Source organism: Gigantopelta aegis, chromosome 4 (assembly GCF_016097555.1).
Source record: "Gigantopelta aegis isolate Gae_Host chromosome 4, Gae_host_genome, whole genome shotgun sequence".
In the NCBI taxonomy this organism is placed as follows: Eukaryota; Metazoa; Mollusca; class Gastropoda; order Neomphalida; family Peltospiridae; genus Gigantopelta; species Gigantopelta aegis.
In genome coordinates this window covers 59,528,502-59,600,590 of record NC_054702.1, presented here as the reverse complement: position 1 = coordinate 59,600,590, position 72,089 = coordinate 59,528,502, and the positions used below count along the sequence as shown (strand labels likewise).

Here is a 72,089-nt window from a genome sequence, read left to right as displayed (position 1 = left end):
AATTCGTATAGTTATAACAATACAGTGTTTATCTAAATGCTGAAAGGTTAAACCTTAGGGCCAGAATCATTTGGTGTTACTCGACAGATCCGGCTATGAGAAGAAAAGGGTATTTAATACGCCTCCTGTTGTAAAAACAAACAGCGTCTAGATATGTTTTTGTTTGTCTTTTCATCAGCATCATAAATATGAAAGTTCATGATGGCTTATGAAAAAAAACCCAGAAAATAAAATAAAGTGCAACGAATTCTGCCCCAAGTTCAGCCAGCAAACGTTTTGCTAACGTTCGCAAACTATTTTGATTGGTTACCGGAGTGGTAATTCGGATTACAGTGTAGCATAAAAAATCAGTCTAGCGAACGTTAGCGACAAGCGGTTGACTGAACTTACCCCGGGATTTGAGGAGTAGGTGAGGGTAGCGGTCAGAGTGTTTAACGTGCACATTCAGAGCAAGCTGTTGTATCGCACGCCTGTCCTGGGCACAGGTGCCGGCTCCTCCGTTCAGGACAGGAAAGAGGTGGGGTGGGTTGGGGGGGGGGGGGAGAGGACCGCCTTTACTGACAGGTGCAGTCCGAACGGGTCCAGGCGGAGGGTGGTTTGGTGCTATGGAATTTGCAATGTCCCGTAGGATTATAGCCAAAAAGAAATGGTGCGCATTTCTATGAAGGAAGTTAGGCGCAATTTTGAGCGGTCTGTCAAAAAATAAAGAAGGGAGCAACATATCGTTTTGGAATTTGGTATGCCTGACAACCCAGGGGAGACTCGTAGTAGGAGCTTGTGTTTATGTAGGCATATTTGACAGCTGTAGGCTAAGGCGCGTGTGCAGAGGGAGATACTATTAAATAATAATAATATATACTAGATAATGCTGTGCTCATGACGGGTTTTCGCGAACACTAGAAACATGATCAGGAGGGCGAGCAAACGCCATCACTCACTCGACTGGTTTTTGCGCCTAACGTTAGATGCATATGGTATTATAGAAGACGACGGTACCAGTCGAACTGTTCGCAACACTCAGCCTCCTGAACATGCCATTTCTATCATCACTGTTTTTAACAAAAACGTTTACACATTACAATTTTACAATCCTTGGACATTTTTAACTACCAGTTGGACAGTTTTTAATTAGAGAGAAGGGACGTTATGCAATTGGTCATTCCATGCTTTATGTTTTGTATGCAAAATACTGATATATACAGATTCTGCTGCACTGTCAACGGCTACCTGCATTTAAAGGACTCCTTAAAGAGACAGATCCTAGTTTTTAAACACTACGACGTATTTTTCACTACTGGAGCCGTTTTTTGGTAACTGGGGTTAGAAGTACTTACATTTTACAATCTAATTAAAATTAGCTCCACTATTACATGTGGATCTAAAGACAGCCAGTTGGAGCTCATGTCCACCAATCAAAACCTTACTTGTAGAATCCTGCCAGTGATTTAAAAATAACAACACTGCGTAGTCCCCAATGTCCAGGTAACATTTCGTCTGTAAATAATAATTTAAATATTGACCAATCACACTTCGCCTTATATAACGTTATTTGGGAGCATACAAATTCTAAAAATATCGGGCGAGTCTATTTTAGTGGCCGCAGTACAGCGAACCATACCAATACGTTATCAGTCTTCAATTTTACATTACAAATTATTTATTTATTTATAAAAAAAACCCAAACTAAATCAGTCTTCAGTTTTACATTACTAATTATTTATTTTATAAAATAAAACATGTTTTAAGGCATTCGTAATTCATACGAAACATGTCGTATACCCTCAGGATAATTCGGAATGTTTTCAAATTATTTTTAAATCACTGGCAGGATTCTGCAAGTAAGGTTTTGATTGGTGGACATGAGCTTCAACTGGCTGTCTTTAGATCCACATGTAATAGTGGAGCTAATTTTAATTAGATTTCACATTTTATTATTTAGAATATTCATTTTCGTACACCTGAAGTGGTTCTAGTCATCCAGACTTTTGTAATACTCCAAAATGCATTTTCCATAATTTTAAAAATGCACGTTCGTCTGAGAAAAAGTAATGATTATCGAGACAAGCTCTATTTATTTTTAGACGGTATTTCCCCATTTAAACATCACAGACTAGATTCGCTCTGTTATATAATCTTATCCAAATGTGTTGCAGGTTTGTAGATTAACTAATAAACTTAGTCTCCATTTTCAAACTAGGGTCTGCACCTTTAAATGATTATATACATTTAATGCGGCGCATGCGTGTGGTCCGACTATTTCGTCTGCGGATTGCGTTTTGGGGGATATACACTATATACTATTTTTCATTGCGACTGGCCGCATGCGTTTTGCAGACTTCCGCATCGCACACATCCAGTCTACACACTCTCATTGGAACTAAATGTAGTTCGACTTTTGTTTTTAGCCAGACCGCACGCACGCGCCGCATCCAGTCTGTATGAGCTTTTAGCCTTGCCGATTGAGACGAGTAACAGTTTCATACCCACTTTGGGGACGAAGCTGAAATTAAGATGAAAAATCTACCATTGTCTTGAACTTGACTTGAACACCGTACCTCCAACCCACAGAATTAGCTAAAATAGTCATTTAAAGGGACATTCCTGGGTTTGCTGCGTTTTTAAAGATGTTATCGACTAACAGACTTTATAACGATTGTAATTACATATGAAATATATTTTTTCTGCATAAAATATTAGTGGCGGTATATTAAACGTGTTTCTGGTCGTTCTAATATTTGTACTAGAATAAATTTCATTTTATTTCCTAAAATATGTTTTTTTTGTATATACGAAATTATTTTAAGACAAAATCTAGTTTGGGCTTCTTACAAATATTAAGACGACCAGAAATACATTGAATATACAGACACTGATATTCTAAACAAGAAAATATATTTAATATGTAAGTTTAATCGTAGAAATATTTTATTAGTCGGAAACATCTTACAATGCAGCAAACTCAGGAATGTCCCTTTAAATAAATATGTCTGTTAGTGATGTTCCAGTAGTCGATTATACTCGATAATTGATCGGTTTGGCTCTACCGACGTGATGATCGATTCTAAAAATCCATTATCCATTCTATAGGAAAATGTTAACTTTAATTAGTTGCCCCTATCCAGTTTAGATGGTATAAATATGCTAGGGGTATGTTAGTGTTTCCTTTCATGTCTACAAAAAGAAACAACACATTAAATGGTATAAATATGCTAGGGGTATGTTAGTGTTTCCTTTCATGTCTACAAAAAGAAACAACACATTAAATAGTCATTAAAGGTAAAATTAGCCATCGGTAGCCTAACGTCTAGATGCATGACTCTTATAATTCAAATCCTTTTTATGGCTTTAACCGATTATACAATCGAAAGTTGATCGATTTGTGCCAACCGATAATCGATATTTTAACCGATGATCGATGATAAAATTCCAACAGATTCCCCAAAGACAAAAAAAAATGTCTGTTAAAATAAAATGGGTTTTCTTTTCTTTGTCTTTTTTAAATTAGTTCCGTTATTACTGCTACAGACACGGATGCCGCAGACCATATAGGTTCCCGAGTGCATTTGTTACCTTGTTACACGTTATTTCAATCTGTAGGATTCCTCAACGCTTTTATCCCAAACCTGTTGCTGCTGGAGTCCCATGTAAGATCAGACGCGCGACGATAACGTTGTTTGCGCACGATGAAAATATCCGTATTATCTTAATCGTTTATTTTGTGATCGTCTGTGTATTTTTCTTGAACGAATCACCTTTGTAGCTGCGATAGCGGCGCTTTATAATGTGTGATCCCATATCGCGGTAAGTGACTGCACGGCAATCCCAGCGATAACGCGGCCACCTCTCGCCCCGGGCCGTCCCATACATCAACGATGATTGGGAAGTTCAAGCCAGCGCTTGTTTGTGTTCGGTTAAAGGCATATTACCACCGAGTCGACTTCTGCCAAAAAGAAGTCTATTACAAATCTATCGGATTTCACTAAATACAGGCGTTAAGGAGGAACATAATAGTATTTTATTAGCAATAAATGCACTTTTTATTAGCATCGATAAGGTAGAATTCGTATTTGATAGAACTGGCAGCCCTTCGTGTCTGGTCATTATCAAGTTCCGCGGCGTGGGTAATTGCTAATTACGTGCGTGTGGTTCTTTTATGTCTGTGAATGATAGCACAATTTAGCTAACTGGGTGAGAGTATCGGAAAACACCCCCGTTTATTTTTTTTTACTTCTCAACATGATGATAATGTTCTTGAGCATAACCGGAAATGGAAATTTGTAGACAATCTGCATCCATGGCTGCCAGAGCTGGCGAGTGAGGCTGGGAGATCTTAACCCCCCCCCCCCCCCTCCACTTAATCAGCTCATGTATTTGATCCTCTAACAAAACGTTCCATCTGGAAGTATATACTATACAGTGTTGTAAGAGATCAATGGATCTTTAGTATGATATAAAACATCAATTCATAGTCTTTAAAGAGCATCCACGATTCGAAACCTCAAAAAGATTGCATGTCCCCGTTTCATAATTTCACAGCCAATAGCCGATATATTTTTCGTGCTGGGGTGTCGTTAAACATTTTTTTTTTTGTATCCTATTCTAGTCCCCATTTTAATTAATAACTTGAGACATTTTGCTTTTAACAACAATCGTTATGATTAATGTATATGGCTTCCCAATCAATGTTTTTTTTTTTTTATCCCCGACGGACCCAAAACGTAAAAGAAGCCCACCCGAACGGAACTGATTTGTGTGTACAGTCACTGAAGGAATAGTAAGCATTAAACTGAAAATATACTTTGTCTCGAAACCTGCTACTGATTATCAGCAATTTTTAACAAATACATACCACACTGTTTAATAAACCAGTTGTGGAGCACTCAGTCTGGCTAGATATATAACGATAATGTATTTGCGTGTTTGTAAATTTATTTATACTATATATATATATATATATATATATATATATATATATATATATATATATATATACACACACACACACACACACACACACACACATTCTGGATCTATAGAATATTTTAAATAGTGCTACCACCCAATTCGAATATCTTAAACAGGAAACATATATATCGAGTATATTAAAGGCAGAAAAACTGGTAACGCCTTTTTTCATACTATAGAATGTATTATAAGTTATTTATTTCTGAACTGATTGATTTGTAAATTTCACACAAAAATAGTAATGTTTTGTTATTTCCAAAACACTTTTACTTTTCTTCCAACGTCAAACCAAACTGAAATTATTTGCAAAAACCAGTTTTACAGAAAGTTGAGATGGACTATAAGTTTAGATTACAATACACCAAAAGCGGTCATGTGTACTATCCTTTTTGTGGAAACAAAAATCAGTAAAAGTAGCCATTTGTGGCGCCAGTAGATGTACTCTTATAATGAATCATACATTTGTCCTTATCAGGGAGTTACGAGTAAGTATCCATGGCAATGTGTTTAGACCTTTAAACGTGTTTCCCCAAAGTGTCTCATTTCGTTAGTGATGCATTCATTTGTTATTGGGGGCGGGGCGTAGCCCAGTGGTATGTGGCGCTCGCCTGATGCGCGATCGATCTAGAATCGATTCCTGTCGGTGGCCCCATTGGGCGATTTCTCGTTCCAGCCAGTGCTTCACAACTGGTTTAACAAAGGCCGTGGTATGTACTATCATGTCTGTAGGATGGTGCATATAAAAGATCCCTTGATGCTAATCGAAAAGAGTAGCACATGAAGTGGCGACAGCGTGTTTCCTCTCTATATATCTGTGTGGCCCTTAACCATATGTCCGACACCATATAACCGTAAATAAAATGTGCTGAGTGCGTCGTTAAATAAAACATTTCCTTCTTCTTAATTTGTGATTATTAACCACAAATTAATCGATCTAACATAATCATATTTCTTCCATAACTAACAAAAGAATATTACCATGGAGAAAAATATAAAGTACATACATACGTAGTCAAGGTTGTTTGTTTGTTTGTCGGTTGTTTTTTTGTTTTTGTTTTTTTTTGTGTGGTCAACATGGTGCATCAAATTCAAATTCTGGAGCCAATTTCACAAAACATCGTAAATTTACGTCTGCGACTAGCAGTTAAACCGGCCATACGTTTACATGTGTTTGGAATCTATTTCACGCAAAAATTAAATAATTATAGAAGGTGGAGCATTTTATTGACAAAAGAAAACGAAATATGCGTATTTTAAACTATATTTGGTTTATTGTTAATACAATCTAATTAAAATTAGCTCCACTGGTTAATTACTATTACCTGTGGATCTAACAGCACCGCGTTGGATCTCATGTCCAGTTGACCCTTCATTCGACCAATCAAAACCTTACTTGCAAAATCATGCCAGTGATTTGAAAAGAATTTGAAAGCATTCGGGATTATGCCGAGGGTATACAAAATGATTCGGCTGAATTACGAAGTATGCCGGAAATTAATTTCAATATAAAATTTTATATAAAATTCGTTTCAAGACGAAACATTCCCAGTCTGGAGCTCCACGCGATAAGACGTGTTTGTTTCGCTTGTGCACACTGCACGTGCTTTCGTGTGCTTGACTTGGGGGTCCTTCATTTCGTTGTTTTTGTCAGCGAAATGAAGTTTTCTACTGGGATGTATGCGGCCATTGGAACTGATTGAACGCTGGAACGCTTCTCGTTTCGGCAGTCTGCACCACCAGGTTGGATTCTTTTTCAGCGAGATTCCTCGCCTCCACGTCATTTCTCCGTCTGACTATGTTGACTTGTTTTTTCGTGACTCGTATGACGACCATTCTGCAGAACGCCACGGTTGTTCGCGTTTAGTCTCTACATGTCCGAGCCTGTCCTACCAGCACTGGAAGATTGACCGCCCCACTCTAAGAAGAAATAGGAAGCGGGGTCGGTCCCTACTACTCTTTTTCTAGACTTTACATTGCTTTATAATGATACCATCTCGTATCCTTCGGAGTCGGGCCCGTCCGCACCACTATACCAACCCATGACGACTGGACTATACCCTAGTCTGATACTCTACTCGTTCAGACGGATCTGGCTTCTCAAGATTTTTATTTCAGCACAGCACTACACCTTCAACGTCTATCGACTGTCAATCTAGGGGTTTTCTTGACGGGATGCAACCCATCTCGTCCCTTTAAGCTGTGCACCCAAACGGCCTTAACGAGGCCACTCGCGTGGACATATCGATCGGACTTTAAACGTTTAGATCTGCGTTCAACATTTTATGTCGAAATTACTTTTTTTGTAATATTAAATAGTCCGATCCTCTCTTCTTTCTCTTATTTAATTTTGGACTGTCTTTCTAAAATGCTCCAAATTATATAAATATTCGGCCGAGCAGTCAATTCTTTTTTATTTTTGGCTTGTAACCTTTTTATTTTTTTATTTATTCTATTAACGTTTTTACTAATTGCTATTTTAAAATTCTGCCCATTTTCAACCATCCCCCCCCCCCCCCCCCCCCTCCATCCCGAGTCAGGCCACCGATCTTATCGGAGGTCGGACTGGGATGGGCGTGTTCAAAACCCTAGTGGTATATGGACACGTTAAACTAGTTATCATCATCATCATCATCATCATCAAGACGAAAAAAAAAACCGTGATGATATAGCTATAAAATCTGTTTATACTGTTATACAATCCAGAGTGTATTACTGCACTTTTCCCCCGTTTGTTAATGTTGAAATAGACCAACAAGTTCGCCTATTGCATAAATAGTCTCTCCCGATATTTTTAGAATTTCTATGGATGTAATATTTTGTGGGCATATAATTCAAAGTATACTCAAGGAAACTTATTAAATATGTTTGGTCATTATACATTTTGAGACTGACCCTTTAAGATACAAGCTAAAACACCTACGATGTCAGAAGAACTGAACTGAACTCACTTATTGCAATTCAACGGCATATGAGGTACAAAAAATATAAAAAATATAATAAAATAAATACAAAAATAAATAAATAAATGACAAGGCACATTCATCATACTAATGGTGTATATCAAACAGTATATGGTGTATATCTATACTTGCATTTGTAATCACACAAGCATGTACAAATACATATAAACCGCAAAAACACATTTCTGTCATAGGAATATTTGTAATTATTTTGCATAAAACTGCTAACTTTCTGAGAACACCAGGCTTTTTTGTTTTCGTTTTTTTAAACAAACAGTATTCTAAATTCATACACATTTAGTGTAGGCTAGATTGACAACACTTTGGCAGAAGTCTTTCTTGTTTATAAAAAGGACAACGGTCATTATAGAATTATTCACAATTATTATTTTCACATAGAAAACATATTCTATTTGGCAAAGGTATTTGTTTCTACCCTTTTCAGTGAGAAGATGATGAATCCAGTCGAAAGTGTAATAGTCGGAGTTTAAATTTTTTTTTATTTGTTTGTCGTTTTGTTTTTTTCTCCTTGCAATACATCTCTTTTTTTTCTCTCCTTGTAATACGTCTCCAATGTAACAGATTTTGAAATTAACCATTGTATTAACCATGGGAGATAATTGTTAAAACTTCAACTGTCAAGATATGTAGAGTTTCCTCACTTGACAAATTCACGAATACTTTTTTCAGGTTCCGAAAGAAGGATAAAGTGGTCAAGTTATGTCCTGCACATTTAACGTAGTAATTATTATTTATTTATTTGTTAAATAAATAAATAAATAAATAACGACCATCCAGTTCGCATTGTTTGCGCATTATTTTGGTGGTGTGTAATCATCTAAGCCGACGAGAAAATAATTAAAAATATATGATTGGTGACAGGAATCTTGTACATTCCACCTAGAATCAAGTGTGAATATTTTGTTTTAACATTTTGATTTCTATACAAAATGTGTCTGTATACTTACCTCGGTATTTGAGCCCCCCTCGCCTCCGATTTTCATACTATACAACTATGTAATTTCATATTCATATACTTCCCTTTGTTTGACACCCAATAGTGTGCTGTGGTGGCTTTAAGAATTAATTCATTGTTTACACCTCAGTACTTTTTAATTCAACACTATATTGGGGAGAAAGAGAGAGAGAGAGAGAGAGAGAGAGAGAGAGAGAGAGAGAGAGAGAGAGAGAGAGAGAGAGAGAGAGAGAGAGAGAGAGAGAGAGAGAGAGAGAGAAAGGGAGGAAGAGAGAGAGAGATAGGGAGGGAGGGAGGGGATTGAAAGAGATTGAGAGAGAGGGGTTGAAAGAGAGATAGAGTAGAGAGAGAGAGAGAGAGAGAGAGAGAGAGAGAGAGAGAGAGAGAGAGAGAGAGAGAGAGAGAGAGAGAGATGCATTGGCGCATTGGCGTAACCTGAATAGAGACTGTCAAGGGGTCGTTCTATAGGGCGACTGGCAAATATAAAAGATGGGGGAATGTATGATTGGGTGGGAGCATGAACACCGACATCCAAATGGTTAATGAATGAATGAATGAATGAATGAATGTTTAACGACACCCCAGCACGAAAAATACATCGGCTATTGGGTGTCAAACTATGGTAATGCAAATAAATAAAGTGATGATCAACATCAATATAAAAATTCAAGACAAACAAAAACAGTGTAAAGAACTGTGCAAAAACACAAATATCACAGAATTTTACGGATACTGAATTTTACTCAAAACTTCAATTTTGTGCTGTATTGGCCATTCTCAAAGAGAATGTTACACCCCTGCACCACGGTGAGGTTACAGCACACGCAGGGGTCCAAATGGTTACGCCAGTGGTAATGATATCATATTAAGGTGCCTATATCCAATTAAGGTTCAGGAATGTCGCTCCCAGGTACAATCTCTGACTTAGCAATTAGTGAAAAAGTTAATAGAAGTTTTTAAAAAGTTTAAAATATAACATCCAAAATATAAAAAGAAATTGACTGCTCGGTCGAATATTTACATAATGTGGAGAATTTTAGGACAGATGAAAAATAAACGAGTGAAAGAAGAGAGGGTCGATCTATTTAATAACATAGAAACAAAGAGCGTGATTTTGACAATCAATCGATCAACCATTTGACTCGTGCTTACATCCACCGACGGTCCAAGCACGACAGTCTTGGGCACATCCTCCGAGATTCCCCGGTGGATGTGTCCCAGACAGAGGGGTTGGTGGAGTAATAAGGCTATGGAATTTACAGTTTGAATTAAAGTTGAGAGCGAAGGTACAAAAGTTAAAAGTCCGATCTATATGTCCACGTTTGTGGCCTCGTTAAGGCCGTTAACTTGCACAGCTTGTAGGGAAAAGATGGGTTGCATCCCGTCAACCGCCCCACCCTACCCCCCTAAAAAAACCACACAACAAAAACACACACGCACAAAAATCATTAGATGTACAAAGTGCTGTGCAGAAATACAAATCTTGTGAAGCTGTCCGTCTCAACAAGTCAGTATCGCATTAGGGTATAGTATAAAACAAAGTTTAGGGTGGGTTTTTAAAAAAACAGTAGGCCTAGTAAGACTGATAACCCACCCCGTACGTATTGGTATGGTTCGCTGTACTGCGGCCACTAAAATAGACTCGCCCGATATTTTTAGAATTTGTATGCTCCCAAATAACGTTATAAAAGGCGAAGTGTGATTGGTCAATATTTAAATTATTATTTACAGACGAAATGTTACCTGGACATTGGGGACTACGCAGTGTTGTTAGTTTTAAAAATTATTTATTTATTTATATATAAAAAAAAAAAAAAACTAAATCAAGTCTTCAGTTTTACATTACAAATTATTTATTTTATAAAATAAAACATGTTTTAAGGCATTCGTAATTCACACGAAACGTCATATACCCTCAGGATAATTCGGAATGTTTTCAAATTATTTTTAAATCACTGGCAGGATTATGCAAGTAAGGTTTTGATTGGTGGACATGAGCTCCAACTGACTGTCTTTAGATCCACATGTAATAGTGGAGCTAATTTTAATTAGATTGCGGGTTATCAGTCTTCAATTTTACATTAAAAATTATTTATTTATTTATAAAAAAAAAAAACCCTAACTAAATCAGTCTTCAGTTTTACATTACAAATTATTTATTTTATAAAATAAAACATGTTTTAAGGCATTCGTAATTCACACGAAACATGTCGTATACCCTCAGGATAATTCGGAATGTTTTCAAATTATTTTTAAATCACTGGCAGGATTCTGCAAGTAAGGTTTTGATTGGTGGACATGAGCTCCAACTGGCTGTCTTTAGATCCACATGTAATAGTGGAGCTAATTTTAATTAGATTGGCCTAGTCGATCCCGCTTCCTATTTCTTCTTAAAGTGGGGCGGTCAATCATCCATGTTACTGGGGGCGGAACAACCCAGTGGTAAAGTGCTCGCTTGATGAGCGGTCGGTTTGGGATCGATCCCCATCGGTGAGCCCATTGGGCCATTTCTCGTTCCAGCCAATGCACCTCGACTGGTATATCAAAGGCATTGGTATGTACTATCCTGTTTGTGGGATGGTGCATATAAAATATCCCTTGCTACTAATGGAAAAATGTAGCGGGTTTCTTCTCTAAGACTATTTGTCAAAATTACCATATGTTTGATATCGAATAGCCGATGATTAGTAATCAATGTGCTATAGTGGTGTCGTTAAACAAAAAACAAAAAAATCCATGTTGCTGCTGGAGACTTTAAAACGCGAACAACCGTGGCGTTCTGCAGAATGGCCGTCATACGAGTCACCAAAAAACATGTCGACTAAATCAGTCAGGAAAAGGACGCGGAGGCAAGGAATCTCGCTGGAAAAAAAAAAAAAAAAAAAAAAAATCCAACCGGCTGTCGAAACGAGAAGCGTCCCAGCGTTCAATCAGTTCCAATGGCCTCGTACATCCCAGGAGAAAAAAAAAGAAGAATATTCCCATTCATTAATTTCAAATTATTTTCATGCTTATATCCAAAAGTTCAAGCACGCATTCTTGGGTACACACCTTAGCTATCTGGGTTGTCTGTCCAGAACAGTGGGTCAGTTGTTAGTGTGAGAGAAAAAGGTGCTGCGTTTTTACACCTACGTACCACTGAGTCGTTAAACCTTACTCCGCGTGGGGGCCGGTACAGGGCTGCGAACCAGTACCTTCCAGCCTTATGTACAATGGCTTAACCCCGACACCACCGAGGTCGGTTGGATATTCCCAAGTCGAGCAAGCGAAAGCACGTGCAGTGTGCACAGGCAAAACAAACACCTGCCACGGCGAGCTCTAGACGGGCGGGGGGGGGAGGGATGTCAAACCAGGTGGATCGTTGTCATCATATTAAAGCGACAGCAGATACGCTTACCGTTAGGTACTGATAAATAGCAAATATTATTTTATATGCACTTTCCAACTATGTATATATACAACCATTTTTGATGTATCAGTCGTGGAGTACTGGATTTGTCGGGGCGGGTGCGATCGTCCCATATAATATATAGCACCCATTCGGCCACTGCTCTTGCCGCTATCGCTTTAAATAGCACATCCCGCTTCCTGTAAATAATACAAATAAATATGATTATTTCAACGAAAATTTATTCTTGCACTTAGTTAGTTAATTAATTACTACCACCGGCAAGAGTTCTACCACCGTTTATCATTAAGACATATTGCGAATTTCTTTCAGTCCCCACTAGAGCCTCTTCTGTTAACCCATGACACCTGTAACACCGCATTTGCGTAGGTTCTCTGCGTCACTCGGCCATTCAACAAGTAGTTTAGAGTTGTCTCGCTTGGCTTATGCAAAGGTGCATTCCAAAGATGGCGGAAGAAGAAGACGATCATAATTTATCTACATCTCCTGTTGAAGATTATGATCCTTTGCAGAACAATATGTAAGCTTTATCGCCAGCATTGTACGCATTTATAATTAGTGCCAAATATGCACTATAATACAAAAGGGAAAACTCTTTGAGGATTGCACATTTTGTAAAATGAGTTGGTGAACTGCAATCTTCTGATCATCATCTTGAGTCTTGACTTGAGACTTGTGTGCAAGTAATGAAGTAGAAGGCAGTCATAACACACACACAACATAAAATTTAAAACTAATACATAATTATTCTCAAGGTTGTTTAAGAGAACAAAATAAAAGTGTTTAAAGTTGTCCAAGTTACCAACGAACATAATTCATAATTATGACATTGGACATGATTGGCTGCTTTTATCCTAAAGTCCGAACCAAAATGTTAACAACTACGAAAAATTGCTCTCCTACCATGTTATGATATAAAAGCAAACGTGATGATGTCATATTAATTTTATTATTTTTCATTAATGATACCACTAGAGATCATTGATTTTATATTAATTATGTCACATATTTTGGAGGCTTTCACCCCTCTTGAAGAGTATTCCATAAAAAAATAAAATGGCAGACGGCAGAAAACTGCATGTATTTTGCCCTATGCTATCTCAGCAAAGTCGATACTGGTGACATCATTACAGTCTCTTGTGGAATCTGTGTCACTGTAATGCAGGGTACAATATTTCACGTGAACCGCCATTCTGTTCGCGTGTTGGTTACGCAAAATTAAATTTACGCGAACCGCAAATCGGTTACGTCATGATTTGTAAACGTTCAGAAATTAAAACTTGCAAACTTCACGATTACAGGAAGTTTATTCATGCAGACATACTACTGGTATTCCGACAAATGTTTTAGATACTTGATGCACAGCAAACCAGTAAGCAACGTTATATAGCAACAGTTGTAACTTGCGACCAGTCTACAGTTTTAAAACAGTTTTAAAGAAATGTGCTCGGACAGCTTGTAGTCATACTATTGGATTGGCTATAATTTTACATATGTTAAAAACAGTTTTAACTTAAACAGGAATCCAAAAGTGTCACAAAAATTTAACAATACTAACATCGCATAATGAGCTTTAAAAAACCCACATTTGGAACTCTGATATTCATTTTGTTCTATTCGAAAGGAAGGACTTTCTTTTGGCACTGTCACTAACTCTGACCCTAACTATTTATGATAAGTATTTATATAATGTTCTATATATGTGACAGTGCCAAAGGAAAGTCCTACCATAATGAATTAAATGAAAGCTAGTTAGGGCCTATAGTATATGCTTTTACCTCTAGTTATTTACATAAATCTGGACTAAAGTTGTTTTGTTTTTGTTGAATGACACAACTGGAGCACACTGATTTATTAATCATCAATTATTTGATGTCAAACACTGGTAATTTTGACATAGTCTTATAGAGAAACCCACTATATTTTTCCATTAGTAGCAAGAGATCTTCTATGTGTACCATCTCATTGACAGCAGGAGTGCAGAAATGGAAAATATTTCACTAGCTCGCCGGACCAGAACCAACTAAAATCTACTAGACGGGAGTCTTTCTACTAGTCCGTCAGCCTATAGAATATATATATTATAGTTCAACAATATTATAATATACTCTGTCTTCACTTCAAATGATATACATATATTTTATTTTTAATGACAAAAAATTAACGACACTTGGTAAGTGATCAACATCATTTAACAAATGAAAACAAGACCCAAACCATGACTGACAAATCAATAAATTTTGAAATACTCTGGTAAATACTAAGTTTTTCACATTTCTCTTATATAGATTTACAAAATTCGAGTGATGTCCCAAAAGTGTTTAACAGAACAGTATTCAGAACACACCGCGGAATACAATGCAAAGACAAAATACAATGTATGTATATAACAAATTAAATTAGTCAGTCAGAAAAAAACAGATTGCCTGTCGGACTGGTAGTTGCATTTTTTAACTCGTCCATCAGAATTTTTACTCTCATTTGACGACCGGTCGAATACTTTCTGCAGCCCTGGACAGGATAGCACATACCACAGTCTTTTATATTAATTAGTGATACCAGTCGTGTTATATTAATTAGTGATTTCCCTAGAAATTAGGCACGGCATGGTAGACAAAACACTTTTGGAGCATTTTCACCATTTTTGGGGCACTTGTTTTTCATTAAAAATACAAAAAAATTAATTAAAATAAACATTAATGTAATTTATGTGCTTGCTTTAATAAATGAATGGCAAAAGATATAAAAGGCATATTTTATTCATTAATAATACCCTTTTGGATGTTTTATAAAGGCAATTTTAGAATTAATTACTGAAAAAGGCTTGTTTAATCTCAGGGCAGTATGGTGCTGATTGAGGCAAGATGGTGCTAGACTATTGAGGCATGGTGCTGCACTATGCTAAAATAAGCTAGGGAAAACACTATTAATATGTTATATTAAGACTGTGTTCGAAATAAGCACTTGTCTGTTTATCCTGACAAGTGAAAATCAGCTCGGACAAACAAAATGTACCTTGGTGGTTGTCCAGTGGACAAGTAAATATGTTCAATAAAGTTTTACTTTGAGCAATCAAAAACATTGTACTTGAATAAAATAAACCATGTATTTGGACAAGAGAAAATATAGACGGACAAGTAAATTTGTAGATGTTTGTTGAAGTTTGCCTTGTTGTCCTGTCTCTGGCTGTAGCATCCTCAAAAAATCTCCTAACAGTCTAAGCCAAATGGCCTTGCCCTCTAATTTGCCAAATTCAAGGCAAGTGTTGAGCAATCATAATCACAGTTGATGGCACAGGTAATATTGGCAATTGTTTACTAAACTACCTGTATTTTGTTTTGTTGCAGAAAATCCATGTCCAATTCAAAACCTGATGTTAGTGGAAGGTATCAAGAGGATGGTGACAAAGATAAGGATTACGACAAGGAGAGGGATTGCGAAGATGCCCAGAACATGTACAGTCTCCACACTCCACCTTGTGTACGTCAGCGAAGAAGGCAGAAAGACAAACATCCAAAGGGTAAATTACAGTATAGCAAGGAATACAGAGATTATTTGGCAAGAAAGAAGAAGCAGCCACGTACTGTTGCCAATGTTATTCGTGAGGATTACAGAGGCAATCCTTCCTTTTGTAAAGTGAGTGGGACAGATTCAGATGATAATTTAGAACGAGAATTGATGAAAGAAAAGAGGGAACGGAGGAAAAAGGAGAACCGCGATTCGAAGAAAGTCACAACAAAATCTCGTGGCCATGAAAGATACGTCAAACGCTTGTCAGATGACTACACCGACTCGGCCCAACCTCCGGTTCTCTCGGTAGCTCACCTTGTGGCAGTGCCAAGTCGTGTCAGTCCTCAGAACCCAAACCCAAAGCCTGTTGTGCCAGTTGTGCCAACACATAATAAGTTAGAGCGAAAAGTGACCATTCCGATTGAATGTCCGAAAGAGAGAAGCGAGTTCTACAAACTGTTCTCCACGCTCATCAACCTCGGCGCCATGAACAAGAAGGACAAGGACAAGCAGATGCTGTACTACAAGAGGCAGATGAGCTGTGAGCAAGAGATGCTCAAGAACAACCTGCTCTGGCTGCAGCTCCAGGCCTGGTACAACAACGAGTGCTCCCGGGAGCAGCATCAGCAGCTGCTGGACGAACAGCGACAGCAAGTTCCAGCCGTGCTGGACGCCATACTTAACTTCAGACTGCATTGTCACACTCACCCACTGACAACGACAGCTTGTGAAGATGACGCATTCGTTGATGGTGATAAGAATGGTTCAGAAACGAATACGGAAAAACCTGCCGATTGTTATGACTGTGGTAGACACTCTCCTGGTTTCTCGGCCTCTTTTCGGTCTCTGACCTTGACTTCCGTCATAGTGGCTTGCCAGAGAGAGGCTCTACTGAAGGTTCAGCAGATCCTCGATAGACTAGATAAATGTGAAAGACTTTACCCTCACTCGAAGGCGTTTGCAATCAGCAATGAAGTCTACGGAAGTGAAAGATTTTCTCTGCAAGTGAAGTCCTTGTGCCTGTGGTTGAACATCACTAGAGACCTGTGTCATAAGATGAAGTTACTAGGTAGAGTGTTAGGGGTACATAATATAGTTGGTCTTGACTGGCCCATGAGTAACTACGAAAGTCCTCGAGTTTCTGAGTCGCGGTCTACAGGACGGACCAGTATTCCAAACATTTTGGAACATTCTGGTACGTCTGAAGAGGATGACAACGAAGTGAAGAGTGAATCGGTGAAATGTTCTGATGCTGATGATTTGTATAAGGTGAACAAGCAGGTGACGTTTTCGCTTGTTTCACCATGTTCAGACAGTGAGAGGGCTTCCCCCGTCTCTATTAATATAGACAACAGTGCGTGTAGTACAGCACCCCTAGATACCTCAACACCCAACAGATATTTACAAACTGGGAATATTGGTTCATTTACCACTAGTCTTTCACGAGATTCCAGTGTTGTTAGTTTAGACGAACTCGAAAAGACCTCTGTACATGTATATCGGCATTTCGTAGATAAGTCTTTGAGGAAGATGGGCATGCATCGGTTGGTGATTAGACTAAGAGACTTGCTGGACAGATCACTGCAGCGAGCCAAAGAGGCACTCCAGAAGCCATCGCCTACATCTGGTACATATGCTGATGCAGTGCAACAGGTGAGAATATGCAGGGCTTCTAGATTATGGTAGCCCCACACCCATGGCTATTGAATTTCAGTGTTGGGCTAGTAAATATCTATTATTGCCATGCCTTATGGTGAGGGAAAAAAAAGAAGGTCAAATGCTGCAGTTAAGTCTATTTTGTAAATATGAATATCCTGCCCCCCACCACCACCACCACCCAATGTTATTGTTTTTAAGCTCTATCTCCCTCTTTAGGTGACATATCCAATTATTAATATTAATTAGTAAAATTGTTTTAATTTAAAAAGTAGGGTTAGCGAATTTTTAATCGTGGCTAGTACATTTTTAAAATCACTGATCCCATGGCTAGTGGATTTAAAAAAATTTCTAGAAGCCCTGAAATATGGTAGCTAAGGCCTCTCTGTACGGAACTAGCAGGAGGACATTTCATTGCTCTCCTGATATTAATTCCAGGTGAGAAAGTTCAAATAAGAAGAGCAGGCCCACACATTTAAAAATTTAGCATTGTAACAGTACATAATTCCAGGTGAGAAAGTTCAAATAAGGAGAGTAGGCCCACACATGACAAAAGCAAAATAATGAACGGAAAGAGCAAAATAACAATTTTCCTTGTTTTGGCGAGTACAAGGTGAGCGTGAGTAATTGCCCGTCTCATTTTAATTTTAAAAGGTTGTACATCATGCCCAATATGATTCACTGTGCTTGCAAAATCTCGTATTTCTCTTCAAATCTAGGTTAAATGTAGAATGTCGACAATAAAATTGCATGAACATTATATTCATTTTGCAAAAAAAGTCTATGTGAATTGATGAACACTGCTTCTAAATTTATGATTGTTGAAATCTTAAAATCATTCACAACAGATCCCACTTGATGATTATTAGTTCGTCTCATTCTTACTGTATGTCCATCTGTCCCCCATATAGTTTTTCAGACTTTTTTTACAATGCCTTAAGATATTTAGCTGACATTTTTCATATAGCTTTATCACGTATTATTACAGATCAAGTTTGACTTTTGTGGCATTTTACCCATTTGTGACAGAGTTATGGCCCTTGAGCTTCAGAAACAAATATTTGTTGGGTCCAACGGTCTCGGTGGTGGTAGATATAGGGTTCTCAACCCGGTACCGGCTCCCACCCAGAACAAGTTTTTAATGACTTGGTGGATAGGCGTAAGACCACTACACCCTCTTCTCTCTCACTAACAACTAATCACTAACACCTAACCCACTGTCCTGGACAGACAGCCCAGATAGCTGAGGAGTGTGCCCAGGACAGCGTACTTGAACCTTAATTGGATATAAACACGAAAAATATTTTGAATGAAATGTTGCACCCAGTAGGGAACATGTATTGCTCTCCCAATGCTTGTTATTTTTGTCATGCGTTTTTGTTTTCCTCTACCCCATAATACATAGATATCACCTGACGACAAATTCCCAAGCGACAAGATCTTGTCATCATCCCCGTCACTGGATCTGTTTTCCGAGGTGAAGGAATACACTGAGATTAACCGAGGGCACAGCTTCTCGGAGCAGTGGGCGTGGAGTGAGGAGTTTGAACGCATGGGTCTTCCGTCTTTCCGGCCCAGTTACTTGTTCCTCATCCGGATCCCACTCGATGTCATCCACGAGTGTCTGAGACTGCGTCTTGAGCAGCACATCGGCGACCCTTCGTTCCTCAGTATACGACAGGTGAGATGAAGATGAAAGAAAGAAAGAAATGTTTTATTTAATGACACACTCAACACATTTTATTTACAGTTATATGGCGTCAGACATATGGTTAAGGACCACACATATATTGAGAGAGGAAACCCCCTGTCACCACTTCATGGGCTACTCTTTTTGATTAGCAGCAAGGGATCTTTTATATACACCATCCCACAGACAGGGTAGTATATACCATGGCCTTTTATATACCAGTTGTGGTTCACTGGCTGGAACAAGAAATAGCCTACGGCGATCGATAGATGAAGATGAATGTTCAAGTGTACATGTACATTGTATTCATTAGTAGGGTTCGGAATTACTTGAAGGTATTCATCAGTTATTTTCTGTTACATAATTGGTTTTTCAGGGAAATATTTTTGTTTAGTAACAGTAAGAACCCATTAACCATCCATGTGCTAAATTTTTGCACAAAAAACTGGCATAACTCCAAAACGTTTGTGGTACTCTTATCAGTACAGCCTTTAGTAATTATGTTGTTAAATGCAGTACCTAGTGTGTGTAGATGGAGTGTGGCTGCTACGTCAAATAATACCAAAGATTATTGGTTAGTGGGTTCTTGCAATAAGTGCATCACTTGATCAGGATCCAATCAATCAATTTTTTATTTTAATTAATCATCTGAACACTGCTACCAATTTCTAAAGTGAACTATTAATTCAGACACACAGCTTGCCCAGGTATAAGATTTTGTCCGAGATGCGATCATAGATGATACTTTTAATAGTAAGCCTCCACAAATTCAAAATTTGTGTTTAACTTGAAAAGGGGTTACACAAAAATATTATTTTGTTAAGTATAAGAAACTGACTGTGGGCAGATATAGTTTACATGAATGTAATTGTTTTATTTAAAAAATTTTGTAACCCAGCTCATTCGAGAATGTAAAGAGGTGTTGCGCGGAGCCGCCATTGTGAAGCAGTATTATCAACACATGGTCACGGCCGTTCTGTGGGATGACCAGGAAGCTGAGGAAAAGTTTGCCACTGATCTTGAACAGTTCGATTATGACATGAAGTGCATGCTTGATGTGAGTTCTTAATGAAAAAATATCTTTACTAAAATTTCAAACCTTCACAAATTTATACCATTTTATTTTACACCCCCAAAAAACAAAACCCAACAACCTGTCATTATGTGTCCAGAATAGTTGAAAATGGAAGTCTTGAGTAACAAAATGTGCATCAGTATATATATATATATATATATATATACATATATACATACATACATACATACATACATACATACATACATACATACATACATACATACATACATACATACATACACACACACACACACACACACACACACACACACACACACACAGACATGTACATCATTGGTAATCTTGACCGAATTGTCTAAATGCACAACCCATAACAATAGTAAAATCAAGATCTTTCATAAATTAGTTATGAAATTCCAGTTTGGAGACATTAAAACTAAATTACTTTTTATCATCTGTTTTTCCACCATTTAGCTGATTGTTTACCATATAAGCTTAAGAACAGAACTTATTGCAGTCTGCACTGATGTATGTTTGTGTATGTGACAACACGGTGGCTTCATTTCAGTGTGTGGTTGTTTCAGGTGTACTTCTCGTACCTGCAGAACTGGATGTACATGTTACAGAGTCTGCCCGAGGCGTCCCGCAGTCTGAAGAATGCACTGGAGGAGGAGTGGCTCTTCACCATTCAGATTTGTCCGTATGTTCTGGGTGGAGAGGCGGAGGCCGGCAAGAGGTTCAGGTAATCACAATAAACTGCCAGGCCATTTACAGCTGTCAACATTTTCAAAAGTATACACAGTGGGTGTTTGTTTTGTTTTTTTTCCCAACTTCCTCTCCCTAAAAGTAAACAGAAAAGGTCTGTTTTGCTAGGGCTGATTCTATTTTTTTTTTAAACAACATACACTCCCAACAACTAACCCCCCCCCCCCCCCCCCAAACATTTCCCCCTGGTCCCTAATTTTTTTTTTTTTATTCAATCAGTTCAGATATTTCCTATTCATTCTATTCTGATGTGACTGGCATGTCAAGGATTGTGGTGTTTGGTATGCAGAGCAGGAATAGCCTATATTGGCTGATGGATTTCTTCCTTTGTTCTTTGCTGAGTTAACATTACCGTATGACCTCTTTGTTAGGGTGTCCGATTCCATATAACCGTAAATAAAATATGTTGAGTGCGTCGTTAAATAAAACATTTCCTTTCTTCCTTCTTTTTTAGGGTGCAATTTTTATTACATTACATGATAGAACATTTTTGTTTTCTTTTTATAGCACTTTGGCCAGCAGCTTACTAAGTTCAATAGCTGATTTTCTCGACAATGGGATTGACGAATATACAACATCACTTTTAGACTTCAGTGCCCAGGATGAAGAAGCAAGTGAAAATGGAGATGAGGATATAGATATCTGCAAAGAAGATAGACATCCACACAACACTTCAAAGAGAAATTCAGAATTCCGGTACTTATCATTATTCAAATAATGCACAAAGTGAACTTTAGAATGCAGATAAATATATATTTTTTTAATTTGTTTTTAATAGGTACCCACATAACTGTGAAAAGAGAAAAAAAAGTTTTGGGTAATTAATGAAAACTGTTAGACATCCAACGTTGTCATTCAAAGTGTAATATGAAGTTTGGGTTGTTATCAGGTGTTGATTAATGAACATTGATGTATGTGTACAAAGAGCAGGGATGTGAGAGCTACGTGGAAATGCGTAAATGCACTTTTTCATTTCGTCTAAAAAAACCAAAAACATGATGTTCAATACTGTTGATCACACAATGTTCATTTGCATGTTTCCACGGTTTCAAGTTTATGATGTGTGTCTTATATTATAAGTTATAACCAGTTCAGATTTGAATGCAATTTTTGGCAGTTCCAGGGGTTGTAAACAACAATTTTCCTTCAGGGACCCTTGAGCGGCCCCTGGACCCCGGCCGTAGTAAGCTTTTTTGTTTCAGCCCCTCTCACATATCTGAAAGAGAAATATGTACATATTTAATGGATGAAAAGAAGTCAATTTTTTAAAGTTGAGGATTCCAGAAAATGGACACCTTAGTTTCATGGTTTACTGTTACACTAATTTTCATTTTATTATAAAACAGCTGTTTTAGTCATTTGACCAACTGTTTGTTTATCTGTCTGTTTACTGTTATTTGTAGGCATTCCATTCAAGTGACATGTCGTAACTTCAAGAACCTGTTTCATGAGGCCAGGGAAAGGGCTTCGAAGGCTCTGGGTTTTGCCAAGATGCTTAGAAAGGTATTGAACTGTTTGGGTGCTTTTTACCAAGAGTACCAGCACATAATTAGCTCATTCTTGAAAGTCTGAAAATACCAACAGAACTTCCCTGTGCTGATTGGAAATTCCTAGGCAGTTGATTTGGATCATTTATTGTTGTATGCGAATATGTGAATTTGAGGTTGGGAAGCCATGACAGGGTGCTCTGGATATGCTGACTAGATAATTGAACTAAATATGAGTGAGAGACAGTATTGGTAGGCAAGTGTTTGGTATCTATACTAACCCATCCCCCCTTCAATTATCAAGCTTATTGAATATCGTGCTTTAAAATTATCAAATTATAGTCGCACATTAACTGCAATAAACATTAAATAAGAATGAATTGTTAATGAGTAACTGATTTGTTTAAATACTTTGATGTTGTTGTCTCTTATAACATAAAGATTGTAAACAAAACATCGGGTGTCTCAAAGACATTCGATTCATTCTAAATCATTCCAAACGTGCTGTCAGGATGTTGTCTGTGTTATATGGTATTCACAACCTATCGTAATATGCTGGTTCAGTGAATCACAATAAATTAGAGATCACCAAAAACAATAATTAGAGCATGACATTTTCTTTTTAATTTTGGGTCTAAAATTTTATGATAAATGATTAAAACATACTTGCAACAGCAGTGGACTGATTGGGACAATATGATATAAAACAGCCCCATTATTGGTGACCCATTGTATGTAATATACTTTATAACTACTAGGACAAAATATAGAGCAGATGTCAAAATACTTGGACTAAGTTTTCAAGATATAAAATAGTTCTATAGTTCTGACATATGACTGTTATGGACTTCTACAATCGTTAGAATCATAAAAACATACCAGATGTGCATAAATTTATATTTCATTGAAGAAACTAATAAAAAGAATATATACATGCACTAAGGAATAACAGGAACTTGTACAATTAATGTGTTTTTGCTTGCATCAGATTAACATATATATTTTGGGCTAGCTCTGGGTGGAAAGAAAATTTCGCCAAATTGTTTCAAATATGCAAAACCTAAAGCTGTTTCCCCAACAAAATATCAATTATCATTATTATTTTTCGCCAAATTAAAATAAAATTCACCAATTGTTCTTAAAATTCGCAGTTGGCAAATTTGGCGAGTGACAGAGCTAGCCCTGATATTAGTGCTTTTGTTTTTCTTCCCCAGGACTTGGAGATAGCTGCTGACTTCAATATTTCTGTGACAATTGCCGAACTGCTTAATAAGCTTCAAGAAACGGGACATGTCAGGGTTAGTAGTGATACTCTATTTAAATGGTCCAATAGCTGATGATTAATAAATCAATGTGGTGTCGTTAAACAAAACAAACTATTTAAATGGAAGTAATTGGATCTAGTTTAGTGATTAAGCTTCCAGTTGAGATGCATTAGGGGACAGGGTTGGTCCACTGAATCTGTTGTTTTTGTTTCCCATTTGGCTATTTCTCTTTCCAGTGTGAAAAATAAGTTATATATCAAAGATCTTGGTGTGAGAAAGTATATGTATGGTGTATAATTTTGGCTAATATAACTAATATAGAAATGAATTCACAAGAACAGTGAAAGAGTGGGAATGTTTTTTGATATGTAATATATCTGAATATTCTATGTAAGATATGTCCTCTTTAAAAAATCTTCTTTTTTTTTTTTTTTTTTTTAGAAACTCGCATTCTTCAAAATAATGGTAAAATAACATCTTTGTTAGTCGGGGAAGATGGAATCAAACATAGTAAATAATATTTCTTTGTGGATTTCTAAGCTAAGGTAAACTTAAATTTGTGTTTAATCACCATGCATTTTAATGCAAACTGTTCAGGTTAATGGCCCAAAAAATGTATTGTAACTAATTTGAGTATGCTTATACTTGAAGTCACTTCTGTAAGTCTTACTTTCATCGAACATGCACACTAATGTTCAGCTGGTTGATCTTTTTAATCATTAATTTAATGTCTTGTCTTTCCATTCCTCAGCTGTATGCACCACTAAGTGCTGGCTACCTGCTGTTCATACCAAATCGAATCATCTCCAACAAGCGTCTCATTCTACAGCTGCTGAACGTGACGTGCGGTCGCGAGGAGACGAGCCACCCCGCTCTTCACCAGGCCGAGGACGATAACCCCCCGCCGACTGAGGATGGCTACTTGTTGATGATGCGCTGCGACGCGGGTATTGACCGCTGCCATGAGTGTCCTGCCTGGCAGGGTTACAAGGTGCAGGTGGAACTCACCGCTGAGACCGCCATCGCTCTGTCTCATATTCAGGTATGTGTCAATTATTTGTAAAACAAGGAAGCTTAATTTTAATTATTACCACAGCAGTCACTCAATGGGGGAAAATATTTTTTACATTTTCTCATTGAGAAATATTCTGCATTGGTGTAACGTGAAATACTATTGGGCAGTTTGATGCTTACAAACCAGTGACCTTGTTGGTACTAAAGATGATATCACAATTTGGCAAACACAAATGACCTCACATAGTTTAAAAAGTTTACGGCTCTCTATTTTTATTGTTAAATTTGTAATAAAATGTTATTTTAATGCAATTCATTATAGATTTTTTTAAACATAATAAATAGAACATTGGTTTTTGATAGTTATCTGTGGACGTGATTGAAATAAAAAGTTATAGCAATATTCAGAACAGTGTGTTAAGTGGTTACATACATGTAGGCCAACATTTACGTATATCAAAATAAAAAGCTTTTAAATAAAGGATAGTCAGTCTTACAAAAATGTGTTTTTTTTGTGTAAATAATTTCAGTTTTGGTTTGATGTAAGAAGAAAAGTAAAAGTGTTTTGGAAATAACAAAAAAAATCCCAACATTTTTGTGTCCAATTTAGAAAGCAATCGGCTCAGAAATAAATAACTTGTAGTAAATTCTATAGCATGAAAAAAGGCCTTCCCTTTGAGACGGACTATAGTTATTATCAAATTTATGTCCTTTGTTAAATATTTTTCATTTGCCACATTATTTCACTCGGGGACACCGGCCTCGGTGGCGTTGTGGCAGGCCATCGGTCTACAGGCTGGTAGGTACTGGGTTCGGATCCCAGTCGAGGCATGGGATTTTTAATCCAGAGACCGACTCCAAACCCTGAGTGAGTTCTCCGCAATGCTCAATGGGTAGGTGTAAACCACAATGATCCATAACTGGTTCAACAAAGGCCATGGTTTGTGCTATCCTGCCTGTGGGAAGCGCAAATAAAAGATCCCTTGCTGCTAATCAGAAGAGTAGCCCATGTAGTAGCGACAGCGGGTTTCCTCTCAAAATCTGTGTGGTCCGTAACCATATGTCTGACACCATATAACCGTAAATAAAATGTGTTGAGTGCGTCGTTAAATAAAACATTTCTTTCTTTCACTCGGGACATAAATTTGATAACTGGTAACTTGTTTATTATCCTCGGTAGATAATATCCTGTCTGTGGGATGGTGCATATAAAAGATCCCTTGCTGCATTAGGAAAAATGTAGCGGGTTTCCTCTGTTGACTACGAGTCAGAATTACCATATGTTTGACATCCAATAGCCGATAATTAATTAATCAATGTGCTCTAGTGGTGGTGTTAAACAAAAAAAAACCCAAAACTCCCAACAGTTTTAAAAGAAGTTATTTGATATTGGTTACTGTTTTGTTGTAGGTCGATGCTCTGTTGCTGGTTGTGATCCACTCATCACGTCTCACTATTCAGCGCAGAGATTTCACTCAGATGATGGGCGACACTGTGAATCTGATAAACGAACAAACGTCTTGTCATCAGTCTATAGCTGAAGCTTTACAGGAACTCAAGGTGAGATGACTTTACTGATGACACTACCCTATAACTAAATTTGTATTGTTAAAGTTTGCCAAATTTTAAAAAACACAATTCTACTTAGAGCTTTTCAAGATGAATGAATGAATTAATGTTTAACAACACCCTAGCATGTAAAATACATCATCTATTGGATTTTCCAGATGTTATTTTCTGCCAGCTAAATTGCTATCAACTTGTCTGCTTACTTTTTCCATCTTTGTAAAAAATTAAACGTTAGTTGGTATGCCATGTACCTTTATTCTGTTGCCTTGTACTTCATTTTAAAATAAAAAAACTGGATTGAAGTTTGTAGTAATGAGTGAAGATTGATTTTAGTTTATTCATATTTAAAATATGTATGTATGTATGTATTGATGTATGTATGTATGTATGTATTGATGTATGAATATCTATATATTGTATGTATGTCGAGGTTGACTGTTACATAGATATTAACGCACTGGCACAAGGGATAATTAAATCCTTTCTGGCCTCACAAATTGTCCCATGCCATTTGCTGGGACTCGAACCTATGGCACTGAATTGCCCACAACTTTGCCATATTGCCACGATACCATTTGAGCTATTGAGGCATCCATAGAAAGGATGCTCTTTAACTCAACTATATGCATGGGGCCTACAAGCTACACGGTCGACCCCGCTTACGTACATGAAACAGAGGGCAGACCTGGCACTGGCTAATATGTATTGATGTATGAATATCCGGTGATAGAAATAAGAAGAAAAAAAATCAAGTATGTCAAGTATACCACAAAATCTACTTGTCCGCCAACATTTCCACTAGTCCATCTATGTAGGACAGGAAGTGGATGCAGAAGAAAAAGTTAAAGCCGTAGGCTTTTCTTTATAAACCAGTTTGCTTGTTACTCTTCACTTCAGATTGCATGTAATTTCATGACTCGGCTGACTACAACAAATTGTTGAATTTTTACAGTCGAGATAGTTTCAGCATAAAAAAAAGTAATAAAAAATGAGTGTTTTTGTTTAGGATTCAATGAAAACCAGTTAAATTGTTCTCGAGAAAATTCCCTTCAGAACACATAACTGGTTTTCAACTTTCACTTTCAGCAGAAGGCCTGGAAATAATTGTTTGGCGGTGCTTGTCGAAATGACCTGTCATGTTTATGTTAAGAAGTAAGAGTTTGTTGTTGGTTTGTTGCGCTTAAATGGGATGTTTAGTTAAATATGCAAATTATTTGACCATTCTGTCGATTTCAGACAAATGCTATTGATCTTCGAGACAAGGTTGCCAAGGCTATCAAACAGGTGGATGAGAAGTTGAACTTTGAAGAGATTTCCCAGCTGGAGGACGTGGAACGCAACCATCTGCTCAAACTGTACCGTGAGACCATGCTACAGTGCTACAACTTTGGATTTGAGGTACCAACTGGTATTGCAATACACTTTACTGTTTAGATAGTTCAGAATTAATAATAATATATATAATCATGTGAACTGGCTTTTAAGAGTGTATCATTGGTATGTTCAGAGTTTGAAAGGCTCTTGCAATCCTTTGGGCTTATGCCCTAATCTAATAAATTACTTACACTGATGTCATTCTTACAGCTAACGAATAATTTATCTGTAACATGCAGTCCAAAATAACTGAATTGTGTGCCCAGGGTAACATGCTTTAGCCTTTATTGGATATAGGGGTGGGACGTAGACTAGTTGTAAAGCGTCTGCTTGATGCGTGGTCAGTCTGGGATTGATCCCCATTGGTGGACACATTGGGCTATTTGTAGTTCCAGCCAGTGCATCTCAACTGGTATATCAAAGCCCATGGTATGTGGTATCCTGTCTATGGAATGGTGCATATAAAAGATCCCTTGCTTATATTGGAAAAATGGCAGATTTCCTCTCTAAGACTATGTCCAAATTACCAAATGTTTAACATCTAATAGCCGATGATTAATAAACCAATGTCCTCTAGTGGTTTTCTTAAACGAAAGCAAACTTTAAAAACAAAATTTATTGGATATAAACTCAGAAATAGATACAAAATGAAATTTTAAGTCGAGGTCATGCAATAAGCATGATATATTACACCATAGTTCAATCTACAGCCGTACGGTTATCATTTTTAGTTTGTTTTCAGTATTACCACGACTGTTAAATTAATTTTGTTTTTCATTACAGTATTACAAAGAAGTGCTGAGACTGGTTTCTGGAGAACAGCGGCAAAAGTTGGGTCGAGGACTGGTTAGTTTTGCCAAGGACTGGATGAAATTTATTCATGAGAAATGTGAGACAGGAAGAGGAATACGTCCAAGGTACATCCGCAAGAATTATTAACAATAATAATCTGATAGAATGTGTTAGTGAATATGACATTCTTAATATATACATTTTATGTACTTGTATTTGAGGTATGTTTTTGTATGCAAAAGGATGTCTTGTATTTCATAAACATTTCCCATACTGTTTTTACAATGTCTAAGGTAAGGTACATCCACTGGAAATGTTGCCTAAAACCTTAGTGGTATATGGGCATGTTAAAAATACTGGAAATGTAAACTATTACTACCATGAAAGCTTGACATTCTTAACATATACATTTTATGTACTTGTATTTGAGGCATGTTTTTTTCTGTGTCAAAGAATGTTTTGTATTTCATATACATGTTTGAGTTTTTACTCAGTTTTAGAACACTGTTAAATGCTTGATGTCTTAAAAACTAACGGGGACATTTATGAAAAGTGAAAACTGGTTTCATCTCCGTCCATCTGTCTGTCCATCCGTCTGTCCCACATATAGTTTTCCAGATGTTTCTTTTCACAATGCCTCAAAATAATAAGCTGATATATTGTGTGTATGGCTTTATTGTGTACTGTTACAGATGATGTTTGAATATGGCGATGTACCCATTTTTGATAGAGTCATGGCACTTGAACTTAGGCACTTGATACGAAAATTGTTTTCCTAGACTTTTATAAAAAAAATTGCAATGGCCGAAGATATTGAGATGGAATTTATGTATAGCTTTATAATGTACAGTCACAGATGATGTTTAAATTTCATGGTGATTTACCCATTTTTCACAGACTTATGGCCCTTGAACTTAGGTTATAAGAAAATGTGGTTTTGTGTCTGGTAGGGGACATTTATTGCTTTAACAGTACTCTTAGAATGCATTTTAAATATCAAATAAAGAAAACAAACTACAAGAGAACTCCATTATTGCACTTGGCTTAACGTTAGATGCAAAGCTATTGTACCAGGGATACTCTCAGACTGAACTCTGAATTCTTGTACAAGTAATTAAGTAGGTTATTTATAATTCACCATTTATATGTTGTTTTGCTTGAAAACATTTATCCTTTAAAGTCATAAATTAGGTACTTTAAATAGTACTTGTACTAGAAAAGCCCTTGATTTTGATTACCCTTGTTAGACTCATAAATTCCTGTGCTGCAAAATGAGTGTAATTTAAATTAATTATTATTAGATAATTGTAAAATATGTGTATATTTTATGCCACAAAATGGGTCTATAATTTAACTGAATTATTATTAGATCATTCTGAAATATGTGTATTTTATTTTTATTTTAGATGGGCCAACCAAGGATTTGACTTTCTGACTGTAGCATGTGAACCAAGAATCCTAGCTTTACTAACAGAAGAGGAGTTTCAGGTAATTTGCTTGTCATTGAATTAAATAATACGAAGAATTAATGTCACTTTGTTTTTATACCAAACTGTAAAGAAAGCATTTTCTTATAAGTATTACTACTATAACCAGCCTTGGTGGTGTCGTGGTTAAGCCATCGGACATACGGCTGGTAGGTACAGTGTTTGCAGTCCTGTACCAGGTCCCACCCAGATTACGTTTTAAAAACTCATTGGGTAGGTGTAAGACCACTACACCCTTTTCTCTCTCACTAACCACTAACATCTAAAATCCACTGTCCTGAACAGACAGCCCAGATAGCTGAGGGTAGTACTAAACCAAATAACTTTCAGCTGGGTCAAAGTTCGAGGTGCACCCAACTTTTAATAGAGTCCTGTGATTGGTGATGAATATGAGTGTGTTTTAAAACAAAGAAGTTTCATTTGGGAAAAAAATGTATGCAATTTTATTTCATCTAGTACCACTGTGTCAAGTAGCCTTGTGGCTGAAATATGTATGGGGTACCTGTAAAAAAAAAGTACTTGAATTTTGTGGGGAACTAGGGTAGTCATAGATGCTACCCATTATCTCATAAATGAGCAGCTTGACACCCCCCCCCCCCCCCCACCCCACCCCCCCAATGTTTTCTGATTCACTTTAAGGGTGAGAGGTGGTAGTATTTATATCAGTGGCATTTATGTCCTACTGCAGGTAGGAGTTTTAGCCACATGTTACTATTGTCGTCTATGGGATTTGATTTGGTACGATACTGAGATGTGTGCCCAGGAGAGCATGCCTGAACCTTAATTGGATATAAGCACAAATAGTTAGGAAATTGATTCCATTTGGTTTTAAATAATGTAATTTTTCATACTGCATTCACTAGTGAAATTTTATTAAATATTACTGATTTTTTTTATGAATGTTTATTCACTAAAGATAAAAAGAAGAGTTAAAAAAGAAATTAAATTATGGAAATAACTGCATATATCTGTCTCAATTTCATTAAAATTTAACAACTTTTCAAATTAACTACCAGGATTTCATTATGTGTTATGTTTTTCATATTCATTTCTTCCCTTTCTTTTGTGTAGGATTTAAAACAAAGTATTAACGACTGTTTGACTCATGTGATTGGTACAGTGGACAGGAGTTCTTCAAGTAGTCCCACACATGGTAAATATTTCATAGTTCTTACACTAGATCCATTTGTCATTAATTCTCTTTACTTAGTGTTCAGTTTGATTTACCATCCCATTCCAACTAGTCCTCATTTGTTTACATCAATCCTTTTGTTCAGCTCTTCTTATTCATTGTTACATACACAGATTTAAAAAGAGTTTTTATTCATTGTCACATATACAGAATTAGCCAGTGCACCACAACTGGTATATTAAAGGCAGTGGTAAGTCTGTGGGATGGTGCATATATAAAAGATCCCTTGCTGCATTAGAAAAAATGTTGATGACTACAAGTCAGAATTACCAAATGTTTGACATCAAATAGCTGATGATTACTTAATCAATGTGCTCTAGTGGTGTCGTTAAACAAAACAAACAAACAAACATACATACACAGGTTTGGATATTCATAAGACGAAGAGGTGGGTGATACGGATATTGTGATTATAATTTAATAATGTTTGAATTTGTATGTCCTGTTTCATGGACAATTCAAGGGAGGGTCAGGGCTTTAGCTCAATTGTAGAGTGCTTGCATGAGCCATGAAATGTCATGGGATCAATTGCCCTCAATGATTCTGGGTTTTTTCGTGTGCCAACCATTGGACCATGAAACCAGAGGCATGTCCAGGAGGGAATACTGTCGGATAACTGTTAAGTGATAGAAGACGATGATTGAAATCAAACAGTACTCGTTTGCTCAGCTTTCCAAACAGGCCATTTTCTATGGGGAAAAAGAGTTTGTTTAGTTTAATGACACCACTGGAGCACATTGATTAATTAATCATCGGCTATTGCATGTCAGACATTTGGTAATTCTGACTAGTAGTCAACAGAGAAGACCTGGACCCATATTCACAAAATATCGTAAGCCTAGTTTTACATGTAAACGTAAATCTACGACTGAAGAGCTATTCACGAAACCACGAAAAAGTAAGTTACATGTAAAGTTGGACGTAAATATAAGAGTGCCTCAGGTTGCAACTAACGCTGCACGTAAGTTGTGTACATATAATAAATCAAGCACGATCGCCGTTATTTACTATTATTTATTCCAATAAATGAAGCAGTTTGCTATGGCGAACGCCCACGGATTGAACATATTTTTGTTCGTGATCGAACGGATGTTTTCGACTTGGCCAGTTTCTCCTGAGTTATCTTTTCCTTTTTAAGAAATGTCCTCAAGTTTGTACCAAAACGCGGATCCCCACCAATACCAAAATGCCATGGTTCACTGTTCGCAATGTTATTGTTAGCAGACGACAAACAAAATTGCGTTTTGCGCATTTGTTATTTACCCAGTAGCCATCGTTTCTAATGTGTTTTTATTAATTACTCCAGTGAGAATGTTAAATCGTAGATTTACGTCCAACTAAGTTACGTTTACATTTACGACCATCTTTGAGAATAAGGTGCTTCTTGCACGTAAACGTAAATCTACGGAACACGTAAGTGCTAGTCGTAGACGTAAATTTACACTTTTTTGTGAATATGGATCCTGCTACATTATTCGTAATGCAGAAAGAGATCTTTTATATGCACTTTCCCACAGACAGGAAAACACATACTACGGCCTTTGACCAGTTGTGCACTGGAACGAAAAAACCCCAATCAGTTTGATCCTGCGACACAAGCAACTCGGGCGAGCACTCAATCGACCTGCCTCTTTTTTATGGGGAAAATGCATATGATTAAAGTTCATTACTACTGTTTGGTAGAATAGCCTATATGGCAACCGTGGGTTCCATTCTCACTCTATACCAAGTGTTAAAACGACAAAATGATAGCTACCAGTTAACCATAATTTACAAGTGTATATAATATATTCCTTACTACTGTTTGGTAGATTTATTCTATGCGGCAGCAGTGGGTTCTATGCTCACTCTAAACCTAAACCAAGTGTCAGAATGACCAAATGATGGATACCTAATGAGCATAGTTTACCAATATTTCTTTCCTTTCACTGACACTCCAGGGCGGGACGTAGCCCAGTGGTAAAGCACACACCTGATATGCAGTCGGTCTAGGATCGATCCCCGTCGGTGGGCCCATTGAGCTATTTCTCGTTCCAACCAGTGCACCACGACTGGTATATCAAAGACCGTGATATGTGTTATCCTGTCTGTGAGATGGTGCATATAAAAGATCCCTTGTTACTAATGGAAAAAATGTAGCAGGTTTCCTCTCTGTGACTGTGTCAAAATTACCATATATTTGACATCCAGTAGCCGATGATTAGTAAACCAATGTGCTCTAGTGGTGGTGTTAAACATAGCAAAGTTTTTCACTAACATTCCTGACTCGGATGTGTTCTGTTTCTGTTTGACAGCTGGAGTTCCTCTCCTCAAAGGGAGCAGCATGGTGGACCTGAGTCACAACAGTCGACACAACATGCAGCGACTCGTGTCGTGGCCCGAGCAGTCCCGGATGACCCGGTCGTTCTCCAGTCGGTCGGCCAGCAGTGAGCCCCCACCCATCACCTCGGGCCTGTCCACACCTTCCACGCCAGGGACACCCAGCTCGGCAGATACCTGTGAGTAGTATTGTACACTGATAAGAAAAAATATTCTGAGATTTTTTAAGAATTCCAGATTTTATCACCACCAAAAAATAGCCATGTTTTTTTGTTTTGTTTTTTGTTTAGTTTTTTTTAATCATTTATTATCCCCAGCCAAGTTTGACCATGTCAAGGTTGGGGAGCCTTGATTTCATGGCCTTACAATAGAGTTGCTATATAAGTGAAAATGCATAATATTATAGTAATTTAACATATAAATATATTTCTAGTGTTCCCATATGGTTGGGGATTGGCAAAGAAAGCTAAGATGCTATAATTCATATCTTGTTCAATATTTCGCATTAGGAAATAATCGCCTTGTATAATCAAGTCTTTTAAAGATATGTTTGTAACCGAATGAAACAAAGTTATCCACTTTGAGTTATTTAAAAACATTCTTCGAATCCATGTGCATTTTAAGGCTGTTATAAAATTTGATATGTTTATCATTTTAATACCAGCTGTTTTGTAATTTTTTATTATTAGATTCCGTTTCAGTTTTTCAGTATTGCTCTGCCAGATAAATTAAAAAAATAATGTATTTACATTTTTTATCAATTTGTCATTTGGCTTTGGTAGCGCTATTAACAGATGGGTTAGCTTTGGCATTATTAAAGTTTTCAGTACTATTATTCTTCCTAAAACTGTTAATCTTCTAACAGACCATAACCTCATTAATTTTTGCATTTCTATTATTTTAGAATCATAGTTCAGTGTAATTATTTGTTCCATGTTAACTGCGAAGTTGATGCCGAGGAAATTAAATTGTGTTGCGCCCCATTCTAACTTCCACCACGTACGATGGAACACATCTTTAGAAAACTTTTTCTTTCCGATCCATATAGCTTTTGATTTAGAAAAATTAATTTTTAGGCCTGATATATATGCATAATAATCTAAAACTTTCAATGTATTGTACAGAGACTTGGGAGAACCATCAAGAATGAAACTTGTGTCATCTGCATATTGCGAAATTAAATATTCTTCGCCATCAATACTGATTCCCTTAATATTGCTAGAGTTTCTTATTATAATTGCAAGTACTTCAGCACACAGAATAAATATATAAGGAGACAGAGGATCTCCTTGTCTACAACCCCTTTCTAATTTGAAAGCTTCAGATAAAAATCCATTCTGTATTACACTAGATAAAGAATTATTGTAAAACGTTTTGATCCAGTTTTTAATGGATGTTTTAAAGTTAAATATATCTAACACTTTATATATAAACGACCAAGATAAAGAATTGAATGCTTTTTCAAAATCAATTAGTAGCAGTAATCCAGGAATATCATTTTCTTCTGTGTATAACATAATGTCATAGATTAATGTAATATTTTCCCCAATGTATCTTCCTTTAACGAAACCAGTTTGGTCTTTGGTTTTAATTCTATTCGCGATACATCCTGACGCCATTTTATAAGTACAGTTTAAAAGGGTTAAAGGTTGCCAATTTTTTAAGAATTCTTTTGATTTATTAGGTTTTGGGATACATGTTATAATACCTAGCTTTTGTACATGAGACATTTCTTTAATAGTGTAACTATAGTTGATAGATCTAATTATATAGTGTCCTAAATCCATCCAAAACATTTTAAAGAATTCAGCCGTAAATCCATCAGACCCCGGGCTCTTGTATTTTTTCATAGCTTTAAGAAATGTTAATACCTCCGTATATTTTATTTCACCCTCTTAATTCTTCAGCTTCTTTATCAGTTAATTTATTAAAACTAAAGTGAGATAGTTTTTTAATAATATCATCATCATTTTGCCACGATGGTGCGGAATAAAGATTTTGGTAAAATTTCTTTGTTTCTTTTAAAATTTGCTTCTGATCCTTAATTTCTATTCCATTATCTAACTGAATTTTTGATATTAATTTACTGAAATAATTACGAGATTCTAAATTGCAAAAATACTTAGTTGGTTTTTCGCCTTCTTCTATCCATTGTGACCTTGACCTAATATAATGACCTTTGAGTTTTTCTAATAATTCAGACTTTTTGCTTTCGATTCTTTTCCAGTCAACTACATGTTCGTTTTCCTCTAAAGCTTTTATTTCATCACATGTAGTTTGTTCTAATTCGGTGTTTAATTTTTTCTTATACACGGAAAAAGATATACTTTTCCCCCTTATTTCCATGAGTAATTTTTCTAGAAAGAGTTGACTATTTATTGAAAAATTGATTTCATCTTTCGGTATTGCATCGATATTATCTAAATCATAAACTGGTAAAGCATATTGACGTGTTATTTTAGTAATAGTTTCCTTGACTAAGTTAACATATTCTTTATCACGTAACAGAGTTATTGAATTTCCACAAGCCTTTGCCTTTTTCTATATGACTCATTTTTATATTTAAAACTACTACTGAATGGTCTGAATGATAGCTATTTTCGATTATAACCTTTTCCACCATAGACATCAGGTTATTAGATATTAAGAAAAAATCTAATCTAGCTTGTTTTAATGGAGTTTTTTTCTTCCATGTGTATCTTCAGAGATTAGGGTATAATTCTCTGAAAGGATCTATTAAATCAAATGTTTCCATGTTTTCGTTAATTTTTTTCCGACATTTTGGATGGTTTATGTGTTTATAGTTTTTGGTATCAAGATCCTGCTTTAACACTAAATTGAAATCTCCACAAAGTATATATTTTTCATTTCGGAATTCTTCAATACAGTCTAAAATATATTGATAGAAAATATCGTTATCTGCATTCGGTCCATATATGTTCACCAAAGTAATTCTCTCTCCCTCTATTGTTATATACCTAAGTTATCTTTTTTATATTATGTATTTTATATTCAAAATTGTTATTGAACATTATAGTTACTCCTCGTGCGTTTCCAGTATAAGAACTAAATATGCATTTATACCCCCACTGTGCCTCTATGAATGGTTCTAATTCTAATGTGAAGTGTGTGTCTTGTAAACAGTAAATGTTAAATACTTTGCCTTTTAGGTAATGTAATATATCTCTTCTCTTTTCCTTGTCTCCGAGCCCCTGACAGTTAAGGGTTATTATTTTTAGACAAGCCATGATTTGTTCTTTTCAAGAATATGTTTGAAATATGTACACACATGTATAGACCTAATACTGTTATAGTGGTTATTAGTCTTTTTATTATGGATTTGTATTTTTAACTTTTTAGGAAAAAGCAGGTCTTTAATTTGAACAAAACTATCCTTACGTTTTTTCCCCCAAAAGGAAAAATAGATTTCATAGATTAAATGAAATATCGTTAGTTCTTGATGTAAAAATGTATACAACAAGGATAGAAAAATTACACTAAAAATATTCATTTCTATCCAGAGGAAAGGAAGATAAAAAATTAAAAAACAAACAAGAAAAGAAACCTATTAATCAAGGGTCACATTGTCCCCTTCTCCAACCTTTAAGATGTATTGAAACTAAGATCCTGATAGTGTCAGTATATTGGTATATGGAACTATAGGTATTGCTGATCGTATTTTCAGACTATATGTTTTAACTGCTAAATATATCTAGGGTACATATGTATATATTGGAATATATAAGCAAATATAAACTCGTGAATCAAACAAGCACATATAAACGTTTGAATGCCGTTTCTAAAATAGTAACAAGTTGTCAAACCACCCGGTCGCTTATTTGGTGAGTAGTATTCAGTTGACCGTATCCATAGTTAATGATGATTTTTGAAGTATACCGTTTCAAGTTTAAAATAGTAATAATTTACGCCAGTATGATTTGCATTATATTTTACATTTTTACCAATCATATCAAATTACATTATTACTACTAATATAAATTTGAAAAGTGTCGAACAACCAGGTAGTTTGATTTTTTTATGTTTCCATAATATATTGTAACAGTTATCTGATGAACATCTAAATATGACACCCCGCATATGTATATGTATATATGTATACACTATAAATACAAATTAAATATACTTATTAACAATATACCTACACACACACACGCATGCACACTCGCCCCCACAAACCATCCACACATTACACACGTGCACACAGACATACATATATGTATGCAAGCTCACGCACGCACAAAAACAATGCACGCCATGCGTCACACGTGCATACAGTTATGCAGATAGACTTGTATACATATATTAATATATATACCTTTCGTGTACATCATCTGACGTGCATACCTACATACATTTCATATCAATTACTATAAGTATATAGAAATAGTTACTCTATCGAATGGATATATAAAATTTATAACTTAATGGGTTTACACAACATTACACACTCGCAAATTATTGTTAATTACCTCTCACAACCAACACAAACAAACAAACACACACATTATTGTTAATTACCTCTCACAACCAACACAAACAAACAAACAAACACATTATTGTTAATTACCTCTCACAACCAACACAAACAAACAAACACACACATTATTGTTAATTACCTCTCACAACCAACACAAACAAACAAACACACACATTATTGTTAATTACCTCTCACAACCAACACAAACAAACAAACACACACATTATTGTTAATTACCTCTCACAACCAACACAAACAAACAAACAAACAAACACACACATTATTGTTAATTACCTCTCACAACCAACACAAACAAACAAACACACACATTATTGTTAATTACCTCTCACAAACAACACAAACAAACAAACACACACATTATTGTTAATTACCTCTCACAACCAACACAAACAAACAAACAAACACATTATTGTTAATTACCTCTCACAACCAACACAAACAAACAAACAAACACATTATTGTTAATTACCTCTCACAACCAACAACAAACACAAACAAACACACACATTATTGTTAATTACCTCTCACAACCAACACAAACAAACAAACACACAAACAAACACATTATTGTTAATTACCTCTCACAACCAACACAAACAAACAAACAAACACATTATTGTTAATTACCTCTCACAACCAACACAAACAAACAAACAAACAAACACACACATTATTGTTAATTACCTCTCACAACCAACACAAACAAACAAACAAACAAACACACACAAACAAACAAACACATTATTGTTAATTACCTCTCACAACCAACACAAACAAACAAACACACACATTATTGTTAATTACCTCTCACAACCAACACAAACAAACAAACACACACATTATTGTTAATTACCTCTCACAACCAACACAAACAAACAAACACACACATTATTGTTAATTACCTCTCACAACCAACACAAACAAACAAACACACACATTATTGTTAATTACCTCTCACAACCAACACAAACAAACAAACACACACATTATTGTTAATTACCTCTCACAACCAACACAAACAAACAAACAAACACATTATTGTTAATTACCTCTCACAACCAACACAAACAAACAAACACACACATTATTGTTAATTACCTCTCACAACCAACACAAACAAACAAACACACACATTATTGTTAATTACCTCTCACAACCAACACAAACAAACAAACAAACACATTATTGTTAATTACCTCTCACAACCAACACAAACAAACAAACACACACATTATTGTTAATTACCTCTCACAACCAACACAAACAAACAAACACACACATTATTGTTAATTACCTCTCACAACCAACACAAACAAACAAACACACACATTATTGTTAATTACCTCTCACAACCAACACAAACACAAACAAAATTGTTAATTACAAACACACACATTATTGTTAATTACCTCTCACAACCAACACAAACAAACAAACACAACACACACATTATTGTTAATTACCTCTCACAACCAACACAAACAAACAAACAAACACACACACACATTATTGTTAATTACCTCTCACAACCAACACAAACAAACAAACACACACATTATTGTTAATTACCTCTCACAACCAACACAAACAAACAAACACACACATTATTGTTAATTACCTCTCACAACCAACACAAACAAACAAACACACACATTATTGTTAATTACCTCTCACAACCAACACAAACAAACAAACAAACACATTATTGTTAATTACCTCTCACAACCAACACAAACAAACAAACAAACACATTATTGTTAATTACCTCTCACAACCAACACAAACAAACAAACACACACATTATTGTTAATTACCTCTCACAACCAACACAAACAAACAAACAAACACATTATTGTTAATTACCTCTCACAACCAACACAAACAAACAAACAAACACATTATTGTTAATTACCTCTCACAACCAACACAAACAAACAAACAAACACATTATTGTTAATTACCTCTCACAACCAACACAAACAAACAAACAAACACATTATTGTTAATTACCTCTCACAACCAACACAAACAAACAAACACACATTATTGTTAATTACATTATTGTTAATTACCTCTCACAACCAACACAAACAAACAAACACACACACATATTGTTAATTACCTCTCACAACCAACACAAACAAACAAACAAACAAACACATTATTGTTAATTACCTCTCACAACCAACACAAACAAACAAACACACACATTATTGTTAATTACCTCTCACAACCAACACAAACAAACAAACAAACACATTATTGTTAATTACCTCTCACAACCAACACAAACAAACAAACAAACACATTATTGTTAATTACCTCTCACAACCAACACAAACAAACAAACAAACACATTATTGTTAATTACCTCTCACAACCAACACAAACAAACAAACAAACACATTATTGTTAATTACCTCTCACAACCAACACAAACAAACAAACACATTATTGTTAATTACCTCTCACAACCAACACAAACAAACAAACAAACACATTATTGTTAATTACCTCTCACAACCAACACAAACAAACAAACAAACACATTATTGTTAATTACCTCTCACAACCAACACAAACAAACAAACAAACACATTATTGTTAATTACCTCTCACAACCAACACAAACAAACAAACAAACACATTATTGTTAATTACCTCTCACAACCAACACAAACAAACAAACAAACACATTATTGTTAATTACCTCTCACAACCAACACAAACAAACAAACAAACACATTATTGTTAATTACCTCTCACAACCAACACAAACAAACAAACAAACACATTATTGTTAATTACCTCTCACAACCAACACAAACAAACAAACAAACACATTATTGTTAATTACCTCTCACAACCAACACAAACAAACAAACAAACACATTATTGTTAATTACCTCTCACAACCAACACAAACAAACAAACACAACACATTATTGTTAATTACCTCTCACAACCAACACAAACAAACAAACACACACATTATTGTTAATTACCTCTCACAACCAACACAAACAAACAAACACACACATTATTGTTAATTACCTCTCACAACCAACACAAACAAACAAACAAACACATTATTGTTAATTACCTCTCACAACCAACACAAACAAACAAACAAACACATTATTGTTAATTACCTCTCACAACCAACACAAACAAACAAACACACACATTATTGTTAATTACCTCTCACAACCAACACAAACAAACAAACAAACACACACACACACACACACACACACACAAACGGGTTTCAAATTACATGTACTTGTATGGTGCATTTGCTGCCGTACAGTGATGTATTTGTTATTAAAATAAAACTATGCATAGATATATGTGCAGAAGAACAGATAATATCTGAGAACAAAACGTATCCAAAAGTTTTTTAATATGTTTCTTCTTCCTCTGTGTCTGAGTCGTACACAGTCTCTTTTAAGAACACAGGTGGATCGACACGAGTTACCTGTTCATTGGATTTTAGTTTGACGTAAACATTCGTGTCTTTGGTCCATGCTACCGATACACTATCGTGTTCTTGTAGTTTTTTCAAGTAAGCCACATTTTTCGTGGTGAGGTCCTCGCTGATTCCAATTCTGGTTCCTTTTTCTTTTTGTAGTTGGTCCTTTTCAATTTCAATGGTCAAAATGCGTAGCTCCAGCTTTTCCAATCGTTCATTCAATTGAACTAGAATGTCATTTTTTTTCACATCCAACTCGTATTTTAGATCTTTCCTTGTAATTAACTTTTCGTTTATAATACTCAGTTGAGACATTATGCTTTTAATATCTATAGCGGTGGAATCTGGGGTTGGTTTTGTTTTGTCGTTTTGTGTGGCTGGTGTTTGTTCTTCTATATCTTGTTTCTCATTGTTTACTGTTTGTTTTACTGTTTTGGTTTCCTATTTTGTTCCATTTTTCTTAGGTCTTGTACCATCTTTTCTGCCCACCTCAAAATTAGAATCGCTACTTGACATATAGCGTTTATCTCCACGTGCCGCCATTGTTTGTTTATACTGTCAACTTTAATGCAGTAAGCATATAGAGCTGAGAATGTAACAATATAATGTAGCCCACTCAAGCGTTTTGTGATCACAGCTCACGTTTTAACTCTGCATTATGTAATGTGTTAGCCTCAAAAGGCTGTCTGGGCCTGGGTCGGAGTTGGGGCTTGGGGTCCTCATTAAATATGGCTACATAGTTTTAGTGACTGTTTATACTGAATTTTGTTAACGGTTTTTTATATCAATATTTCAGTAATTTACTGACTTTCGAGGACAGTTTTTAAACAAACAGGTCGTTGCACAAATACATGTACCTTCTTATCATATATAAGGCTGCAAATTCTTCAGAAAAAAACTTTTTTGTGTGGAGCTGTGTCTGTTGCGTCCTCCCTGTTCAAACCACGTGACTCATCCCCATTTTCCAAAATCATGCAAAAAATATTGAAATTTGTTTTTAACCTATAGTCATTTTCATCTCTGACTAATAATTTTAGTTTAGTACAATGCTATAAATGCAACATTAAAGATACATATGTGTATAGTTATGTAACTATATATAGGGACTTCTGCATATACACTCAAGAACCCTTTCTATAAGTATCCTGAACCAATATGAAACATGATTTTTTTCATTATATTTACTGGTGAAATTTATGCATACATATTTGTTTATAGTTATGCCACTATACATAGGGACTTCTGCATATATAGTCAAGCCTTTCTATAATTATCCAGAACCAATTTGAATGACTTTCATTTTTTCATTTTATATATATTTACCGGTGAAATTTTATAATTTTTTTCTGAAATACCACTGAAAATATTTAGCGGAATTTGTTTTTATCCATGCTGAATATTTAATAAACATTCTGTCTGTTTTGTCAGCATTTTCTGGTGACACATCAAATTTGTCACGCAATGATCGCATTCAGAGAGCGATAGATCGTCTGGAACAACACAGAAACACCAAGCTGCGAGAGAAGCACATAATTGGCCGGTTTACCGAGCGGGGGCATGAGATTGATCATCACATCAGTGTAAGACGCGTCAACTTCAGATGGCAACGTGGTATTAAAATTGGTGAGAATTGTTTCATATCGGTGTAAATTCAGTTAATGTTAATCTGAAAAGAATACGGCTTGTTATAACAACTCTTTCAGTATGTCAGTTGGTAAAGAGGGTTTTTTAAATAAGTGTTGTGGTTGAAACTAAGTGGATAAAGGATGTAAAATTACAGATTAAAAAATATTCAGTCACAGAAATTTGTATGCATTCAGATTACAACAAATAGTATTAGCACAGATGCCTTCTTTTAGATCACAGCGAACAATATACCTCCAAACAATTTCAGTTTATTCATAATATGCATGATCAATGTCCCTAAGGTATACGTAATAATAAAGAAATCAAAGGAATAAATATTGAGGGAGAAGAATTCCTGATTTCTCAATATGCCGACGACACTACCTTTATCTTGGATGGATCCCTAAATTCCCTGTATAATACACTTACTACACTCGATTTCTTTGCAAAAATATCTGGTCTGAAGCTAAATTATTCATAGTCAAAGATAATATGGATAGGCAGGAAAAGATATTCAAAAGAAGTGTTTCATCATTCTAGATGGAAGTTAGCATGGTGTTCAATTAAATTTACTTTATTAGGTATTAATTTCTCTTTAAATTGACAAGATATTATTAAAGATAATTTCGAGCCAAAAATAGAAGAAATGGAAATTGTATTAAAAGCTTGGAGTGCCCGTAAACTTATACCATTAGGCAGACTCACAGTGTTAAAATCACTAATATTACAAAAAATAACAAATTTGTTAATTTCACTACCATCCCCGTCAGAACAGTTAGTGGAAAAGTTAAATAAGCGATTTTTCAAATTCATTTGGCAAAATAAACTTGACTAAATTAAAAGAGATGTTATAATTCAGGACCATAAAAACGGGGGGTTAAAAATGATTAAATTATCTACGTTTATAACATCATTAAAATCAACGTGGATAAGAAGGTTATTGTTAAACAATACAAAACTGCCATGTCTCTTCTCGTCAGTTACAGGTATATCGACCAAAGAACTAATTATATATGGTGATCATTTTATTAATTTAAACAATACAAAACTGCCATGTCTCTTCTCGTCAGTTACAGGTATATCGACCAAAGAACTAATTATATATGGTGATCATTTTATTAATTTAAACAATACAAAACTGCCATGTCTCTTCTCGTCAGTTACAGGTATATCGACCAAAGAACTAATTATATATGGTGATCATTTTATTAATTTAAAAATAAAAAATATGACTAACCCTTTTTGGGAACATGTTCTAGATAGCTGGCGAAACATCCAGTGTAAACAACCAATAGAAAATGAAAACGATATAGCTGGTATAAACATTTGGTTTAACAGTAAAATATTAATAAATAAGAAGCCTATTTTTTATAAAAAATATGCAGAAAATGGAGTTTGTTTCATTAGTGATTTAGTTAATACTGATGGAGGATTTCTAAATCTATGCGATTTTATTGCAAAATTTAATATAAAAACTAATTTTCTAGAGTATGCTTCTTTAATTAATGCAGTGAAATGTTTCATAGGAATATATGGAAAACATAATGATGAAATAAACGAGTCAATTATAAACGAAAAACCAGTCTATCCCTACAAGCTAAAACAACTTCTTAAAGACAAAACGGGATGTAGAGAAATATATAAATTGTTATGCTACACAAAAACCATTCCAAAGTCTCAATTAAAATATAAAAATAAAGGTTTTTGTTATTCACCAGCAGAATGGATTATATTTTACAATATACCATTTAAATGCGTTAGAGATACAACTTTACGTTGGTTTCAATATAAAATTCTACACAGATTTCTCGCTACTAACACATTTCTATATACAATACATTATATTAATTCAAATAAATGTACTTTTTGTAATCGTATGCCAGAGACAATTGAACATTTATTTTATGAGTGTTGCTATGTTAAAGAATTTTGGAAAGATATTACAAACTGGATATTCAATACTATAGAAGAGTGCATAATTATAGATAAACATATTGCCATTTTGGGTCTTGTTAAAAAAACAAATACATATGCAATAAATTGGTTAATTATTAACATAAAATATTATATTTATTCCATGAAAATACAAAAACAAAAATTAAACTTCTCTGCCTTAAAAACTATAATTAAAGAAAAGTTGGAAACTGAAAAATGTATCTTATATAAAAATGGTAATTATGAAGATTTCAAGACAGTATGGGAGCAGTGGTATAATTTATTTCAAACATCATAAAAATTTGTTAAATCTATCAAATATTGAGATACATTTATTTCTAAAATACCTTCTTCCCACTTTATACTCCTTCACACATCTTTTTATAATACTTTCTTGTATCAATACTAATTCCGTACATAACATCTCCTTTTTCTTTTTTTTTCCTTCTTAGAAACAGAAAATAATAATTTAAAAAAAAATTAATAAAAAAACCAAACAAACAAAATATCAACAACAACAATATACATGGATTTTATCTATTCGTGTGTATATATTTTGCCATTTATATGTATGTATATAAAACTGTGTATATCATATGAAATTTAAAAAATATTGTGAGATTGTGAGCTCAGGGCACCCCAACCCTGACACTGCCTTTTTATATTCTAGGGACAATAAAATTTAAAAGCCCTAAGGTTTGTTTTCTTTTGCATGGATTTTGCAATCAAAATACGATTTCATGTCATCTGCTTGCAGTTCATATGAAAGATTTTTCTTCACAGTTCAGAAAGAAGTAAGGATCTTCACAGAATTTTACAAACTAAACACCTAAACTCATTAATTTTATCAAGTCCTTTTGTACCATTAGATTACAAAATAGTTTTTTTTATTGTAGGTGAGGGACAATTTGGCAAAGTGTACACTGCTGTAAATGTGGAAACTGGAGAGCTCATGGCAATGAAAGAGGTTTGTACATACATTTTTATATGGCTGATATATTTAAAGGGACATTCCCTAGTTTCAACCCGTAAAAATTAACACTAAGTTTATTTAATCTACAAGCCTGTAACACATTCAGATAAAGTTACAATTGAGTGAAACATGAGTCTGTGACTTTGAAATGGTGAAATACCCTCTAAAAATAGACTAAAACTTGACTCCATAACTGTTACTTCTCAGATGCACGTGCGTTTTTAAAAATATGATAAATACATTTTGTGATGTTATAAACACCAGGAAGACCAAAAACACTTTGAATGTACGGAAATGGATAATCTAAACTATAAAATCTAAGTAAAGTATGATTTCAGTTATCAAAAACAGCTATAATAGTCAAAAATATGCTTTAGTGTTTAAAAACTAGGGTATGTCCCTTTAATATTTAGCACATGTTGAAAGCTACTTTCTTTATAAAAAAACAAAAACATAAAAGATTATCATAACGTTATGAAGGAAATAGTAAACATACTACCTAATATCATGGGATTAAAACTTAAAATTTTGCATTATTGTGACTTTATGAAAGCAAACACTACATGACTACATGCTAGCACCTAATAACCACTGATGTGCAGAACTGTTGTTAAGAAAACATTTGTTTCCTTTAAATAAATACAATTCACCTTTATTCTTAAAGTATAACTACAGTTGCTTTATTTACATATTAAACTAATTTTACATAGAATAACATTCAAAGATCAAAATCATCCAGAATTCCCCAGAATATATTCCTGTTTTTTGTTCCTTGATGAAACACTTGCAGTAATCCTTAGGCCAGTATTTTTTATTATTCGGTTTACAAACCCGCCGATGTAAATTTTGCTCAAAAAAAAAAAAAAGAGTCTTATTTTTCACTTTTATTTTTAATTTTTTTGCCGCCGACTTCCACAAATAGCTCTAAAGAAAAAAACAGTTACCATTCTAGTCTATTGTGGCGCATTTCGTAAGGTAACAGTGAGAGAAAAAAAAAATCACCCCTACTGATACACCCCAAACAGGTTTTTTTTGGGGGGGTTTTCCTTTCTCCTACCTTTGTGCACAAAAGTTCTTGTTCATAAACCTAAAAATTAAAAAATACTGGCCTTTTCAAGACTGCAAAGACTGGTGTAATTTTGTAGCCAATATAAATTTTGTCTCGGCTTTGCGAAGTGGTGGATCCATTCAACTGATTGGTGTTTTTTTCTCGTACCAACAAGTGCAACATAACTGGACAAAACCCATGGGATGTGCTTTCATGTCTGGGAAAGTGCATATGAAAGATCCATCTCTGCATTAAATGAAGAAAAATGTAGCAGTTTTCCTCTGATAACTACGTGTCAGAATGATCAAAGGTTTGACATCCATTAAGCAATGATTAGTTAATCAGTGTGCTCCAGTGGTGTCGTTAAATATAACAATCTTTACTTTACGAAGTGAGATTTTTTTTTTACATGTTGTTTTTATAGAGGCCTCAACATTTGCATTAATGTTTAATGTTAAAGTTTTGTGTTTAGATCCATTTTTCACAACCAATGAATCTTATGTCAGTGAAACTTGGTTTGTAGTTGCACCTATGGATGTTCATCACAGCGCACTGAAAACGTTTATGGCAGGCGAGACATTTAATTACATGGAATTCTTGTTATTCAGATGAAGATTCAACCAAATGACCAGCAGGCTTTCCGAGAAATTGCTGACGAGATAAAGAACTTTGAAGGAATTCAGCACCCAAACCTGGTCAAGTATTACGGTGTTGAAGTGCACAAAGACGAGATGTTGATCTTTATGGAGTACTGTGATCGAGGGACAATAGAGGAAGCAGCCAAGATCGGCTTGCCTGAGAGTGTAAGCCGACGATACACCAAGGAGATTCTCATAGCAGTGCAACATTTACATGAAAACAGTATTATACACAGAGATATTAAAGGTATTACTTTTTGTCTCATTATGATTCGCACATTTTCTTTCTATTTGTAAGCTGATCTCAGTACTGTGTGCATTTCCTACTTCACAACAGCCATGTATAATGTTGAAGAAAACTGACCTCAGGATTTCATATTTTATGGTAAAAACCTTTGAGATGCATGCCCTGTGATCATTAAAACACATCATCCAGCCAGTGCTCCACAAATGGGGTAACAAAGACCGTGGTATATACTATCCTGTCTGTGGGATAGTGCATATAAAATGATCACTTGCTGCTAATCGAAAAGAATAGCCCATGAAGTGGTGACAGCAGGTTTTCTCTGTCAATATATATGTGATTCTTAACCGTATGTCTGATGCCATATAACCGTAATTAAACGTGTTGAGTGTGTCGTTAAATACAATATTTCCTGCCTTCCAAAACACATCAGAAAGTGTTTTTTAGTAACAGTGGTAATGGTGGTTTATGTTACATAATAATGAGTAACAAACTTCATGTTCAAATATATTTTTTACTAATGTATTATTAAATGTGCATTTAGTTATTCTAATGATAGTTGTTACAGTATTTGTCATTTTCTATTCATGTTTTGTTTGTTTAAGGTGCCAATATCTTCATTACATCAGATGGGAAGGTGAAGCTTGGTGATTTTGGTTGCTCAGTCAAGCTGAAATATCACACCACGATGTTGGGCGAGATCAACAACCTGGCTGGAACTATGGGTAAAAAGATTCTTGTAACACTGGCATTAATGATGAAGAAAGAAAACGTTTATTATAATTCCTATATATTGCAGTTCTTAGATTTTAGCTGAATAATACAGAGGTTGTTTTTTAAACAGTAATCATAGATGAAGACAAATAAACCAAACATAAAGACTATATACAGTGGACACTGTATCTGTGTAATCCATATTTCTGTATTATCGGCATGATCTGAAAGAACTGTCCAGTGACAATAGCTTGGATGAAATCTGTCTTAATTGGACTCTGTATATACCAGCACATTTCATCTGTCCACCTTGAATCCCTGAACATATTCATAAAATTAGAACATAAAATAAAATAATTATAACTTCACTTTCATAATTATATGGTTGCCATGGTAACAAAATTGGTATCCGAGTTCAAACAAATAATATATCACACCCTCTGGAAAGCATCTTTTAAAAAGGTTAATCAGGTGAATTTAGTTTCAATACAAACATGGGGAAAGCTATTATTCTTGCTTTCCTAGATGTGACAGTAGTTTTGATTTATAGTTTGACAATATTCCAGCATACATGGCTCCCGAAGTGATCACCCAGAACGACAAAGACGGGCACGGCCGAGCAGCTGACATCTGGAGTCTGGGATGTGTTGTCGTGGAGATGGTAACGGGAAAAGTGAGTAACAATTGGTCGTATACATTTTAAGTGGTTGGATGTAGCTTAGTGGTAAAGCGCTTGCTTGTTGCACGGTCGGTCTAGGATCGATCCCTGTAGGTGGGCCCATTGGGCTATTTCTTGTTCCAGCCAGTGTACCATGACTGATATATCAAAGGTCGTGGTATGTGCTATCCTGTCTGTGGGATGGTGCATATAAAAGATCCCTTGCTACTAATGGAAAAATGTAGCGGATTTCCACTCTAAGACTATATGTCAAAATAACTAAATGTTTGACATCCAATGGCCGATGATTAATAAATGAATGTGCTCTAGTGGTGTCATTAAGCAAAACAAACTTAACTCTTTTTTATTTATACATTGTGAAAAACAAATTCCTACACTGTATTAAATCAGCACTGAAACAGCCAACCCATATCAGGCATGTACTATTGCTTCTTAAAAAGTACTATTTTCATCTAGTAGAACAGCTTCCATAAAAACAATCTAATCTTTCCCTGCATTCAGTAATGGGTAGTAACACTAATGTCCACAAATTATTTGAATGGTAATTATGTTTCTCCATGTGCTCACTCGGTTCAACGTGTAGTGCACAAGCCAGTCTGGCAAATGTCTTTCTGCTTGGTCTGGCTGAACGGAGCCTTGGGAATGGTCATTGATATGTAGCAACATCCATCTACATATAATAACGGCCATCAACCTGGTTAAAGGGACATTCCCGAGTTTGCTGCAACATTTAAGATGTTATCGACTAACAGAGACTTTTTAACGATTATAATTACATATCAAATATATTTTTCTGCATATAATATTAGTGGCTGTGTATTAAACATGTTTTTTTATCGTTCTATTTGTACTAGGTTAAATTTCACTTTATTTCCTAAAGTATGTTTTTCCTATGTACGAAATTATTTGAAGACAAAATCCAGTTTGGGATTCTTACAAATATTAAGACGACCAGAAACACATTAAATATACAGACACTGATATTCTAAACAAGAAAATATTTTTAATATGTACGTTTAATCGTAGAAATATTTTATTAGTCGGAAACATCTTACAATGCAGCAAACTCAAGAATGTCCCTTTAATGTCACACTGCAATATTTCCCTTTTTATGGGTGATTTCATGCAATGTCTTATAAATAGTGAGTTTGATTGTAACAAACTGTATTGATGATGTTGCTCATCCTACATTTTACAGAGACCATGGCATGATGCTGAAAACAACTACCAGATAATGTTCAAGGTTGGTATGGGCGGAACCCCGTGTATTCCCGAGTGTCTAAGCTCAGAAGGGAAAGACTTTCTATCTCACTGCTTTGAACACGACCCCTCTAAACGATGGACAGCAAGCCAGCTACAAGATCTCACTTTTACCAAGGTAAGTGCACTCTATCTATTGAAGAAAAACAAAGCAGCTTTCTCATTTATTTTAGCCAATGTTGCATGTGTGCTTACATGGTAACCTGTCTGTAAAAAGTGCAATGTAAAAGTCTCCTTGCTGCTAGTCAGTACTAAGAGTAGCCCTGAAGTGCCAGCAGGTTTCATCTGTCAAACATTTGATCATGTGTCACCTTTTCTTGGTGTTAGATATCATCTACATGTAAGTCTTTGATTAAACACTGTAACAGGTGTTATTACAAAAATATTTTATTCCTTTCCAGGGCCCATATTTTTTAAAGCCATCTTAGCACTGCGATATCATGTAAAACCATTGTAAGCTATGGCTTGTGTCATAGTACAATGGTTTTACGATATCTTAGAGCTAAGATGGCTTCGAAAATCAGTTGCCATATTTTTTTTAGTCCCCTACCTGTCAGGCCGAGACATAGTTCAGTTGTAAAGCACTTGCTTAATGCGCAATTTGGGATCGATTTCCGTCAGTGGGCCCATTGGGCTATTTCTCGCTCCAGCCAGTGCACCACGACTGGTACATCAAAGGTCGTGGTATAGGCTATCCTGTCTATGGGGTGGTGCATATAAAAGATCCCTCGCTGCTAATTGGAAATAGTAGCCCATTGCGTGGCGGCATCGGGTTTCCTCCCTCAATATCTGTGTGGTCCGTAACCATATGTCTGACACCATATAACCGTAAATAAAATGTGTTGAGTGTGTCATTAAATAAAACATTTCCTTCCTTCCCTTACCTGTCCAGTAGACTGGGTTTTATCATCGTCCTACTGTCCCACATATAGTTTTCCATATTTTTGTTTCGCAATGCCTCAATTGTTTTTTTATAGCCGTATCATGTATAGTTATAGATCAAGTTTTGACTTTAATGGCGTTTTAACCATTTTTGACAGTTATGGCCTTTTGTACTTAGCCATGCTATCTTATGAATAGATTACCTTCCCTGTAAAAATACATGTACTTCTGTGACAGTTTATTTGAAGTTACTTTTCTTCAGTTCTGTCAGTGTCCTTCAGTTTTTCTAGACTGACATGAGATTATGAAAAAGTCACCATCTGTGGTCCATACCACTAGGAACACTTTTTTTTCATACTATGGAATTTACTACACGCTAATTATTTCTGAGCCAATTATTTTGTAATTTGCACACAAAAATAGTTTTTTTAAAGTTATTTTTACTTTTCTTCTTGTCTCAAACCAGACTGAAATATTGACACAAAACAATTTTGTAGAAGGATGGGACAGACTATAGTATAGTTCAGTTTGTGCTATACAAGATATTTGGTAGACTGCTTAGCTGGCATCTTTTAAAATAGATGGCTACTTTATCAAGTTTGATTTAAAATATACTCTTCAAAAGAAGAAACGCAAAACCACATTGTCGTAACATTTGGAGAATTGATTTAATTATTGAATGGTGAGTCCGATAATTACCAAATGTTGCAGGATTGTTCACAATTCACTCTAGTCCATTGTGAGTAAGTGATAGGACACACCACCAAGGTCAAGGTCATCTGCAGTCAATACCGGGTGTGGCCTCCGCGTGTGTTGACAACTGCCTGGCACCGCCTGCCCATTGAAGCAACCAGAGTACGGATGACGTCCCGGGGGATGGTGGCCCACTCGGCCTGCAAGGCTGCTGCCAGCTCGGGCAGGGTCTGGGGCTGTGGTTGTCGCTGTCGGAGGCGTCGGTCCAACTCGTCCCATAGATGCTCAATTGGGTTCAAATCCGGTGATATCGATGGCCAAGGAAGGACATTAATGTTGTTGTTCTGTAGGAAAGCCGTTGTGAGACGTGCTGTGTGAGGCCTGACGTTGTTATGTTGGAACACTGCGTTGGCGTTGGCCATAACTGGAACGATGTGTGGCCGGAGGATCTGGTCAATGTAGCCCTGTGCATTCAGGTTGCCCTGCACGTGGACCAGGTCAGTTCTGCCAGTGTGTGAGATGGCTGCCCACACCATGACACTACCCCCGCCGAATCTGTCCACTTCCTGCACGCAGTTTGCCGCATAACGTTCACCACGACGCCTATACACGCGACATCTTCCATCATGACGTCGGAGCAGAAATCGGGACTCGTCACTGAACCACACCTGTCTCCATCGCAGTTGAGGCCATTGTCGATGAATCTGGCACCACTGCAGTCGGAGTCGACGGTGTTGTGGTGTTAAGATGACACCTCGAACTGGACGTCTGGCACGAATTCCTACCTCACGTAGGCGGTTCCGTACGGTCTGGTCGGATATCCTGCGCAAACCTGGTATTGCTGCGGCTGTGGAGGTGGCAGTAGTCAATCGTTCCCGAAGGTGGCGTACCCGGATGTAGCGGTCCTGCCCGGGGGTAGTGACCCGTGGTCGACCGGATCTAGGGAGGTCACGTGTTGATCCATGTTGCTGGTAACGGTCCCACAGTCTGGAGATGGTGCTTGGGGACACATGGAATGCCCTGGCAACGGCCGTTCTGGATTCGCCTGCGTCTAGTCGGCCGATGGCATTGTTTCTCTGCGGTTCACTGAGACGTGGCATGTCCTGGATTGTCAACTGTCGGCCAGATACAGAGGCCAGGCAAGCGAACACCCTGCACTTTTATACTGTCGGTGTTCATGTTGCACGTGCAGACAACGCACGTGCAGTGGTGACATGGTTTGCACGTGGCTGCGTTTTTGCGAATATTCACATTATGGAACTTTATTGTACAGTAGCTGCGTTTTATCGCATGTAACCGTGGGAATGTGTTTGGGACATGCAATGACCTTATATTCACAAAGCATGAACCGGTAGGAAACATAAAATCGGAGTTATAACCCATTTGTACCCTTTTGCGTTTCTTTTTTTGAAGAGTATACATTTAATTTATAAATATTGTTTTCTTAACTTGTAGGTGTACGATGAAGTGGAAGGTGAATTCTTCTATTAGGAGATGTGCTGAAGACGTGATCAGTATATAAACCTGGAAAAAAACAGAAAGAATGGGAACAAGACACTGGACCATGTCTCTGGTCCACTATCAGATGACTCAACAGCTGTGATTATTTATGCTATGGACAAGCACAAACAAAACAACAACAAAAAAACCATGCATGATGTCTGCCTTATAAGCAAATGAAGTGACTCTTAAATGACTGTTTTTCATGGGCATTACTATGTAAACAAAGGACAACTTCAAACAGTATCTCTTTCAATGCCAGTATAAAGAAGACTCATTGGCTGTTGTGATATATATCCTAGAAGATACGTGAAGCAATGACATGCAAAACCAACTGTAGAACATGCATCTGCCCTATATTTATAAGTAAATAATATAACTGCTTTAAATGACCAGTTTTCATGTGCATGACTTTCACAACAGGAGACAGCTTCTTTCAAAACTTCAGTTAGTTCTGTTTATGACACAAGCATCAAAATGAGCATAGTCTGGTAATCGAGGTACAATTGTTTTGCTTAATATTATAATAAAATATAAACTTGTGCATATTACAGATCAGGGCCCTGTTCCACGAAGCAGTCTTAGCATTAAGATCACCTTAAGTGCATAACTACTCTATGCACTTAAGGTGATCGTAGCACTAAGATCGCTTCGTGGAACGGGGCCCTGAAGAATACAATTATTCCGTCATGAACTTAGATAGTGGTCTTAATCTTTTTTTGTTGTTTTTTACAATCACCCACTTTATAATTATCTACATTTTTATGAGCATACAAACCATATGTGGTGAGAGTTAGTACCAGCATAAACTTTGATACAATATTCATTACAAAATTGACTTTTTTTTAAATATTTTTTTTTTTATATAAAAGAATACAGTTTAAATATGCTTATAGTTGTTTTTTTGTTTTTTGAATATTTTTCTGAAAGATTTGTAAATTTACACCCCTCCTCACAGTTCTCTTTTTATACTATCCTGGATCTGCTGTTACGGTCAGTAAATTAGAACAGTCCTTCCAGACTTACTTTGCGTTTAATATAATTGTATATAGGCCTTATTAAATATTGACACAGAGCTGCTGCAGGCAGTTAGCTCACTGAAGTACAAACTGTGATAATCCTCTTCAGTTTGTGATCTGTGCTTGTTCAGGGTTAATATTTATTTTGTTAGTGAATTTTTTTAATAGTCTGAAATGCATGAATTGTTTTAATAGTCTGAAACATTTGAAATGCATTGCTTGTCTTGAATGATTTTGAGGTAGGTTTACTTAACTGGGAGTTCTGTCACAATTGTTTTTTTAATTCAGTCTTATTTATTAATGTATATTTAAACTCAATTTTTAAATTTTCTGTATATTTATCTATTGAGGCACAATTTTTGTGGTAAAGTGGCATACTGTGTATGCTCTTTAGATTGCTTGTATGAACAAGGAAAACATGAGTTCAACTGTCTGTTTTCTTCTGTCACCTTTGTGGCTTAGTTGGTTTTTTTTTTACCTAATTACAGATAGGGCCTCAGGAATTTTAAAGCCTTTTTACAGCTTTCAGTACTAACTGTCAAAATGCAATGAAACATTTTGAAAACAACACTTGTTCAAGTTTGCTGCAAGGTTTTTAAGTTGTTTACAAAATTTGAATTGAATTGAGTGAATACATTTCATAATGAAGTTGCCAAACAAATGAAATTTGAGAATTAGCATATTGAATGAATAATGAATATGTTTGCCTTGAATTTGGTTTCAGTTTCTGTTTTATTCAGCTCAAATAGTTTTAGTCTCATTATGTTGCTATCAAATCTTTGTCAGATTATTTATTACTAAAAGATATTGTCAAAACAGCATTGTATGTTGAGATAATAACCAGGGTCCTAATTCACAAAGGTCTCCTAGGCTCTGCTACAAAACAAAGCATCCTCTTTGTAAGTCTTTTAGCATTGCACTGCGATATCGCAAAGTTGCGAGAGTTTAGTGAATTAGGCTCCAGGCTTTATGTGATGGAAACGAAGTTGTAAGACACTTAAATAATGCTGGAATAATACCTTAATTGAATTTGAAGAAGTTACTTGGCCCTCTTTGAACATTGTATGGTATTTTGTACTAAATCATCATTTGTTGCTTGAAATAGTAATTTTTCATATCTAGTCACATGAAATTTATTTCTGAGTATATCATCAGCAACAAATTTGTCTATCATTACATATAGAACAAAAATTTTGAAATTTAAGTGTTGTGAATTTTCACACATCCTGAAAAATCACTAGGAAGCATTTCTAAAAGGTATTTGCAAAACAAAAGATCCAGTATCGTCAAAAATTGTATGATTGTAAATGGCATTTTACACGCTGAATGATCACATCAGTACAATTGTCTTGAGTTTCTGTTGATGGTAGGTAGGGTCTCCATGAGTACTCGAGTACGCAGGCATGTGCTGAGTCTAGCAAGACTCTAGTCCGTTCACAGGACGGAAACGGACTCGAGTACCCGTGCAAGGAATATGATAGAATAGGATAACACATTAATATGCCTGTATCCAATTAATCTTCAAGTATAGTGCATTCTTATTTAATTAAATGTTTACGTCATCTTGCCATATGCTTGCCGCCAGTTACATTACAGGCCTATGAGAATGTGTGCAATGCAATTAATGGCATGATTTGGCATCCATGTTCAGCACTGAAATTAAGATGCATAATGCTATAATTTTACTTTTTATGTTCCTTAGTTTCATTATCATCTAGTGTAAATATCGGGTACTCTGGTCCGGGTCGAGTTTCACCTTCGAGTACTCTAGTCCAATATTTGGGACTCATGGAGGCCCTAATGGTAGGTCAACCGAGAACAAAAATGGATGTACCAAAATGAATACTCTAAGCAAGGAACTGTATGTTTCAGCCAGAAATACCATACTTGGTTCAAGAGAGCTATATACATGTACTTTTAACAGAATGAGCTGCACAATAATGGATGTTTTTGTTATGGTCATGTTCAAATTGCACTGGTTTGATGTTGGCACAAAATCTTACATATGTTTGTCTGACTTACTCCATCAATGGTTGGTTAATGTGAAGATATAAACATATCTAGGACTTTCCGACATTCATGATTCACTTATCTTGCCTACAATTATCTTTGTAGGTTAATTTTATTTGGTTTAATGCATGTTGTAAATTTATAATACAATTAATAAGGTTCTGTGAAAATTATTTTTGAAATAAGATTTGCTGATTGAGTATATTTATAACATTTAGTGCAAATGTTTTGATGTGCATGCAATAATCAAGTAATGTGCTGTGAGATTAGTAATGCCGATAGTATTGTTACCTGTCCGATTGTAGTTTGGGTGCACGGATATGCAGTTAAGCCTACCATGTTTATGTTTGCAACAGACTAGTACTTAAGTAAATTGACCAAGTTAGAAGTGTATACACTTTCCTGATGAAAAAGGTAACTTGTTTTTAGCTCCACTGTTCATGAGGTGAGCTTTTCTAATATCAGTTTGTCCGCGGTCGGTCTGACAACTTTACCTATGATGTCTGTCTTCTCTGAGAGATTATTTAATGATAAAATATGGTAGAATCATTTTCTGGGGCAGTGTCCATAAATTAAAAGATATTTCATAATTCTGAAGTTTTAAATTAAATTTTAACAATTTAAATAGAAATTTAATATTGAAATTTTGAAAGTCTTATTTTCTTGTTGAGTTTTTATTGGATAGTTCTGAGACTCATAACAATGATTCTCAGGGGCAGTGTTTACAAACTAATAGAGACTTAATTGGGAAATTTTGAATTTTTATTAATTAAAAAAAAATATTAATTCAAAATTTAACATTGAAAATCTTAAAAGATGTCTTCTGCAAGGCCTTAAGTTTTGATTGGATAGTTCTGAAAGTCGATATAATTATTTTCAGAGGCAGTCTTCACAAAGTAATAGAGAGATATTTTTGACATTTGTAATGTTTATTAGTTAAACCCTCGTGAAGTTTCCATTTAGGAACAAATTTATAATATAAGACTATCACCGTTAGTGTTTCTGCCAGAAGGAAATTTTTGGGTATACCATTATGGAATTGAATGCAACCACAGTCATGGGGACCTTCCCCAGAAAGAAAATGGGTCAAGTTTAGGGTCAGAGTTAAGTAAATTATACAGTAATGATAAAGAGTAATTAATTTTGTTAAAAGGTTATCTTAAAAAAAAAAAAAAAAACCCACCCAAATCTGCAAAACAATTTGGGTATGGCGCCATACCCGTTTCACCCTTTGGCAGAAACCATGACTTACATTTCAGATTTCAAATGTTGAAGATCCTACATTGATTGAAAGTTGACCAAGTTTTGTTTTCTGAAGGCATAAAATTATTTAATACAAATTTTACTTATTATTGGACAATACTTTCTCTGTGAGACACGGAGAATATTTATATTCTTTACGGAGCACGTTTTCAAGTTCATATCATGTTTACAGTGGTCAGATTTGTTCTTGTCGAATAGTTTGGCATCACGGGCCAAATTCACTAAACTCTCGCAAACTTTGCGATCGTGCAGTGCAATGTCAAAAGACTTGCAAAGACGATGCTTTGTTGTCTAACAGAGCCTAAGAGAGATTTGTGAATTAAGCTCCTGTACCCAAATGTCTTCTGTGTTCATTGATAACTAATTTTTTTTTGTTGAGAATGTGGTGGAATGAAATCACAGGAATGGGTTAATGATGCATTGGTTTGGCTGTGGCCTTGCTTGTTTCATAGAACTACGAAGGTAATTTGCCAAAATTAGCATTATACTGCATTAGACTGTTTTAACTATTGTATTGTTACCTGCTGGTCAGCGTACATGACTATATAATGCATAATGGCACTGGTTGTTAAACATTTTGTATAATATATTGTTCCTGTATATATGTATAATGTACATATACATAAACCAACAAGTTACGAAAATCAAGATAAATATTTTTTTTTCCCATTGGTTGTTTTTGTTTTCACAAAGTGTTGAATGATTTCTGCATTTAGTAGATTGGGGGTTTTTCTACCCATTTTCCATTACAAACTTTAAGAAAGAGATTTGATGAATGGATGTTACCATTTGTTCATTTATGCAATATCTTAGATAAGCATTTTAATGCAGTCCTATACTTAAACATAATTATTGGCAATATGTAAACCTTTCGGTCACAAAGTGCTGGACAAAATCCTAAAATTGGGCAAAAATTAGACATATTTGGGTAAAATAAGCTGGCCTGAGACCTCGTCACCATATATTTCCATCATTCTATCCACAATATTAGTTTTTAAAATGTGTAGTGATTCATTTGGCATCCCTGTTTGTGGGATGGTGTATATAAAAGATGCCTTGCTACTAATGAAAAAATGTAGCTGGTTTCCTTTCTTAGACTGTATGTCAAAATTACCAAATGTTTTGACATCCAATGGCCAATGATTAATAAATGAATGTGCTCTAGTGGTGTCATTAAACAAAACAAACTTTAGCCTCCCTACATAAATGGAAGCCTGTACGCCTAGGTTTACAGAACTTGATATATAAAATAATGCCATGGTTCGAAACAAAAACAAAGATTTAAATAATACACATTTATTGCAGACAGCACTAATGACAAAGGAACTGTTTACACACATGTAACTTGTTAAAAGGTCCTGTTACTTCTTTTTACCTTAAAGTGAACATTTCATTCCACACAGTGGATAGCAGTGAGGACAATATGAACTTTGAAATACATTTATTTGTTTCTGTGTCGTTTTAAAGGTACTTTGCTCTCAGAGTAATTTGAGCAACATTTCTGCCAAATAATTACAATGCCTTGCTTGAAATATTCTATGCAGGGGCTGAAATCGGCTCCATCAGTCGAGGGATAGCCCTTATTTGTAGGATCAAACCTTTTCGGCAGACCCATTGTCCCCCCCCCCCAGTGCTCTATGACTGGTATATCAAAAGTTGTGGAATGTGATGTCCTGTTTGTGGGAAGTGCATGTAAAAAAATCCATGGCTGCAAATTAAAAAACTGTTTTCTCCAAGACTACAGAGATCGAATATAATGACTGCAATTGCCATCATTAAGATATGAACTCATAGATTGGGATAAAAATTACTGCCATCAATAAAGTTCCTCAATGATGGCAAAATGTATAAAATTTTATATTGCTGATTACTGGTGAGTAGGCCAACACCCATTATTGTAAATTTTCATGGAAAAAATATCTTCAGTTTGGGAGCAAAGTACCTTCTGACCAAGGAGATAACACAATTGTCTTAAGTTTGGTATATCAACAAGCAAGACTGGATAAAGAAACGAAAAGGAAAATATCACATACTAACATAATTTATAGTAACAAATAAGATCATTTCATACATAATAATAGATAAGAACCCAACTTTCGGTTTCGGTTTGATTAATTAAAAACATAATTTTTTAGCGAAAACATTATTTTGAATATGAGGGAACCAGATTTTAATATTATTAATATAACAAGAATCGCTCTTCACTACTATTATTTGTATTGACCATCAGCTAAGTACAAATGTGCAAAATACACATACTAATGAATGTTTTTGTTTATGCTGACACCATTCCCACCAGCAGAATATTCAAATGGTATAGCAACGACCATTTTATAGGCCATTTTCTCTGTGAAAATGCATTTAAATTATACACCTATGCCACTGGAAAAATAATAGATCATTGGGGGACCACTGCTAACAGTTGGTAGCAAGGAATTTATTACATAAACTTCCCCCATTTTTTAATATTAATATACCAGCTGGTCAATGTATAATAGTTTACCCTTCCTTCACAGGGCCAGGCATTGCAGTCACTTGGGAGCTGGAAACAGTACTACATACCTGTCAACTCTCACGCATTTGTAACAAACATCATGCTCTCACGTAACATTACTATAATCTCACACTTTTTCTAAAAATAAAAATATTTTATAATTGTGGTTTATATTTTAGAGCTTAATGGAATTATATGCTGATTATGCAAGTTTTTGAATTCGTTACCTATTATTAATAATACAGCATATTGAACCTATCCTCGGTTCAGTACCAACAATCACTCGTGGGTGCTACCAATGACCGACTTGTATGGTTTAACATTAACCGTATTAATTAGTAAAACTTGCACTTGCTCGATTTTTTTTCCCCCCCCACTTTGGACAAACAACAAAAACCTTCGCCCTGGACCCGACCATGAGCCTGCAGTCCCTGGACCCTGATTTCTAATTTTCTCACGCCTAAGAACTGCCACAGGTTGACAGCTCTGGCACTACAAACAGTACCTGTCAACCGTAAACCAATACGAGCCTCAATTAATCAACAACTCTAGGTTCCTTTTCCTTGTAATTTGGTACTTTTAAGTACCATGAATTCATTTACAAATGATAAATGATGATACCTTTAACAGATGCAGAGCGTTTAACCCATTTTTCGTCCGCGCATTGAATAAATTATGACATCATTTACATGCTCATGACGCGTTACGTAAAGATGAAAAGGGTCACCTGAACTTGTTGTTGCGCAACCCATAAATGGATTACCCAAATTTTCAATTCTCAAGAGGCCTGAAATGATACATTTTAAAATACAGACACCAGGATCAAAATTTCATTCTTACCCAGAAAAGAAACATGCACCGGTACTTTTTAATTAATTAGTGAATTATATATATATATTAAAAAATGGTTAAAGTGCACACGTGGCATCACACTTAATGTTTTCATAAACCCATCATAATAAGCCTCCTGAAGAGAAGTACTAAAATGCACAATGCTATACCGATCACAGTCATGTACATTCGCAAGCTCCAGTCTTCGCTTTGTCTGGTAGGCCTGTTTGTATTGTTCACAACAGTCGGGGTCGGTGCAGCTGGTATGTTCGTGGGAGCCCGAGGTGTTGTAGGCTCTTGTTGTCTCTGTCGCAAACCTACATTCGAATTGTTCACCGCCGCCGCTGCTGCAGGAATATTCTGTGCAGCATTCTGTGGAGCAAATCTGGTCCCACTTGATGACGAGTTGTTCGTTGAAGAAGAAGTGGGAGGGACAGCATGCTGACAAGTGGTAGCATTTCCCACTTGTGGTACTCCAGGGATGCCAGGCATTCTGGGAAACCACGGTGGCATCATGGGCCAGCCAGGCATACCGCGTCCTGAAGGTGGCCATGGAAACGTGGAGAATCCTGGACGTGCGAAACGAGAGGCAGCCTGGTTTCCTTGCCGTGGTTGTAATGGGAACGGAAATGGAGATGGAAACGGCATCTGAGGAAATCCCGGTTGTGCCTGAGTAACGGGTGGACTCTGAGTGGAGTTCGACTGGGAGCTGGATACCGGGGCTTCTTTAGAGCTGTTCTCGGTCGCTGACTGCTCGGTGTTGTTGCTGTCCGTTGACTGCTTCTCGGCCTACAAAGAAGAGTACAAGTTTGTTTTATTTAACGACACAGGGCGAGCTGTGGGTCAGCAGAAACGTATCTACTAAACTTTAAAAATTGCACAAACCCAGATATTTTCTAACAAAATATCAATTATTTCATAAAATTATTTCGCCAAATCAAAATAAAATTCGCCAATTGTTTTTGAACTTTGCAATTGGTGAATCTGGCGAGTGCCAGATCTAGCCCTGTGACACCACTAGAGCACATTGATTTATTAATCATCAGCTATTGGATGTCAAACCTTTAGATAAGTTTGACATATAGTCTTAGAGAGGAAGCCAGCAACATTTTTTCTTTAGTAGCAAGTGGATCTTTTATATGCATAATCCCACAAACAGGATAGCACATACCACAGCCTTTGATATGCCAGTCGTGATGAACTTGGCTAGAATGAGAAATAGCCCAATGGGCCTACCGACGGGGATCGATCTTAAGACAGACTGCGCATCAAGCGAGTGCATTACCACTGGGCTACGTCCCGCCCTGCAAAAAACCCATTATATAATGACAGAATATATTGACATAAAATCACTTTGTGATAAATTGTTGACAAGACCAAACTTATTACTGTTTTACAAAGTGAAAATACTGAAGTTTGCACCAAATCTGACCATCAGCATGCAACATAAGATTATCACCAACTGAATGGGGTTAGTTTTAAAATTACTAGATATAAGGGGCAGAATCATCAATGCTCACTATTTAGGAATACTGTTGTTCATATTAATATTAAACACTCCATTTGGTGAAACTTGGCATATAATGTTCAGCATGACTTCGTTGCTTAGTTATTATCAAAAGAAGGAAGGAAATGACGCACTCAACACATTTTATTTACAGTTATATGGCGTCAGACATATGGTTAAGGACCACACAGATATTGAGAGAGGAAACCTGCTGTCGCTATTTCATTTCGATTAGCAGCAAGGGATCTTTTATATGCATCATCCTACAGACGGGATAGTACATACCACAGCCTTTGTTACACCAGTTGTGGAGCACTGGCTGAAACAAAAAATAGCCCAATGGGTCCACCGACAGGGATGGATCCTAGACGACCGTGCATCGAGCTAACACTGTACCACTGAGCTACGTCCAGCCCCTTTATTATTATTGTTATTAAACGAGTGCACTGAAGTTGTTTTTTTTACTTCATCAAATACCTGAAAGTTAATTTGTGATGCAAGCTCCTTAGCTTCTTGCTGGGTTTTCTCCGAAGCTTTGGTGACTGCCTTGAGTACTTTTATTACATCACCACACGAGTGGCATTTCCAGTCTTGTGATCTGAAAATCAAATTTAATTCATTAAAAAAACACCTAATGTATTCACCGATACTCCAGCACAGTGGCTATAATGTGTCAGTAGCCAACTACTCATTTTATAAAATCTGGATAAATAATTAACTCTAGGCTAATACGTTTGCTCAAAGTAGCTACTTAAATGTATCTTAATGTATGTCCATCAAATATTTTCACTGTAACAAAATCCTTTTTTAACTAAAAGCTGTGTTTACAATTTACAAATTGATGTACACGATCTCAACTTCTCACTTTTTTATAGTGAGCCATATTTATTATTAACAGGCTTATTGTAGAACATTTTAAACATTTACATGTAAATCCTGATTGTCAGAGCAAAAATATATCAATAATATTAAAATATTCAAAACACTGCAGCATCAAATAAAAAAACTAATACTTCAGTTCTTAAAGGGACTAACAGAGACGTTTTAATGATTGTAACTACATCAGGGCTCACACTGTCAGTAGCCAAATTAGCCATTGGCTAATTTTTACACAAAATGGGTAATAAAATTTGCAAGTGGCTAAAATTTTTGCTAAGCCATTTTCTGTCTTCTGATGTGAACAAACGGTTACATAATCTATCCGACATCTCAAACATAATAATACTAGTAATACTACCAAATACTCAATTAACGTAATAGCCATCTCGTGACCAGTAACGAGAAACGGTGTCATGCAGAATACAGCGTAGGCCTTATAATGTTTGCTTATGTTAATAATCACGGTTATTAATTTTAACGGCATGCATTCAACATGTATGACAGCAATGTCTGGAAGATCTGTAAATTGTTATTTTCACTTTGTAAAATCTCTGAACCAAAGTAATAAAAACAGACCGACAATGCGTGTCAATTTGAATACACATGCCAGTTCAGGGCCGAAAGACATGTAGGCCGTCTCAAGGGCTGAGTTCAGCCAGACCGAATGAAAACAAAACGTTCGCTAGACTGGTTTGTGCGCTTCACGTTAAACCAAATGGACACGATGATCACCAATCAAATAGTTCGCGAACGTTAGGAAGAACGTTCGTTGGCTGAACTGAGGACAGCTCTTGGCGCGAATATACGTCATGCTTCAGAGTCAGCCGACACCCTCGTGTCAAGAGACATCGTTGCGGACATTAAACAATACGATTACGCAAAAGTAAATCTTGATGTAAATTTGTAGAAAAACTAGTTATTCGCATCAATGAATACCTAACTGCAGTTTTTGTTTATTCCTTTGTCTTTGTTAATTTCGTACCCATGGTCGAGAGCACGCACGCAGATCGCGATCGTCGAAAATGAAAATGCAGTATTTAAATTGTACAAATTGCAGTTAAATGTACACTGAATAAAATTAGTTTACAATAATCATATTTGTTAGATAATTTTAGATATAAATTTGTAAGACTGTGAGGTGACATTTAATAAGTTAGCTGGATTTTAAGAAAGACCGTAAATTTTAATTTTATTAAAGGTTGGTGTTTTTTTTAATAAATGGAGTATACTGTGAAGTCGGCATTCTTAGCCGAGGTATTTTGTAAGCATAAATCACAACAAGCATTTAACACGACGTTGACATCAACAACATGGCACAAATTATGAAATTGTTTGGGGTGGGGAATTGATGGGTCACTTTAAAAAAAAAAAATTAAAAAAAAAAAGCAATTCAAACTAACATAAAGATTGCTATTTAAAGAAATAATGAGCTCTATATATATATAAAAATTTTTTTTATAAAAAAAAGCTCTCAAATTTTTATTTGGGAAAAAAGGAAGAAATAAAAAAAAAACCCTCCATAAACATCCACCCACCCCCATATTTCTGTATGTTTGTTAATTTAATGTCATAGGCCTTAGAAGTTGGGGTGGGTGTATGGGTACTGGCTTCAAACTCTAAGGATATTGCATAACCCCATTCCCATAAAAATTTGGCTAACATTTGGCTACAGGTATTTTTGATCCAGGGTGAGCCCTGTTATATATCAAATATATATTTCTGCATAAAATATTAGTGGCTGTATATTAAACGTGTTTCTGATTGTGCTAATATCTGTACTAGGTTAAGTTTCATTTTATTTTTTAAATTTGTTTTTTTCATACGTCCAAAATTATTTAATGACAAAATCCAGTTTGGGCTTCTTACAAATATTAAGTTAAGCAGAAACACACTGAATATATACACTGATATTCTCAACAAGAAAATATATTTAATATGTAAGTTTAATCATAGAAATATTTTATTAGTCAGAAACATCTTACAATGCAGCAAACTAAGGAATGTCCATTTAAGCACTGAAATGATATCTCTCAGCAATGTGTTGACTTCATAATAGTTTTTTGTATATAAATGTGCACCCAATTTCTTTACTCACTTCTTTGCAAGCACTTTTCGTTCTTCGGGTGTATAATCCAGTGACCCAATAGCTCCTCCGCCGTGAGTGGGCATGAAGCCAATAATAGCCAGCAGCGCTGTCCTAACTGAAACATTTAAACAACCCACATTTAATGTCAAAATATATCTGGGCTCCGTTCCACGAAGCGATCTTAGCCCTAAGATCAACTTAATTGCATAGGGTAAGGTAATCTTAGGGCTAAGATCGCTTCCTGGAACGGGGCCCTGATCTGAAAGCAGTTTCCTTCAGAAACAAGGTTCTGGCCTCCTTTCATACTTCTCAAGACACAATTTATTTTTAAAATGTTATCGTGAAAAATAAATATATGCCATTTTAAGGAAATTAGTATGAAATATTGTAGGTAGAAAGAGAGCATACCTTCCTTGCTCAAAGACAAAAGAATTTTTAACAACGATTTCCACATTGCAAATAAAGACAATCTCAGTACTACAGACCTATTTTTCTTAAGACTAGTATTCTAAGAGTGTAGTATTTCTTAATTTTGAATCTACAATTCAGAATTAATATCTCAGTGGCTACCATTACTTTTTGGTGAATTTAAATATATTATATATACAAGTGTGAAAACACATAAACACATAAAACACAACAGACAAACTGCAATACTAACTTGACCAAGATGGCTGCCATGACTCTGGGTGGTAGCCGGATATACTTAGACAAATCTTCTTATACGTTTCAAAGCGACCATTTGGCTGAAATGTAATAGTTATGCTAATTAAAGTTTGGTTGTCTACCACTTGATGAAAATATATATGTGACCGCATCTTAAAGATGAAACAAACTGAAATGACACATGACAAAATTTTAAACAATGTTTTCGATGATTGAAAATAAGCTACATCTGTACATATATTCATTGAAACTACATACATGTTTATACCTCAACTTTGTACACTGCTGACTAGTGAACTTACCCGGTATATGTCAGGCTTAATCAGCTGTTTGCAGGGATTCTAGATTATGGTAGCCCCACTCCCGTGGCTAGTGATATTCAATGTTGGGCTAGTAAATAACTACTATTGCTATGCCCGAAGGCTAGTAAAAAAAGGTTGTCAAATGCTGCATTTAAGTATATTTTGTAAATATGAATATCCTGCACCCACCCCACCCCATCCCCTAATCTTAGTATTTCTAAGCTCTATCTCCCTCTTTAGGTGACATTATTACTATTAGTAAAATTGTATTACCTTAAAGTAAAGTAAAATAAGGCTTATGAATTTTTAATTGTGGCTAGTAAATATTAAAAATTACTGATCCCATGGCTAGTGAATTTAAAAACAATTCTAGAAGCCCTGTGTTTGCTAAACATATGAGGTCTAAATAAATCAACACTCCCTGGAAGAAAGCAGTTTGTATTTTGGTAAAAGCTGTAACATTATTTTTGTTTTCCAAGTACGATTTTAAAAAACAAATGCAGCGAAACCCCTCAAAAGCCGGATCCAGTAAAGAATAGAACCTCTCTAAACTGGATACCCTCTTAAAACCACACTTTTTACTTGGTCTTATGCGTGTCAGTGTAGAAGGTGTTCACTAAATATTGAAAATAAATAACCCATCTGATCAACAATAAAATATAAATCTATATATCTGTTTTTAATTTGCATTCATTAATTCTGTCAAAAAAAATAAATTGTTAGTTATAAAATAAAAATAAACTCACTGTTAATAGCATGATGCTTGGAGGCTTCATGGGATATTCTGGTGGAAGCAAGATTCTTCCATGATAAATTCCTCCTCCAAATTCAGTGTCTGAAGGACCACGGATGGTGAAATGCCACTCAAACAAGTTATCCTTGAAGGATGTGAAAAAAACAAAACATGAAGTACAGCACAGGTAGGTAACTATACAAAACATACTAAATTTATATTTAAAATCCTCAATCTTAAAGAACAGACTGAAAGTATCTGGAAAAATAAGACACTAAATATACCTGGATATATAACCCACTAAATATACTTGGATATATATAACACACTGAATATACCTGGATATATAACACACTGAATTTATCTGGTCATGTGACACACTGAACATTCCTGGATTTGTATTAAATGTTTAGTTTAATTACAAATATAAAATTTTGTTTAACACCACTAATAAAGCACACTGATTTTTTAATCATCGGCTATTGGATGTCAAACATTTGGTAATTTTGTCATATAGTCAGAGAGGAAACACGCTACATTTTTTCATTAGAATCTTTTATAAATGCATCATCCCACAGACAGGATAGCACATACCATGGTCTTTGATCTATACCAAACACTGGTGCACTGGCTGAAACAAGAAATAGCCCAGTGGGCCTACCAATGGGGAACCATTCGAAACCGACCACGCATCAAGCGAGCACTTTATCACTGGGTTATGTCCCTCCTTTTAAATGTTCAGTTTGAAATGCACCTAAATGGATGTGTACCCAGGTACCTCAGTATACATATATCAATGAATTTAAACATACCTCAAGTGGCTGAGCATGGTACTGCTCAGTGAGCTCACTCAGTTTGAAATGCACCTGAATGGATGTGTACCCAGGTACCTCAGTATACATATATCAATGAATTTAAACATACCTCAAGTGGCTGAGCATGGTACTGCTCAATGAGCTCACTCAATTTGAAATGCACCTGAATGGATGTGTACCCAGGTACCTCAGTATACATATATCAATGAATTTAAACATACCTCAAGTGGCTGAGCATGGTACTGCTCAGTGGGCTCACTCAGTTTGAAATGCACCTGAACGGATGTGTACCCAGGTACCTCAGTATACACATATCAATGAATTTAAACATACCTCAAGTGGCTGAGCATGGTACTGCTCAGTGAGCTCACTCAGTTTGAAATGCACCTGAATGGATGTGTACCCAGGTACCTCAGTATACATATATCAATGAATTTAAACATACCTCAAGTGGCTGAGCATGGTACTGCTCAGTGAGCTCACTCAGTTTGAAATGCACCTGAACGGATGTGTACCCAGGTACCTCAGTATACATATATCAATGAATTTAAACATACCTCAAGTGGCTGAGCATGGTACTGCTCTGTGGGCTCACTCAGTTCTTGTGCTTCTTTCATCAGCCGCTTCACAGCTAAAGAAGACAAGATCAACCATTATACAATAATGTTCCTAAAATTCTCAATTGGTGAATTGGACGAGTGGCAGAGCTAGCCCTGCATCAGTGTGTATTGATCCGGATAGGAATACCCTTCAGTTTGGGTTGGTGTAGATCACATGGAGCAAGTCATTTGATGTTCCATTTACAATGTTTTTTTTTTGTTTTTTTTTGCACAATAGTGCTGTCAGCATTTTGTATAAAAATGTGCAATTGTCTAATTTAGCAACGGACACGGACAGGATGAGCCCTAACGGACTGCCTTCTCACTAACCACTAACATACTGTTCTGTATGGTTTAAGCTGGATGCCAAAAATTAATACAAATTTGGTGAATTAGGTCAGAAAACCTGTAGCCAAATTAAAGTAGCATTTAGCTAAACAGAATTGCTTTTTAGAATAGCAATTTACATACAAATGAGTGTTTTCGAATTAAAACTTGGAGATCTGGGCCCCGTTTCATGCAGCGATCTTAGTGCTAAGATCACCTTAAGGGCAAACAATGATCTTAGGGCTAAGATCAGTTCATGGAACGGGCCCCTGTTCTGTATCGTCAACGTCCCTAACTGCGTTATGCTTCAAATTCCATTCACTTTGTTTTCTCGTGCACGGTTCGCGCAATCAACATCCGATTTGTTGTCATCGGCATGTCGTTCATTTATGAGGTTTATCTTCACAGTTCAGGAACATTTTCATAAACAATAAAGTTCAGAAAAGTAAGTATCTAAATACAAAACTTTACAAACCCCTAAAACCATTAATTTTACTAAGTCGTTTTTGTTTATTCCTTAAAATTACCGATATCGGGTCCACATGACTCACAGAAATTGACTTAAAATGGAGAAAGATGAATTAACATTTGGTGTGTCACATGACCTCACACGTGCCAGATCAACAAAGCCAAAGCATTTAATTTTTACGATTTTTAAGACCCCTGTTGTTAGAATTTGTTTTCAATTATTACATTAGATCTGCAAAAGGTATGCTACATTTTTGTGCCTCTATTGTAATGAATAGTATTCATAATCCATTCATAATAATTGTAAATAATTTTTAGTGTATAAATTGTGTTGATTATGAATCAATTCATTTAAAAAACGATATTTTACAAACTATTCACTGGTATAAACGTAATGCCTATCAGTATCGAATGCCAGACAACTCGGACCCGTGGACAACTCGGCCCAGACAACTCGGCCCACGTCGAGACAGCTCGGCCCATAGTTCTGAGACAACTCGGCCCACCTCAAGAACAACTCGGCCCGGAGTCCAGAGACGACTCGGCACATGCACAATATTGTATATTGTTGAAAAATATTGTTGAACAAGTGTTGTTTTTTAAATTAAAGTATTCTCACAGAAATAAAAGAGTGTGTTTTTTGTTAGTTTTGAATTAGTCTCACCTTAACATAAACGTCCCGAAACGAAGTGTCATGTCGGATTGATAAATTGCTGATCCATTTATCTTTGAAGATAGTTTCCGCTGTTCGAATAATTTGTTTTTGTTCTACAATCAGTGACCTAAACATTGGAGATGATCCCAGAAAAAACATGCAAAAGTTATTTATCGTTGTAACAACACTCGCGGATATAGCCTCCTGACTTCCTGCTTTTAAGAAGTAATTCCAATTGGTGAGCATGATGCCATTTTCAAATAATGTATATAACCGTCCGAATTATTGGACTTATCACTTTCTAATATCACTTTCCAACAAAATGCCGACATATCCGTGTTCCTTTTGTTCCAATGAAGTTCGACCCAGACAACATGCATTACGCTGCGACGTTTGTTCACGATGGCAACACCGCACCTGTAATACTGTCGTAATTTTACTGCTTTGGCATATGAATACTGTATTGATTGAGAAATACTAGGATAAATTGTTCAATTCTGCTACTTGAAAATCTGATTTCGACATATAGCCGCTTTCCGCAAGTATCAATGAACCCGTATCAATAACTCGGGGCCGAGTTGTCTCGGACAGCTCGGCCCCGAGGCCGAGTTGTCTGGGCCGAGTTGTCCATGGGTCCGAGTTGTCTGGTCCCCTCAGTATCGACATTGAGTTTTAGCGATGTGTGTTGATAAAACGTGGACCGGACCTGAACGCTTGACAAATTGAACTTTTCCTTTAAAAAAAATATTAAACTAAGAGTTTGTCAACTGTGCATAGTTAAGAAACATATTTTTTCAGGTAGTGGCCTTAAAAATGAAAAATGACGAACCGCACATGCGTGTTACGATACTTTTTGCAAACGCATTCGCCTGAACGCAGTTAGAAACGTCGCACTCTTTCCTGTTTACTGGAGGGTGTTTCACTTTTGTTTACTAGAAATAATTTATTTTACATCCACATTGTTGATTTTTTTACGTTAATTGATTGCAATCTGTTTTGTTTCACATATCGTAGCTGAAAAATGTAGAATATTTCCGTAAATATCGTATTCGTGTTTTTGTCGTTAGGTGAACGCAGTTTGGGACGTCGATGGTATGTCTAAAATTATTATTATTTTTCGAACGTTATTTTTTTAAGCAGACGACGTTCATAAAGTACGAGTTACCGTTCTTTTTCTTTATATTTTGACCACTGTTTTAACAATATGCACTTACAAAATAGAACGTTTTTATTTTCAGTTTAATTTTATGACAAGTCAATTTCTTGAAACTGGAAATATTTACCAAAACACTTAAAATTGTTGCTGAAATGGGGTAGTTACCTGGACTTCGCATATTATATTGTCTCTCCATCTTGCTTTAATTGTGTTGCATCCTATAACGTTACGATTAGCTATGGTAATTATTTACTGTGACTCTGATTTCCAATTTCATGTTGCATTTGCCATTAGACGGTCTACGTCAACGTGTACTTCCTAAAAACATTACACGTATATTCTAAACAATTACGCTTCTCTGTTAAATCCAATCGACTGGTTCTTTGTTAATTTCTATAGAAAGTCCGAAATGAACAATCATTAGGTCATAAATAACCTAAGGTCATACATTTTGATTGTTATGACGCATTTGTTACACCCTGGGCGGGACGTAGGTACCCAGTGGTAAACCGCTCGCCTGATACACGGTCGGTCTAGGATCGATCCCAGTCGGTGGGCCCATTGAGCTATTTCTCGTGCCAGCTAGTGCTCCACGACTGGTTTAACAAAAGTCGTGGTATGTACTAT

General features: G+C 35.8%; 2 protein-coding genes across 2 annotated transcripts; one reads left to right on the top strand and one right to left on the bottom strand.

Annotated features, from left to right (window-relative positions):
- Positions 1-12,756: 12,756 nt before the first annotated feature.
- On the top strand, positions 12,757-58,611 carry LOC121370843 (mitogen-activated protein kinase kinase kinase 4-like). The gene is made up of 22 exons (XM_041496345.1): positions 12,757-12,830; positions 15,658-17,473; positions 18,882-19,157; positions 20,065-20,223; positions 20,790-20,947; positions 21,478-21,666; positions 22,374-22,473; positions 23,672-23,755; positions 24,474-24,764; positions 26,147-26,296; positions 27,542-27,703; positions 28,463-28,596; positions 29,878-29,959; positions 31,030-31,111; positions 33,445-33,648; positions 42,889-43,083; positions 45,918-45,988; positions 47,651-47,927; positions 48,530-48,649; positions 49,205-49,311; positions 50,516-50,695; positions 53,608-58,611. The coding sequence occupies exons 1-22, from the start codon at positions 12,757-12,759 to the stop codon at positions 53,641-53,643; spliced, it is 4,947 nt and encodes a 1,648-aa protein (XP_041352279.1). The 3' UTR covers positions 53,644-58,611.
- A 613-nt stretch (positions 58,612-59,224) lies between these two features.
- LOC121370842 (ubiquitin-conjugating enzyme E2 J1-like) lies at positions 59,225-71,794 on the bottom strand. The gene is made up of 7 exons (XM_041496344.1): positions 71,628-71,794; positions 68,815-68,888; positions 67,456-67,587; positions 66,403-66,487; positions 65,751-65,856; positions 63,254-63,374; positions 59,225-62,058 (listed from the first exon to the last, which is right to left on the bottom strand). The coding sequence occupies exons 1-7, from the start codon at positions 71,656-71,658 to the stop codon at positions 61,381-61,383; spliced, it is 1,227 nt and encodes a 408-aa protein (XP_041352278.1). The 5' UTR covers positions 71,659-71,794; the 3' UTR covers positions 59,225-61,380.
- Positions 71,795-72,089: the final 295 nt, after the last annotated feature.

Coding starts and splice junctions, on each gene's coding strand:
- LOC121370842 (XM_041496344.1), bottom strand. CDS start 71,658: ATGGAGAGACAATATAATATGCGAAGTCCAG. Junction 67,588..68,814: donor ACCATGCTCAGCCACTTGAG/GTATGTTTAAAT, acceptor ACATCCTTCAAG/GATAACTTGTTTGAGTGGCA. Junction 66,488..67,455: donor CAAGCATCATGCTATTAACA/GTGAGTTTATTT, acceptor ATTACATTTCAG/CCAAATGGTCGCTTTGAAAC.
- LOC121370843 (XM_041496345.1), top strand. CDS start 12,757: ATGGCGGAAGAAGAAGACGATCATAATTTATCTACATCTCCTGTTGAA. Junction 17,474..18,881: donor ATGCTGATGCAGTGCAACAG/GTGAGAATATGC, acceptor CATAATACATAG/ATATCACCTGACGACAAATT. Junction 19,158..20,064: donor CGTTCCTCAGTATACGACAG/GTGAGATGAAGA, acceptor TTTGTAACCCAG/CTCATTCGAGAATGTAAAGA.